At 43.5% G+C, this 72,089-nt stretch overlaps 1 protein-coding gene across 4 annotated transcripts; it reads right to left on the minus strand.

The window, feature by feature from the left end:
• Positions 1 to 26,553: 26,553 nt before the first annotated feature.
• NKX2-1 (NK2 homeobox 1) lies at positions 26,554 to 32,246 on the minus strand. Of its 4 annotated transcripts, none has more exons than XM_049897898.1 (4): positions 31,577 to 32,246; positions 31,061 to 31,197; positions 29,990 to 30,375; positions 26,554 to 29,042 (listed from the first exon to the last, which is right to left on the minus strand). In XM_049897898.1, the coding sequence occupies exons 1-4, from the start codon at positions 31,598 to 31,600 to the stop codon at positions 28,306 to 28,308; spliced, it is 1,284 nt and encodes a 427-aa protein (XP_049753855.1). In that variant the 5' UTR covers positions 31,601 to 32,246; the 3' UTR covers positions 26,554 to 28,305. The 4 variants fall into 4 exon arrangements, with proteins under 4 accessions (XP_049753855.1, XP_049753856.1, XP_049753858.1 ...); XM_049897899.1 differs by having other exon boundaries at positions 31,061 to 31,216; XM_049897901.1 differs by lacking the exon at positions 31,061 to 31,197 and having other exon boundaries at positions 26,555 to 29,042; positions 31,577 to 32,245.
• Between the last annotated feature and the right edge of the window lie 39,843 nt (positions 32,247 to 72,089).

Here is a 72,089-nt window from a genome sequence, read left to right on the forward strand (position 1 = left end):
ATCTTTGCACCCATGGCCCAAGCACCGTACCTAGCATGTAAATGCTGAGAACAAACTAAACTTCCTAGTATAACTATAACACTGAGAACATTAAAGTAACCCCCAACTTAAAAGGCTGAGATCTAGGGTATAGATCAAGAGGCTTTCCTGAGTTTCTATTTAAAGATGAAAATGGGGCTCATAAAATGCCACACGAGATAAAAGTATTGAATAAGGAATGGAAGTTTCAAGGATAAGGACATCTCTTCAAACCCGGAGACTGGATCAATGTCAGGTAAGTTTTCTGAATCAATCGCACATAGAGAAGCTGATTGGTAAAATGGACAGGAAGTCCAGAGAACTCCTGCCACCAGTGACTGAGAACAGCACTTCATTAGAAGCCTGACCCCAAGCTATGGAGTAAAGATAAATGCAAACCAGGATTTGAATCTGAGCAGAAAGGATGTGTGTGTGTGTAAGAGAGAGATGACTCCAATTCAGTTTCATTTCCGTTCTCATGATAGCCTGTGTGAGTGGTTACTCGTTTTGCTCTGTAGCCCCCAAACTTGTCAGGAAGACTGCTAGCAAGGAGCCTTGGTAAAAACTCAGACCCAGCCCCAAACTGACAGCAGCCATACTTCCCCAGCTATTTCTTTACCATCCCAGTGCTGCCCTCAGCCACTGCTGCTCTCCTAACACTTAGGTTTATTCCCTTTCTCCACTAGGTCATCATTAACAATTCCAACTGCCCAGTTTGAAGAGATGGAATGGCAGGCAGATATGTCACACACAAAACTCATGCCAGCCCTTGTCAAAATCCCTGCCTCTCACAAACTGTTGGTGAAAGGCAAATTGGAACAATCTATTTGGTTTTATCAATAATGTGGCAGTACCCAGTGCCCACCACTCTAAAATTTTGAATGTGTTTTTATCTAGCAACTCCACTTCAAGGAATTGATTCTGCAAATGTACTTATGAAAGTACACAAAAAGTATTATATGTTCTCCTAAGTATTATTTGGAAAATCAAAAAGAATTAAACAAAAGAACCTAGGTATCCATCTATATGGGAACGGTAATACCCATAATACCATATTATATAATATTCTGTGCAACTATGGGAAGAATTGGGTAGACCCATATCTGGGGCATGTAACAATAGTCAAAATACATTGTTAAGTGAACAAAAGCAAGTTACATGGAACAGTAAATGTATTGTATGGTCTTATTTGTGATTAAAAAAAAGATGCTTGCATATGAATAAAAAAATCTGTAAAAATACACAAGAAACTATTATTAATGGTTACCACTGTGGAATAGGATTGAGGGGGCTGGAGGAAAAGAGGAGAACTGGAGGAAAATAGCTATGCTTGACCTTAATTGATGTTCATAGAACTGACTTCAGCATTGTGGGCATATACTCAAAACTTGGGTCATACAAGAATCTTAATAAAATGTCCTATGATTGCAAAAGTCAATGTGTTGAACCTTCAGGCTGTTGATGAAGTTGTCAATAATTTTAGTACCACTCTTGACCACCCAAAAACTTCCACTTGTCACTTACCTGAGCACATCTTTTAAGGAATGCTTTTTAGGTCTTATATTATGTTTCCTGTAAGATGTCCCATGCAATGGACTTAAAAAGCATATTTCACAAGGTTAGGGAGAAGAGAAGAAGGAAAGATGATCCCACATTATGCAAGTGTCCTGCTGCTAAAGGAAAGACTGCTCAGGGGAGACTTACAGAGTGGTAGATTCTGACATTAGGTTTTCAAATCCTGATAACTGGAGCCATTCAGTGAGTCTCTTTGTCTAATCCTGAAGAAAGAGAACCTGAGACAAGAAGTGAGAAGATGAGAAAATGTCAGGGCAAGGTGGGGGGAAAAAAACTTGGTAGATACAATTGGCAATAGACTCAACATAGGTCCTCTTGAGGTAAGGCTTTAATCAAAAAGCTCAACGGTAGCAAAATTTCATTTGGAACATTAATTTCCAGGTTACCTACCTTTTCTAAGACTTCCAGTTGCTAAGATGATGAAGTCCTTGGTTACTAATCTAACAAAGTTACCCAGTGTAAAAGAACTTTTAGCAATTTGCCTTTCTCTCTGCAATGCAGGAAAGAAAAAAAAAAGTGGTAGACTGCACAATGTTAATTTAAATGCCATGTTGTAATAGTGCTCTTCTCTCTACATAGTATGTTATGTTTGAAAATGTAGAGAAACCTACATTTTCTTGGTAGTACGATTGTAAGTTTATTAGAAGTTAATAGACAGATATGTCAAGCAAATAAAAAATTCATCTGCTCTGATTATAACCAGGTCTAGTTTTTTGAAAGCAGTCCCAGCCTGAAATTCAAAAACAACCTTAAGAGATTTTCAGACCCAAAGTATACTTTTGAGACTAGCCCCCCAAAACTTTGAGTGCTTCTACTTTACAACTAAATTCTAAAGCACAATAATTGTTGGAATAAAGAAAAAAAGCAGCAAATGAAGGGAAAACAGCAGAAAATAAAGAAAACAGTGATATAGCAATAGTCATAGCCTTGCCTGCCTAATTCACTTTAACCAATTTATCTCTGACAATTACTAAAAAATGAACATAACTTTATAAGAAAATTTTGCTTCTATAGAATTAATAGGTTCTAAAGATGTTCGATAATTTAATTTCAAATATATGTGTTGGTGTAATTTGGGGTCTTAAAGCACCAGCCCCAGTCTTTAGATCTGGGTACTCAGAAATATATTCTCTTGACAACTAAGGTGAAGTCAAAATGTACATTGACCCCAATTATTGGAATGGTATGGGTGAAAGTACATTTTTGAACTCAATTCTCCAGATAACTTGCCATAAAGACCATGCCAAAGTCCACAGGGTTAAGATACCTCTTCGAATGCATTTTTGTATAAAATGTTTTCTCCCTTGAACCATTAATCAACTTTATTTTGTGCAGTTTCTCCAATACGAGCCTATTTGCCCCCAGTGTCTTTAGCATCATAGTATCCTTTCATCAGAATATTGGTGAGGTTCCCCAGTGTGAATCACTTATCCAGTTGCTCGCCTGATTATTCACATGTTTTTGAGATTTGTGAAATGTGGCAGATAAACAGGTTTATGCTGTGTGCAACTTGGAGGGCAGCCAATGTCTGCCTGCCTATACAGTATATTTATTCTCCTTCCTCAGACCTCTCTTCCATACAGAGAAGCTGTATTTTAAGACTAAAATCAGTGTAGAATGCAATCCAGTAACGTCGCTGCAGAAAACAGCAGGTGCTCAGCCACTCATTTGCAGTGATTCTTGCAGTGAAGAAGGTGAATCAATGATTCACCCAGTGGACAAAGAACCATCACCGTGAATATTTGGAAAACTCAAGTGTGGGAAAGAAATATTCCCATCTAAAGATGTGCTCTGATTTTAGAAAGCAAAACCTCCTGCAAGAAAATCAGAAATGTTGTTGAAGTGCCCGGGTTGTACCTGCAGTAAGCAACGGCATGTTCCCTCTCTTCCTGCTTCCTCTGTTTTATTGCTTTTGTGTTGTACTTCTAAAATAAATATCAATAAATCATTGCAGTTAGATACTCTAATATAGACAGAAATGTACTTGACTCCCTACAGTCATTACAATTGGAGGGGACTCTGATTAGGATGCTTTACTTAATTAAGTGATATCGTCTAAAGAGAGTTCTTCCCTCCATTTTCTGTTTAACAGTCTTATAAAACACCAACAGAGGAAATTCATTCTCTTGTTTGCTTTCCTTATTGTAAATGGTTTCTTCTCATTCATATTTTACAGAAGAAGATGTCGTGCTAATGAAATGGCTAATAAGCCAAAGACTGGTTCAGCTACACACAGAGCATTGTTCAAATCAGCCCAAGCTACACTAGACTGGGAACAGCTTCTCCCCTCATCCCAAAAATGTATTTTTAATTTTATAACATCAGGAACCTGAAAGTAAAGCTGATGCAAAAGAGAAGCTTTTTTTTTTTTTTTTTTTTTAAGAAACTGTACTTCATCTAAGTTATGGATGGTTCAGTAGAGATGTTAAAAATCTCTTTCTTTGGGAATATAGGAAAAATGGGCAAAGAATAAGCAATCCTTATGCATAAGATGTTATTTGCGAGGCACTTGGATTTTACTGAAAGAAGTCATTAAATTTGGATTGCCAATACAAATATGATTATATATGTTTTCTAAATAAAATGTTATTATGTTGCAACTGAACTCATCCATTTATTGTTTGTTTACCTAATGCTCAAATGCATGTTTTATTCATAGATGTCTGGGAGAAAAAAAAAAATTTTGCTTGATAATCACACCAAGCATATTTAACAAAAGCGATTCTCCTTTTATTAGTGAACAAGTTTAAGCAGAATGATTTCATTTTTTCTTTTTTTCCATTTAGTTAATTCAGACTTGCAGGATCCTCAGCTACAGCTTTTGTTTCTCCCGCTGCTGCCTTTTATGCCTTTAATGTATGCATGCCTATCCACTGATGGGAAAATATCATTTCCTACAACTCTTCCTTTTTCGGTCTTGACTATTCTTTCAGTTTGATTTCTGATTTTAGTTAGCTTTTCCTACTTAGTTCTGTCAAATTACTTAATGTACGAGGCAGATCAATTGAAGCCAACTAAATAATTCACTCTCTTGTTGCAGATTTTAAACTCTCTCATTTCAGTAAATCTGAATTTTAAACAAAATTCCTCATTCCTTTTAAAATAAAGAAAATAGGAGTATATTAATACATTTAAAGAAATGCAGAAAACTGCCTAGCATAGAAAGTGGTCAAAATAGTGAATATTTATTAATATCTATAAAGTTGTTTTCATTACCAAATAAAACATTTTAACAAAATGTTTGCAACTTTTGCAAAAAAAAAAAAAATGTTGAATTTAGCAACAGTATTTCTATTAAAAAGCAACATTAAGTGTAAAAACTCTTAGATGAATTCAGCTAGCTTAAAATAGATATCTTTTACTGGAACACAGTACTGAACATTTAACAATAAAAGCATTTAACAATCTATAAAGTTGAAATACATACATCTTGAGATCTAAAAATGAAAATTAATTACATGCAAGGGGCTTTAAATTAATTGCTAAACTATTACATGAACCCTTTATAACATTGCTGAGAACCTGAATTGTTTTAATTCCAAACCTATGTAGCTTGGCCATTTATCAAGCAAAATAATAATAGTAATAATAATAATCCATAATGGATAAATGAGTTAATAATGTATGACTCTAAGGTTTGCTTTTGTTATGTTTTAACTGCGTACCACTAGTCCTGCATAAAGTCACTACCCGGAAATATTCTGACACTACAGAATTTTTTCTTAACTCCCAAGCACTTCCATCAGCTTTGCATAGAATAAAACGGTAAAACAATGTGCCCTGGCCATGTTACCCAAAGTGAATTCCAGAAGTTTTCTTATTTTTTTTCTAAGATGCTCTCTATTAAAAAAAAAAAAAAAAAAAAAAGAACTAGTCTTAAATTAACTCTACAGTTCATTAAATTTTAGAGTTTTTTTCTAATTTTGTAATCTAGATAATTTTTACAATCAAAGCCTGTTTAGCCTATTTTCCATTTAACTCCTTTACAGATTTTCTTTAAGTGCTTCATTTGAAAATGTGTTTTTATCCTGCAACTAAACACGACATTCCTATCCCTTAAGAAAATTTTTGAGAAATCGAATAACAAGCAAATTCTAATAGAAGTTTTATTCCACTCTCCCCTTTTGTTTATTTCTTTAAAACTAAAGTGATTTTTAAAAATAAAGGATGTGCCTTTTTTTCTTAAGACTTTAAGACGAATGAGAGCTCCGGTCTATGGAGTGCAACTGAAGTTAGAATAGCCACTCAACCATTATCTGGCAGAAAAACAGAAGTCTTATTTCACCTAAACCAATTATTTTTGTCAAATGACTTTTTTATCTAAATTCTTTGATTTAAGAAATAATGATTTAGAGTTAAGCAGTTGTTATCATATGCATTTTTAGATCATTACTGTTCCAGTTCCTATAAATCAAACTAGAGGCAACGGAGCCAATTTTAGGCTCTTATCTGTTGAAACTGCTTTTCACGGGACCAGCGAGCATTTGTAGCTAACGCTCCAATCCTGAGTGGCAAATATATTCGATTTTTTAATTTTAAACACAAACGTGACTCTGCCTTTAACATAGTAAGAAAAAATTCTCTAGTAAGGAAAAAAGTTTATATTCCAATATAGCCATTTTCTGTATTTATAAGACAAGTGTTCTAACATATTTGTCATCAAAGCTGTCTCTTTAAAGCAATAGAAAAGAGTAAATTTCCTAAAGAGAACCTAGCTAAAAGACACCCTCCTGCAATGAAGTAGATCAATTTGTGCAAAGGAGAGGATAACGAGAAAAGTTTAGTGTGAGAGAAGATAGTTCCTTGAAACTATTTTTTCTTCTTTCTACAGAAACATATAACGAACATTCAAGAAAGAAAACAATTAGCAATAAGTCTTTTGGGGGGGGGTAGAAAAAAAATCGTGATATGGGAGGAGGAACCACAGAGGCCAAAAAACAACAAACAAGATCATACAAACCAGACTGTATTTGTTTTCTTCTAAAGCATATCTCCTTCCGGCAAGAGATGACTGCAGAGTCCGCTGAGTAAATTACTGCCGTCAACCAGTTATACTTTACAAATACAGGCGAATAGATCATCAACTCATTAGACAGACAGTCCTCTTATTAAGAGCACAAGTTCCATAGCTATTTTTGCTTCTAAAAAGTGCACTTATTAGACATTCACAAATTAGCTTTCATGAGAGGGGAAGAACTTATAAACTATGGTTAAGATTTATATATTTCTGATTCAAGTTAAATAATGTTTTTATCAAAGCATCTTACAAATCTGTTTGAAGCATCTCAGTGGACCAGAGCGAGCTGCACCTCTAATTGAGAATACAATATTAACGAAGAATCTATCCCCAAAAAAAGATAGGATGCAGGAAAAAAAGGGAAACGAATGCTGTTTATAATGAAGAGATAATGAACTTCACAAAAATATGGCAAGAGCAAAGTTTTTGCCCTCGTAGAACAATTCCTGATATAGTATAAATGAAACTAAAGCAGAACTTCCTGAGCGGGATCAGGCATTAAATGAATTAAAGAAATAAAATCCTGCTAAGTATTGCATGTTCTTTTACAACGTGTATGATACAGATACAGATGTTAATGTAGTTAACTTAGTTCAGTATTCTGTTAATATGAAAATAGCTATAGTGTAGCACTTCATTATTTGTAATGTATCAATTAATCATTCATAATATAATGGCTCAACAGTCCAGGAAAAGCCCAGTTGTCTTCCACAAGTACAACCAGATATAAATTGTATAATAATTCAAATTCATGCTGTAAATTTTATTTTTTAAAAATTACTATTTTTTTCTCATTCAAAATTAAAATTAAAAAATATATTAAGCTTAAATTCCCCTAAAACACAAGTAGAACAGCATTTAGGGACTTTCAAGATCTTATTTTTATAACAATGACTTAAAAATAATTATTGGAAAGAAAAAATACAACATATATTTTAATGACTCAAATGTTTATTTCCAGTTCTTTCACATCAAGACTGTGGGAAATCTGTATTATGAAGATCAGATGGTGCACTGATGTGAGAAATGTTGCAAAGCATCCTGTTGATTGGTTCTAATTAACTGCAATGCTCTTGTGTTCTCAGTTTTAGCCGGCACACACTACACAATGCCTTTTATTTTGCTTTGAATGGATTTTTACTTAAAAACAGCTGATCTCAATATCCACAGCATTCTGTTTTTTTCCCCCCTCTCTTAAAATTTTCCTGCGATATTTTCTTTTCAATTTTAAAAGATACATTTGAAAATATTTCTAAAGTATAATCAGTTAAATCAACATCACTCATGTAGTCTTTCACATGTACGTTGCATGTTCTATAGTACATGATTACATTCTCGAACCACATTTCAATTCCTCTTTAAAAGTTATACATCCAAGAATGGTTTACACGGGAAATTCTGAAAAGCAATTTAGAGCATGCTGCTAACTTTACACACACGTATATATATATTTTTAATTTTTGTAATCAGACTGCTAAATAGAACAGCACACCACAGAGCTAACACATGGGACCATGAGCAAGAGATGAGAAGGATTCCAGAATTAAAAGTATTAAATAAAATTCTTTGCACTCACCTTTTTCTGATGATTTAAGCTAACCCAGCCCTAGCAGAGAGAAGTCATGAATTTTCATCAACTTCACACATGTCATACATTTAAAAACATTTCAATTTGCCCTGGAACCGCTGCATATCTCTGAAGCACGTTAACAGTGTTGTGATGTTTGGAAGGTACAAACCCTGTGAACCAGCAGAGCTCTACAAGTTACATTACTAATGTAAACAGACCCTTAAGTAGGAAAAAAAAAAAAAACATTAAAAAACAGAAATTTTCCAAGGAAACGCTGAATTTAAAATAAGGAAGGAAGGTATTTCTTTTTAGAAGGAGTGCACTTTCAATAATTGTAAAGGCTACACTTTTATCCCCGCACTAGCTTTCTGGGAACACACAATAATTTGACCTCAGAAACAAAATCATTTTGAACAGGAAAATCCATAACTTAAAAATTACTGCTAAGTCCTTAATTTAGCCTAGTAGACCTTGAAAGTAGTTAAATAGTTCTCTTTTTGTTCATACGAGGATAAAGCATGAGCAGAAAGGCTACTGTTTCAAAATGGCTACTGACATTCTACTAGCTATTTCCAACAGGGAGGCTAAGTGTATTCAGTGTCATGTAGTAAAAATAGAATTTTACCCTAAATAACACATCCAGGAGTTATCTTGCAAATACTGTGTTTCTTTTAAAATTGTGAAATGTCATTAAAATGAGGTAAGAAATAAACATTAAGACAACATTAATAAGTGTAAACAAAGCCAAAAGTGGCACTACACATCGTTTACATTGTGCCCCTCACTTTACAACTGAGGAAACTGAAGCTCGAAGAGGTAAAGTGACGTCTCCAAGGTCTTACAAAGACTAAATTGTAAACCTAAAGGAGAGGCAAGGCTCTTCACTCTTGGTAACACTCTTTCTACAACACTACACAGTCTTTCAACACAGTAACAAAAATGACAGCTCAGGTGGATGTCAATCAGACAATTAAGTAAAACACTGAGCAATGTTCCCTTGACCCTAAAAGCTATGTGCAGGGCATATAAAATTAATCAGCCACCTTTAACCTAGTGTGAACAGTCATTTTCCTCAAAAAAGACGCCTCTTTGGAAAATATCTTTACACCTTCATTCTTGCTAGAGTTTGAGGATTTGTTTCCACTTAATGAAAACTGGTTCTCTAACACTCTTAGACCAAGCAGGCAGGTAAAAACAATCACTATATGATCTCACGGTCTCTAGTTTGTCCCACTTTCAAACCATTCTCCACCCTGCTGACCTCATGGCCTTTCTAAAATGCACATCTGGTTATGTTCAAAAATTTTCAATGGCTTTTCAACTCCTACAAGATAAAATTTACAGTCCGTGGTCAGGCATTCAAGGGTCTTCAAAATATTTAGCCCATACTACCCCTCCAATTTTATGACCAGCTCTCTCCTCACACTTTATGGTCCAGCAATACAAACTAAGTATGATTCCCTAAAGCTAACATGCCTTCTCACCACCTCTGGGCCTTTGCACATGCTATTTCTGGCACCTGAAATGCCTGATAAAACCCTGCTCCTCCTTCAAAAGGGAGCTCAAGCATCACCTTTTCCTCCCACCAGACATAGATGCTTCTTCCCCTGGGATCTCCCTCCATCTTGCACAGACCTTGCTTTCTGGCACTTACCACATTGAATAATTTTCTGTTTACATGCCTGTCTACCCATGGGCATTGCTTCTGAGGTCAGAGACATCTTTTTCTCCATGCCTAGTATGTTGCCTGGTGTAAGCACTCAGTGAATGTTAACTGATTGAATAAATGAATGAATAAATGATCCATCTTTTTTTTTCTGTCACAAAATCTTTAAGTCTTAGGGTGATATCCCATAGTTCTTCTGTATAGTGTTTAAACTGGGCATACGTTAACAACAGTATATTTGCACCAACCTCTGTTTTTGGTTTCTTTCAACCATTTTCTCAGAGTACAATTTTTCAAGCACTGTCTCACTATAGTGAGTTGATTTTGGAATGAGTTTGGTGACAAAGTAACACCTCCTATATACATGTCAATGAAGAGAAGAATTCTTGGGTAAGCAGTGGGTTGTTGTTGTTTTAGACATTGGTAAAGAGCATTTCCTTTTAGGGTCCCATTTCTTATTAGGAACACAAGTTGAAGAATTACCCACAACCCACTAATGCCATAAATGGCTCAAGATCATGTACACATTAAGAGAAGAATATACTGACAAATTATTTTAAACATTTTTTTCTATAAAGGAAAGTGGTTATCAGTATCTTCATGCCAAGTCAGCACTTTAAGAGAGAGGGTTTAGTTTTAAACAAATGAAATTTAAATTTAAGACTGTTTGTTATATGGGGTTCTATTGCTATGTCTTCTCCCAGTCTTTCCCATGTCTCTGAACAAACACTGCCTAGGCGCAAATTTATTCTAGGGAGCCTGCTCTGTTGAAGCCAGGGATGCCCTTGGTATATAAGCACATATTTTCCACTTGAAATAAGACTCTTGTACTTATAGATAAAAAGCTTCACATTCAAAATGTGAAGGAGTTTGTTAGTATATTCTTTCCTTAATATGTACATAACCTTGAGCGAGGCCCCCAAGTCAGTGACATGACCAGTGAAGAGATGTTCCAGTAGCTATTTGGGCCAATATAAGGCACAGTGTATCCCAGCTCTGAAGCCACTTCCACTCTCTTGATTTCCCCATGACTCCGCTCCATTGACTCCATTGTGCCCCAGGTTACCGCTCCTACTCAAATGTGAGGAATGCCCATTTAGGGATGGAAGCTAGGAACATGGTCATAGTAGACATCGTTCCTGTGGAACGGGTCCCCTTGGTCATCAGGCCACCTTCCACCAAACAGCTGTATGTGCCATTATTATTATCAACACTAGTTTTAAAAGTCTTTCCTGGTAGATGAGACCACACTGGCCAATTTCCACTCCCACCTCCCACCTCCCACCTGCTAAGGACAGGTAGGATTTGTGACCTTAAGTTTCCCTCACCACTTCGCTTCAGAACATGGCTTCCTTTTAGAACTGTAAAGACCTTGAATGGTGGATGTGCTTTAAAAAGTTTAAGTCTGGAATGTACATATAAATTAACTTTAAGATTTCCGAGTTATTAATTCTCAGGGTCCATCTGGTGTTGCATTTGCGTTTTAGAGTTTTTTGCTTTAAACCCTAGATCATCACCTCAGTTTTTAATCCAAATAGTAAGGAAAACATGAGTAGGAGTCTCCTTAGTTGCTAACTAGCATAGCATGGAGCTACTTTTCTGTCATTTTGAGTCAAAGCCACCTAAAATTTTAATAATTTTTTGTTCACATAAAAAGAAAAAAGTTAATAATATAATAATACTCTCATCTTTATATTTTGATTAACAGAGAAAGGATCATAACACAGTGTACAGTCATTCATTTGGCAAATATATATTAAGCAACTATTGTGTGCTATACTAGGCACTATAAAACCAAACCTGTTGCCATGGAGTCAATTCCGACTCATAGCGACCTTATAGGACAGAATAGAACTGTCCCATAGGGTTTCCAAGGAGCACCTGGTGGACTCGAACTGCCAACCTTTTGGTTTGCAGCTATAGCTCTTAACCACTACACCACCAGGGTTTCCACAAGGCACTTAAACGTGGTACCATATAAAGTAGTGATTAATATCAGATACAGAGGCAGAGAGAATATATGGTTGTTTACAGGTCTAAATCTAATAGTGTGAAATGTGACCACTACATAAGTTTGGAAACTCTGGTGGCATAATAGTTAAGAACTATGGCTGCTAACCAAAAGGTTGGCAGTTCAAATCTACCAGGTGCTCCTTGGAAACCCTATGGGGCAGTTCTGCTCTGTCTATAGGGTGACAGTGAGTACACATCGACTCCACGGCAATGGGTTTTTTACATAAGTTTGGAATTTCCTTCTGTCCACTTGCTATCTGTTCCTTTGAAAGAAAAACTTCCCTGGTAGGAAGTGATTATCAAGATAGAAAATGTTCATCAGCATAAATTCCAACTTTATAACTTAATAAGCAAGAAAGAAATAGAAATGTCTCTATCTAGGGTGGGACCATTTGAAAGTTCTTCATAAACTCGTGAAAAGACACAACCTTTAGTTTTCTTAAGGGTCTGGTAATGAATCCATTATATTAAAATGACTCTTCATAGCAAGAGCAAGTAATCATTTGCATTATAAGCTAATAAAACGGGGGGTTAGGCTTATTTGTACAATAGGTCCTTTTTTACTCACTTTTATAGAGACTCTCTCCCATTCCTGCTTAAACGAACTTAGAAGATTGTTCACCATTCAGTATTGTTTAAATTATAAGGCACAAATCTGTCACCCGGTTTTAAATATTTTTCCCTTTTGGTAATGTAGATGACTAATGTCTATCTCCATTCTTTAAGAATACACTAATGATAGCATAATTTTGAAAAAAAATTAAGTTGGTTTTAATACCTCACATCTAGAGACCTCCTAGCATATTAGAAAATATCATATTCTTCTAAAAAATACACTTTGCTAGCCTTCCTGAACACTCATACTTCAATGAATTGTACTTTTCTTTTCTGTTCAAAAAGTCCTACGAGGCCTCTCATGTAAGTGAATCCCCTGGAGAAGATTTCGTGGCAGTCTGTCCACTTTTCATGGTACCTCCTGGCAAAAGTTACAGCGTCACCTCCAGTGATGCTAGTCCATTCTCTATCCAAAAGCCGCTTCCAACTTTAGAATATGATAAAAGAGTTTATCTTATCAACAAAAGGAAGTGTCATTTTACCCTGATGTTATACTGCTAGATTTTACATCTTAAAAAAAAAAAGCTAATATTTGAGAAATGTATTTTACAATGCCCCTAGATGCCAAATGGAAACCCTGGTGGAATAGTGGTTAAGAACACGGCTGCTAACCAAAAGGTCGGCAGTTTGAATCCACCAGGCGCTCCCTGAAAACCATATGGGGCAGTTCTACTCTGTCCTATAGGGTCGCTAGGAGTCCAATTCGACTCAATGGCAGTGTGTTATATGCCAAATATCTGCTTGTTTCAATTCAAGGTAGAAGAAAACTTTTTACATGATTTCAATTTCTTCTCTGAAAAATGAGTCCCTAAATCTTAGCAATTTAGTAATAATTCTTTCTATTAAGGCAAACGTTAAAAATAAGTTCGTCTATAAGAAGTGAAAATCCTCCAAAATTTCATTAAAAGCTCTTGATTTCTCTTTCCTGCTACTATCTGATAAGAAACAGCCTTCTTGATTTTTGCTTCCTTTTAGTGCCCAGAATACTACTTCTACTTGTGGCAGTTCTCAAAACTGGGACTATTAGGTATTGAACCTACAATTCACTTTCCAAGGAAATGCTTGAGAGCTCCTGCACCTAAGTCATTTCAGATCATTCCCCTCCCTGCCCTTCAAATTGTATATGTTAAACCACCAGGAGAGAACCCCCCAGAGTAATTTAAACCACATATGAAGTAGAGGATTTAGAAATGGGGCCAACTGGGGGACCCCCTGCTGCCACTAAAGTTTTCCTGGTACTTTCTAGATGCTATTGCAGGATTACAGGAGTGATCACCCCTCTCCTTGTCTCCTGGCAGCTAAATGGGAATATTGGAGAGCTGCCAGAAGGGTAGGTAGCCAACCTGCTTGCCCTTGATTGTGCCTGGCAGCTTTTTAATAACAGAAGTAGGGTCAAGTAAGTGAAATCAGAACTGAGGAGAGTATTCTGAGAACGCAAAGGCAGTTAATGTCCTTCCACACCTCAGATGGCTGGCAACCCTTGGCAGAGTAATCTATGATTTGTAGCACCTGACCCTTCCACTGCGACTGTTATCTGTGTATTCACTAGAAACATATTTACAGAATCTATTAGCAAAGATGCCTTGTGCGTGATTACCCAATTGTCATGGTCACACTAGGGTTTTGATACAGTTCCTATTCACAAAAGAAAAACTGCACTGAACTGCACACAGGATGGCTTTAAAGCAGGAATCCTCAATCAATACATCGAGATTTCAGATTACCGCAGCCATGCTTCCCCCTCCCTTCCCACCGCGAAGACTGTATTCATACCTCCCCCACCCGATCACAAGAGGGAAGCTCTCTCATTTACCCCCTTGGACCCTTAAGAATTCTTAATAAAGTATAACCAGCTGTAAGAATTATCCAACGAGATGGGTCTGTTTCAACTAGACTCCACCTCAGAAGCTATTGGAAGAGAGCACCACTTGCTTAAACCAGGTAGTATTGCTCGACGTTGATATAGTACTTAGTATCCGCAAAGTACTTCCTCCTCATTTGAAATTTATTAGTTACAAAGGTAGACAGGTTGTATGCTGGCTTTCCTTAATCCTTATGGAATCAAATATATAAGTTGTTGTTGTTTTAATCCTTTCTGAGACAAGCGAAAATGGCAGCGCTTCCTATTAAAAAGTTTGCTGGATAGTTGAGCAAGTAGCATCGTCCTCTTAACCCCTCCAAAAAAAGGGGAGGCATTGAAGTTCTCCGCGTCGGAAAACTCCGCTTGTTTATGTCCTATGTGGGCTCTCACATTATGATTAACTGTAAAAGGTGAAGTAGTAATTTAGGGAACCAAATCAAACTCAGTAGCAAATAGTGGTCATGGATCAAAATAAAAGAGACCATAACCCAAAGCCATTATTCCGTCTACCAAATGAGGAAGTATTCTAAGGAACTAAAAGTGACAAAGTCACACCAGATAAATAATACTGAGGTGTCCTGGCCTGATAGCAACCACCTGCGACCCTCGGGAACCGCTTCAAGGTTAAGTGCCCTAAGAATTGATGGCTGAGATCCTGATGACCTAGGCGAGGCAGCGCCCAAAGGCCTGCGCTGTGGGCCGCTGGGGCCTGGAAAGCAGACAGAGGCAAGAGGCCCGGCGCGGCGCTGCGGGGCCTGGAGGGTCGCCGAGGCCAGGCCCCGAGGCCCGAGGCCCGCTGGACAGTACCGGAGCCCAGGAAGCCCCGGCGGAGTTAGACGCCCGGCCCGGCCCTCGGGGCTCCAACGACGCGCGCTGCAAGGCCGTACTTCAGCGCCCCGAGGCCGCGCTGGGGCCCGGGGCAGCTGGGCTAGCGCGGGCAGGGCCTTCCCCGGACGCACGCGGCCGCCTCGCGGGCCACGCGGGCCACGCCACCTCCGCAGACGTCGGGACAGACGCTCCCCAGACCGCGGGCTGCGGCGGGAGGGGCCACGGGCGGGGAGCGGTGGCTGCTGCTGTTCGGCTGCTGCTGTTCAGCCAGAAGGACGCGAGACGGACGCCCACTTCACTGCGCCAGCGCGGGACCAGCCCGCCGGTGGCCGGTGGCGACACTCCGCAGCGGAGGGGGACGTCCGGGGCTCGGGGCCCCTCGCGGCTGGGAGCCACTTCCAAGCGGTTCATCCCCAGAGGCCCGAATTCAACCCCTGTGAAGATGCTCCGGGCATTAGCGAGCAAAAGGGTTAGAAAGGAGAGTTCTTTAAATGAGGGCGGGGGGAAGACGACCAGGAGGAAACCACCCGGAAAAGAAATTCCATCCCCACAAAAAACGGTTCTAAGAAGTCCCGAGGTTTTATGCCTGGAGATTTCACTTTAAAAGCTGGGGAAAAAAAATTATTCCCCAGCGTTTAAATGAAGTAAACAAAGTGCAACAAATCCTAACTCAAATATGATTGCATTGAGATTAGGGTCTAATTGCTTAGGGTTCAGATGGAATCTGCGGGCTAAATCCTACAGGGCCAATCTGAATTTCACAATCATTCTGTCAAAAGGAGAGCGATGAGAGCCCACACGCTTCCTAACAAGTCATTTTTAACAGTTACAAGCTTCGCACAAAGACCACACAGGGCGTCTAAGAGATGCAAATCTAATCCCTGGTCATTCTACGGGCCTTCAACAAAGATGTACTAAACCCTAATAGAAAAGAAATCAGTTCTCTGTCACCAGCCCCTGGTAAAATCTATTAGAGAACGGACAGAGCCGCATCTACAGCAGTTGCTGCAAAGGTTAAGGACAAGTACAAATTAGAGGGACCCAGTTTTGTTTTCCGTGTGAAATATCGGGAGAAGCTAACCCCAAATGAGTGACGGGATTCGATCCGTGGCTTCGCATTCATTTGAATGCTAGAAGGAAAAAAATAAACACACATTAAGAATTTCGAAGACTCCGTTTCTGATTTTAGGAGAAACGAAAAGAATCCCGCCCCCCCCCCGCAAATGATGGAAATCTCTGCCTCGGAAATTACCGAAGAATATTAACCGGGGAGGGAGGACGAAGGCGAGGCCCCCGGCTCCGAGGGGCGGACTTGGGCCTCACGCCCACAGCGCCCTAGGAGGCCGGGGAGCAGCCGGACTGGTCCTGCCCGGGAGGAGCCCCGACAGCGGAGCGGCGGGGCGGGGGCCGTGGTGCCGGAGGTCTGGGGCGCCCACGGTGGGAAGGTCTCGGCGGCCCGGGCCGGGTCTCGCTCCCGACCTCTCCCACCCGCCCGGAGCGGGAAGGAAGGAGGCCTGAGCCTCACAGGCCGGGAAGTGTCTCTAACATGCACTTCTGCGGTCACCAACCCAATGGGGGCCACTAAGAGTGTCACGCTATGGGGCATTAAGAGTTAACGTGTTGCAGCTGAAACGGATCACAGTGTGTGTGATCCTTTAAAAAATAAGGGACCCGGGCTCCCAAGACATCCGGAGAGGACCGAAAACGGGCTCGCTGGGGATTTGGCCGTGACGTGGAAAGTTTGGGGGCTCCCCCTCTCCTCTTCGCGGAGCAGAGCCGGGACCGCCGGGCGAGCCGAGCCTCCTTTGCGCAACCTCCCTTGGACTACAGCCTGGCCACCGCGGACGCGGCGCGGCCCGGGCGCGGGGCCGGGTTTGCTCTCTCTCGGGACCTCCTTCCACCTTGGAAACGGCTCAAGGCCCGAGGGTGCGGGCCGCCGGGCAGGCTGCGCTCGGAATCCCAGCGGACTCGCCCCATCATTTTCCTAAGTGACTGGGGCGCCCTCTACGTGGTGCCTCTCACCAGGCCGCGCTCGCAAGTAGGAAAGGGGGCGCTGTCCAACTGCAAGGGTCTGCAAAGGCCAACGGGATCCTTTTCCCTAAGTGCCTTTTCCCTACTGCAAGGAGGAGGGGTGGCGCACGTGTGTGAAAGAAAGGAGTCTTGTCTGTTTCCATGGAAGTTTCCAGAACCGAGGCTTTCTTCTCCCGTTGCTGCGCCCCCTGCTCCCATGTGCCCCCGATTTTTTCTTCCCAGGGCTCATAGCCTGGAGGTGGTCAGGCTGGAGGCTCCTTGGCCCTTTAATTTGCTTTGGCAAGACCGTCCCCGTTCTTAAAGCCTGGCAGGAGGGAAAGTAGGGACTGCTAGATTTGCCTCTCTTCTCAGGGACAGGCCACCATACACACATCTGCTTCCTCTTCGTTCCGCTCTATGCCTGTCCAGCCCAGGCTTGTTCCTTAAGTTGGGGCTGTATTCCCTTCCTTCCCATCTACTGACATTAATTGAATTTTTCTGAGCTGCTGCTTCTCTTTGCTTCTATCATTTTCTGATATGCTGACCTTGGCTGTTCTCTGGCCTTCTTACCCATCCACCCCCAACTGGCCTCCCATATGGGCCTTATTGACTTTCTTTCTTTATGTCTTAGCCCATACACTTTATCTGCTTTTCCTTTTAGTGCTGACATTTGGAAAATGATAGCGAATTGCCTATGAAGACTGCAGCTACAAGGCTGGAACTGGACAAGAAAGCACGTAAAGCATAGGTGTGAAGAATAGAAACGAAGAAATGGAAAACCAGGAGGGTAAGGAAACAAATGAAGTATATAATGAAGCCATACAGGCCATAAATAAAAGAATAAGATGCTCCTGTAGGTACATCCCATGTCTTCATTGGGGCGGCAGGGGAAGGACTCCCTGAGAAAGATGGGCTGAGGCTTCTTCTCCCTGACCTGGATTGCACCTGAAGACCTGAACCAGCAGTCTGGGTATGTGTATCTTTTTTCCTCAGGGAAGCCTAGGACCGTGGGAAGGGATCAGTGCAAATCAACCACCACTCCTAGAACTGCCCACCACTCAGTGCTGACCAAAGGGTGCCATATCTCTCTGGGGCTGTAGGGTGACTGAAACTCCCTGCCTTGGGAGCCTGCTCCGTTTCTCAGCTGCTCTGAGTCACGGTCCTGTGCCTCCCCCTCAGTCCACCCAGTTAAGCCTACACTGGGCCCTATCTTCAGGCAGGGGAGCTCACCCCCTTTCACAGATTATGTCTTGCTGTTCCCCACCTCAACCTCACTTCCTGCTAGTTGGTGGTTCTGCCCTAACAGTGCAGGAATAGAGAGCCTGGGGGCTTCCTGCTCTGTGCAGTCTCAGCCCCTCTTACATTCTTCCTATAATTTATAATTTGGCACTGGTTAAAGAGAGTACCATGGCTTTTAGAATGAGTTTTGCAGAAAAGTAAGCAAGTAGGGCTGGTAACTGTGCAGAAAGAATCCCTCCCGGTGCCCCCCCCCCCCCCCCCCCCCCGCAACACACATACACTTTCCATCTATTGGTTCTCCCCAGGTCATCTACAAACATGGCACCTGCCTAAGAGGCACCAACTTGAGGAGGTTAATAAATTATCCCCTTTGAAATAAAAATGGGATCGGCATCAACTGCATTAAAACACACACACATTAAAAAAAAAAAAAAAAAAGCTGCCTTGGAGTGGCCTTCAACTCAGTGACTGCCCCATAGGGTTTTCTAAGGCTGTAGTCTTTAGGCAGTCAGCAGATTGCCACATCTTTCTCTCTAGGAGACTGGTGGGTTCCGGACTCCGACATTTTTAGCAGTGGAGCGCTTAACCACTGTGCTACCAGTGCTCCTTTTTATTAAGCAGGCATAGCAGTTAAGTGCTAGGCTGCTAACCAAAAGGTCGGCAGTTTGAATCCACCAGGTGCTCCTTGGAAACTCTATGGGGCACTTCTGCTCTGTCCTATAGAGTCGCTAAGAGTCGGAGTGGACTCGACGGCAACGGGTTTTAGATTGAGTTTCAACGTACTACAAAGTTCACTAGATGTGGTATCTGGGCAGAGGCATAACGTCATCTATTTCTTAGGAAAACTCATCGCTGGCTTTGTTTGGTTTTGTTTGTTAAAAGAAAGATAGTGCTTTAAGATCTTAAAACAGAACTTCAGGTTACGGTTTGGATCATCTCTGTAACTCAGCGATGTACCCTGGAGTCAAAACCCACGGGAAGCCTCTACTATTCCTCGCACCAGGCTTCCTGGTGTGGTCTCCACAAGGGGCTGGGGGACCTGTCGGCCAGCGGCGCGGAGCCAAGGTCGTTCCGGACGCGGTCCGGGAAAGGCCTGGAGGGCCTCCAGCGGGGCTGCGGGAGGTGTGGGTGCGGAGGCCATACCCGGGGCGATTGGTGGGGAGAGACGTGGCGAGGAAGCCGCAGGCGGGGTGGCGGGGGAGTGAAGGAGAGAAAGGGCGAGACTTGGTCTGCGGGTTGGAGAGGAGGCCGCGCGCGGGTGGGAGGGAGCAGGAGGCATTAGGCAGGGCTTAGAGGGGAGGCCCTGGGCTGAAAGGGGAAGGGGGTGGGGGGACAAAGCCGCAGGCAGGAAGGGGGAGACCGCGGCCAGCTGCTTTTCTTGGCCCTGGAAACCAAAACTTTCCAACACGAGTGACCACAAAATAGCTCGCGGTTTCAATTGCCCAAACTTCTAGCCAAGACTCCTGACAACCAATTCAGAACCGCGTGGCCACTGGGGGCCCCAGGTCTGTGCGGACGCAGCTGGGCGGCCGCTGAGCTGCCGCCGGGGATTTCTACGCCCCCCGCCCTGCAGACGTTCCGCTCGCCCCCGCAGGCCCAAATCCCGGCTCCCAGGCCCCAGCCTACTAATTTTAGCCCTGGGCATCCTATCCTGGCGGCCTTTCCTTTAAAAGCAAGTTCCTATTTTCCATCAAATCTTTTACCCAGTGTACTCTTAATTAAAGGACTGTTCACCCGCGCCGAGGAGAAGCACAATCAACAGAGTTTGTCACCTCTTTTGCCATTTATTTTTTGTTTTGTTCTGTTGTTTTTGTTTTCTTAACCGTGGAATCTCGCTATGGATCAAAGCCTTGCTTCTCAAAGTACGTTATACACTCGCAGAAATATTCGATTAAAAATATATCGAGATTAAAGACCGCTGCACGAGGTTTGAGGCTGGAAGAAAATATTTAGTGCTTGCCTACAGATCTGTCACCCATCATCTGCTCGGAATACGCCCGGTATCTTTCAGCTTGTCCGGCTCTTATGATTGCAAATGGCCCTGTTTTCAAATGGAAATAAGACTTGCAAACTGATTATGTGTATTGAATCGGAATCACTCACTAGATCCTCTTGTTTAAAATGTATTGAAAAAAGGATGATGGCTGCAGACCTCTGTAACCAGTTCCCTCTCTTCTCGGGGAGGTCGATCTATTTTGCAACTTTTTGCCGTTTGAGAATGTTACCGCTAGATAATTACGTTGCCATTGTGTTAAGGGCTCAGGCACGGTACACACACCTCCCAGCCGGCTCCCCAGCCCTCCCTCCTAGCATCACCCCCCAAAGAGTACACACAACACACACTGCATCCACCCCTGCCCGAACATTTTGGCCCAAAGACCAGCTATAAACAGCAAAGCTCACACAAGCAGAATGCAGCCCACTTTTACCAGGTCCAATTCTTCCTCTCCTTTCCCCTCTCCTCCTTTCCAGTTCCCTCTCTTCTAGCTTTCTGACCAGCAAGACCATATGCAGGCAAACTTCCCAGCTTTTCCAGACACACAACCACAGAGAATCTGGGCACGTTGAGAATTTTCCACGACTAATGCTGTGGCATTGTACTTGTTAGAAAATGGTTCATGCAAGAAGGTTAATGTCAACTGTTGGAGTGCATGAAGTTGCCTGTATTCTACCATAGCAGATCTCAAAGGTTTCCTCTTTCTCCTGATCCAGTGCTAGATTACAGTTGTGGGTGGGTTGGCTTTTCGTTCAACGGTAAAAAAAAAAAAAAAGGTTCCTCCGTTTGATTTCAGTAGGTAGACAATGGATGTGTGGAGAAATATCTGAACTTTAACTGCTGTGTGAGTTGTAAGTATGATACATTTCGGCACTTTCAAAAGCTTACTACATCCAAGCTTGTGCCTTAGCAGTCCTGCCAGTGAGCGGTAATCAACCTTTCAGATTGGTGGATAGTAATGAACTAGTTACAACTTCTGTCTGCAGGCAGGGATGCTCTGCACCAGCCTATGGTGCAAGGACTGCGGTTCTTTCTTAAGCAGACTCAGAAGGAAAGGAAGAAGCCTATACTGCCCAGCCCCCTTCCCCTTAGTCCCCACCCAGGTTTTGCAGACCTCAAGGCACCTTTGAGTGGCCTGGCGGGGAAAGAGGTTTAATCCTCTGCAGCTTCAGAGTCTCCTCTGAAAAAGCCTTTCACTGCAAGTCTGTTGAGAAACCTGGTGCTGGGAGAGGGGGCTGCAGGGAACCTAACTGTGCAGGTTCACTCTATATACAGACATAGTTGGATTTGTTAAACCGTGGACCTTGTCTCCTGGGCTAAGGTTGACCTGAGCAATCAACTCAGAGGAACCAGCTCTTGGTCCTCTTCGGGTTATTACGGTAATTCCCAGGTTTACATCTGCATGAGTGCACTCAGCCGGGAGTGTGTGTGTGTGTGTGTGTGTGTGTGTGTGCGCGCGCACGCGCGCGCGCTGGGGAGATCAGGTAAATCAGTAGCACTCGGGTCAAATAAGTCCTTGTTTTCCTAGATCTTTGGACACCTTAGAGCCCTTCTGGGTGATTTTCCACAGAATGACTCCAGGGCATAGTGACTGGGGAAGGATATCCAAGGATACTTTTAATGGTCTGACATCTGATTTTGTAAAAAAAAAAAAAAAAAAAAGTATTATCAACAATCACTAAAACCTTTGAAATGTAATTTTTAAAGCTCTGCCAGCCAACATCCTGGTATTACTGGTAATGTTTTCTAGCAATCAAAGACAGGATTCCCCAAAATGTAGAAATGGTCAGTGGTGGTCAGAAAAGTTTATTATTTCCTTGTTGCGGGACTACACTCAGATATGTCCTCTTACTTCCACTACTCTCTGAAGGCTGAGATTTGCTACAAATGAAGAACAGAAACATTTCCATCTGTATTTATTATTTGGGCAGTAGTGTTCATACCAATGATCTGTAATAGTGGATATGTTGGTGTGGCCAATGAGAACAAGTTTTGTTAGTTTGCCTCAAGAAGTCTCATCCACAGCTGTGTGTTTCAAAACACACCAAACTGAATTTATTTAATAATAAAATTTAAATATTTTCCAAAATATAATTAGTTCTTCAGAGTTCCACATAACAAAATAATTTCCAATTTAAAGTGAGCAAAACCAAAGGAACTTCTTGTTTATTTGATTTTTTAAAGAACTCTGTTTAATGTGACATCTTAATTGAGGTAATGAATGAATTCAAATTTCTCACAACTAACAGGTTCTATAAGTTCCCCTAGTATTAAAACTTCTCTCTTTGACTGTTATAAAATAGATATGTAAGATAGATACATGTATATAAGATGGATACAGATGTGTATATACTTAAATACACATCTGCATACATACATACAATCATCTGTATACAACTGCTTACACCTACATTCAAAGTAAGCAGAATCATATGTGAAAGCTATGTCACAGAAAACAACCCTCTAACAAAGCCTTTTTTTAACAAAGCCTATTGTCTGCAATATTTATGTTTATGTTTTATTTTCATTTTAGCCAGAGCACTATAATGATCAATGTAAATTGAAGTGTCCTGCAAATAACTAGGAAAAGAAAATGGATTTAATCTCCTCCTTTCCAAAACTTTGTTAAACTGAAAAACCAAATCCATTGCTATCAAGTCAGTTCCGACTCATAGCGACCCTATAGGACAGAGTAGAATTGCCCCATAGGGTTTCCAAGGTAAATTCAAGCTGCCAACCTTTTGATTAGCAGCTGAGCTCTTAACCACTGTGCCACCAGGGCTTCAAAACTCTGCTACAACTCTTAGTAACACAAGTAATGTTTAGGAAGCAGAGAACAAATGGAAAACATTTTCAAACGAGGAGAGGGACAGAAGCAGGGAACTGTGCCTAGATGCCCTCCAAAGCCAAGCATTAGGTCACTATCAGACAGAAATATATCTGACCACTTCAGCTATGGCTTCGAATGAGGCAGAAGCTGTGCTTCCAAGTGGCTGAGCCTGAACCTCCTCCGTGGCTTTGAGAATCTTCGAGGATAATTCAGAAATGCAACTATGTGCATGTGTGTGTGGCAGGGTCTCATTTCCCTTCAGCAAAGCACATATGTCCCTCAACTCCCATGAGTACTCAATTCCTCCAGCCCTTTGGGTGAACAAGTTCTCTAAAGAGAGTGACTGCAAATGGGACACCCCTACCAGAAGGCACTAGTGAAGAGGTGCCAGAAAACTTTCTGTGCTCCATTTTGGCACAGAAGCCCAAACTGGGCCAAAACTGCACAATCACAGACACCAACCAGGAAGCCAGGAAGGGCCAGGGGAAGACGGTCTCCTAACAGGGTTGAGCACGAAAAATATTCAGCCCTTTCCTCCACATGCCATGTCTGGCACTTTCATTTCATTCTAAAAGAAAGCAGTGTTCAAAACAAGCAAGCAAACCATGCCTAAGAGCCATATCACCCCAGATTCACATTCCCCAACGGGCTTTCTAGTTCACACATAAAACTGCCTGTTCTTTCTGCTCCCTCTCGGTAGTAATTGCTAGCCGGGGGGCGATGTCTACAGAGACGGGAGGTATCCGATCAGAATTCAAGACAGCTTCTCACAACTCTCTTGTTTATAGAAAATGAATGCCTAGCTTGCTTTTATTTCAGGAATGGGGTCAGTCTTTATCAGCAAGGTTCACACAGATCCTGGATTTGTTTTTCTCCCTTATCTTAAATTGACCTGCTTTTAAGATAAAGACATAATAGAGAAAGCATTGACCTTACCTGGTCCCTAATAAGGTGGAAGTCAGAAAACCCCGCTCTCATTTCCTCTCTTCGCCTGAGAAGAGACTCGCTCGTGCTACCTGGTGTGCACTCGCGCCTCCAGATAGCCCCTCGCGGGCGCCCATACGCGGGTGAGCGCGCTCGAAAGCTGTGGGGTCTCTAAAGCCTTAGAATTCTTCACTGGGGCCTCAGAGTAGGAGACCCCTTGCCAAACCTAGGCGCAATCACTGGAGCTCCCTAGTCTTGCCCCAGGAGGCTTTAAAAGTCCTTGGGAGGCTCCGGAACAAGTCTTTTCCTTTGAAAGGTCAAGCCCTAAGCAGTGGTAAGAAGAGCTGCCTCGCGCGAGGCCCCTGGGCTGGTGCGCGCCTCCAGGAGTAAGCACCAGGAGCGTTTCTTGCAAAGTCGTCCCGGGCTTGGCTCGGATTTCACTCGCGGACCGGATGCTGCTTCCCACCCCGCCAGCCCTTATCGCGGAGATGCTGTCTCCGCTGCGGAGGCATTTTCTGCCTTCGCCCGCCTCCCGGCCTCGAGGACTCCGGCTGTACCCTCCTGCGCTCCCTTCCCTCCTGCTCAGAGCATCTCTGCTCTGCTCTTCTCGCCTCCCCTGAGCCTGAGCCCGACCCAAGCCTGGGCCCAACCAGCTGAGAGGGCTGCTTCCCAGCCTCTCCGGCCTAGAGCTCCGGTTCCCAGGCTGGGGCGGGGGTGGGGAGCCGCTTTGGGATGCTAAACATCAAATAAGCCAAGCCTGGGGTTTCAGGCCCCGAAGCCACTAGAGCGGCTCTCCAGGACTCTCGAGAAAGTCCTCGTGTTTACATGGCGGGTGGGGGTGGGGGTGGGGGAAAGGAGGAAGGGGGACGGCGTCTGCAAAATCTCCCCCCACTCCCCACTGCGGCCGGGACCTAGAGATGGTGTGGGGGTGCTTAGTCAGGGGCCTTCAGCTTCGCAGGAGTCCGGGGGCGAGTGGCACTACCCGCACACGTGGGGAATCTTCCGGCTCTTACACGCACAACCACAGCAAGGGCATTCCCGGAAGGCTGATTATTCCCGGGGTGAGCCAGAACCGATCTGGGTCCGAATTGTGGAGACCTAGAGGAGGATTTTTTTTTTTTTTTTTTTTTTTTAGAGGAGGAGGATTCCAGGAAGGGACGACAGTCAGCTTCCTAGAGGCTGGCTGAAATGGTGGTGGTGGGGGAGTGTCCCCAGGCTGCGGAACCCTCTTGCGCTGCGCCCAGCGCGCACCTATTTCCTGATCAACACCCTGCAGGTTGCGTTACAGGGCTGCTTCCTGAAGCAGAGCCCTTGGCCAGGAGCGGGAGCTGGTGGACTCCGCGTGATTGATGGCGAGAAGCGGCCGAGGTCCCGTTTGTCTCAGGGCCCATTCGCAGCCCCGGCTGAATTCACCTTTCCCCCGGACAAGTAAACAGACTTCAAACTAAGCCGACGCCAGACGGCGGGGAGAAGAATGTATTCGTTAGCAACTCCACCAAGAGCAAGGGTGATAAGGCTGAGAGTAGCACAGCCCACTAAAATTGTGACTCCCAAGGGCCGGGTCGGGGCTGGGATAGGGTGGGGGAGTTCCAACAGTCGCGACCGCATCCCCAGCCCCGGCCTCCGCCCAGGCTTAAGCTAAACAGGGGGCATGGTGAACCAAGCGCCCACACCCACGGAATCGGGACCTTAGAGCCAAACCGCGGCTGCAGTACCTCCCTCCCCTGTCCAGTCCCGGCCTGAGCTCGGTGCTTTAGCTACCTACACTCCCTGTCCCAGGACCACGGTGGCCCATTCCAATGCAGAGGCTCAAACTTTCCAGTGTTTTGTTTACCTTCTAAAATGTGAGGCCTGCTGAAATTCCCCCCAACCAGCACACACTCTTAACCTAACCAAGCATCCTCTCGGAAACTCGAAGCTCAGAGCTTTCTCTCCATCTTAGAAGCCCTATCTCAGCAACCAGATCCGGGTTTCTAGGGAAGAAAGTAAACCCTATCCTCCAGTCCTAAGGCATCAAATAAAAGGAGCCCCCAAGAAGCTATCGAAAGGGTCGCTGAGTGGGGGGCAAGGACCGGAGCCAGTCGACTAGTCTTACAAGCTGAGGGAGGGAGGGAGGGAGGGAGGGAGGGGGGAAAAGTGATACAGAAGCAGAGACTGTAATGAAAAGCAGAGGAACTAAAGATAGAGGGAGGCAAGGGAAGAAAAAGAAAAGTTGAAACTGTAGGCCAGAAGTGAGCGCATGCCAAATATGAATGAATCTTCCACAATCAAACACTTCCAGGCTTAGAGAAAATGTGCCGGGAAGTGTATCTGTCCCCAGTTCACCAGTGAGGCCTTGCCTCTGGAGATTTGTCAGGGGTGGGAGGGAAGGGGCAAAAGCTTATCCAGAATCACTATTTCCAGATCTCTCCACTACCAATCCTGCTCCTACCTCCTGCCCTGCAGCTCAAAGAGTTCCCCCAACTCTCCCCTCCACACACATCTGGGCAATGAAAAGACCAAAGAGTTAGAGGTTGAAAGAGCCAATATTACTTTTTTATTTTATTTTTTTTTTACTGAGGACAGGAGAAAGATTCCTTACTAGAGAGATTTTGGAGCCCAAGGTGGAAACTAGTGGACAAAGGGCAAAAACCCAGCCCCTAAAGTCCTCCTCAGGGGATCCCCAAGCCTGCAGCCCAATCCCACCCTGCCAGAGACCAGAGAGGCCCAGAGAAGCTGGGTGTCTGTGGCTGATCCCTGAGCGGGAGAACTGTTTTTTAGAGCAGAAACAAAACCCGGTTTCAAAAACAGCCTCCCACCTAACTGCCACAGATTAGAAATAAAGGTTTGATGTTCAAATATACAGAGTGATCCCTTCAGTAAAAATGATAGCTCATTCAGGGTTATTTAAAATAGGATGTCCAAACTACGGTTTTAAAATGTTGGCTAGCTGTATAAGACCACTGTAGGTACTTCTGGGGCCTCTAGAAACAGCAACTTGGCTCTGAAAAAACGAGTTCTTGGCTCATTTCCTTTTTTCCCCCCCTTTCTCCCTCTCCCTCATGGTGGAGGTAATTTATCTATTCTCCTCTCTATTGCCATGTGGTAGAACTGGTTAAGGTTTGGTTCCACTCAAATCTGAGACTAAACAAAACTCCCTCTTCCCACGGGGTTGGCCCTCCTAGCTGGTTCCCAGTCTTTTGAGCCTCTAAACAATTCAAGCCAATGATGAGGACCCTAGCCAAAACAGAGTCACTTAAAACCAAATCAAAAGCAAACCAAAAGGAAGGTTTTTAATCAGAAAAAGAATTTTCTTAATTTGTATAATTTATTAGAAGCTTCTTAAGAACTATATTTAAGCCAAATATCTACATAAGTTACAACAGAAAAAGACTGACATCGCAAATACCAAACTGCCAAGTAATATACACAGATTTGTCAATGTCCATAAAAAATGTGAGGGGCTGGGGCCTGGAACTGGGTTTCTTTTTACAACAAAATATACAGATTACTAAAAACTAGGCGTTTAGTCCAACTTTTGACAGCGTTTTACAGCTACGAGTTCACGTCAAACATAAAACAATTCTCCACGGGGCCGACGAGTCCCCGCCGAGCCTGGGCGGGCCAGTGGGCACCGGGAAGGGGACGCTTCTTTTGTGTCAGTGATAAGTGGGTCCCGTCGAAGTCTTTCCCCTCCCCAGCCCCGGTCCCTTCTGCGAAAGAAATCCTGGTATTTACAAGCCAGTCCACTTTGCTGGCAGAGTGTACCCAGAAAGAAGTTTGCGATCTTTAAGTCTAGAGCCATGTCAGCGTAGAGTCCTCTCCAAACTGTGCCCCGCCCGGGCGTGGGAAACCCATCTGAATCACTTAAGAGACACCCCCAAAGCTGTTCTCTGTGTCCTTCTGTTTAAAGGCTCCTTAAAGAATTGGATTCGCTTCGTTGTTGCTTTTATTTTCTTAAAAAAAAAAAAAACAAACATAAATTTTAGGAAAAAAAAAAAAAGATGTCCAGCAGTTTGGCTTTTGTGTTTTTTTCTTGGTCTGAATGGGGACAGGTTCTTAAGAAAAGTCGAAGCGCGTGGAGCAGCGGGAGGATGTGGTGGTCTGTGAGGCGGGCGGGAGCGGTGAGGCAGCACGCTAGGCTAGGGCAGGCCCGGCGTCCTCTCACCAGGTCCGACCATATAGCAAGGTGGAGCAGGACATGGTGCCGTAGTCCGAGCCCGAAGAGTTCAGGTGGGACAGGCTGGAGACCTGGCCCTGCAGCGTTGCGGGGCTGGCGGCGTGGTGCGCCAGGTCCGGAGACTGGCCGGCGCTGCCTGGCTGGTGGCCCGGGTGTGCGCCTAGGCCCGGGCCGCCGCTGCCCACCGAGATAGCCGCAGCTGCCGCGGCCTGAGCCTGTTGCTGCGCCTGCTGCTGCGCGTGGCCCTGCAGGCCGGCCGCGCCTGGCGTGGGAGCGCCCGCCTGGCACGGTTTGCCGTCTTTCACCAGGACCGGAACGGCCACGCGGCGCGGCGACTGCTGCTGCGCCTGCTGCTGCTGCGGACACCCGGCGCCCCCGCCGCCCCCGCCGCCCCCGCTGTCCTGCTGCAGTTGCTGCTGCGCTGCCTTGTCCTTGGCCTGGCGCTTCATTTTGTAGCGGTGATTCTGGAACCAGATCTTGACCTGCGTGGGTGTCAGGTGGATCATGCTGGCCAGGTGCTCGCGCTCGGGCGCCGACAAGTACTTCTGTTGCTTGAAGCGTCGCTCCAGCTCATACACCTGCGCCTGGGAGAAGAGCACCCGGCGCTTTCGGCGTGGCGCGCTCGGCAGCGGGGCCATGTTCTTGCTCACGTCCCCCAGCGAGCCCAGGCCGCCCATGCCGCTCATGTTCATGCCGCTCGCCGGGCCCATGAAGCGGGAGACTGTAAGCGACAAACGCACAGCGTCGGCCGGGGCCGGGCTGGGCCAGGCCACCCCTGCTTTCCGCACCCTTGGCCCGCCCGGCCCTCCCCGATGGCGCCCTTCTCACCCAGGCCGCCTCGCGCTCTGCTCCAGAAGCCCAGCCGCGGGGCATGGCCAGCGCCTGCCCGAGGCCAGGTTGTCTAGGGGTTTGCAGGAGAGCCCCTCGCCTCATCCCCCGCCCGGGTTACCCTCCCTCAGTCTCAGTGCTTGGCCCAAAAAGCCCACTGGGGAAGGCTGCTCTGCTCCCTTCGTGCCCAGCTCCCGTTGAAGTCACCGGGTTAGCTGGCCAGAGGCGGCGCGTTGTGCCTAAGCAGAGAGCTGGGGACCGACGGTAGATCCCAATTCTGGCAGCTCTCAAAGACAGGGGTGTTCACTTCGGAAAGCTCAAGGCCCCAGACGCATTGCCACTTGTCCACTCTCTCCTGTCCGCCCCAGTGTGGGGCACCTGCTCGGCCTGTTTAGAGCCCCCTTCGGAGTCACGCGCCCTCCCACCTGCCCAGACTCCACAGGAGAGCGGTCTCGCCAGACGCCCGAGCGCGTCTCAGCAGGGCAGCCTCCCACCCGGCCAGGCCGTGCCTCTCCCAGTCCTGTTCGCCCCTGCTCCCTTCGCTCGGGCGAGTGCTTCCTTTGGCTACCCGAGGTCTCCTGAGCAGAGCGGAGGTGCCATCGGTCGCGCCTGGGAGATGCCGAGAGTGAGCACCTGCCCTCCCTACCAAATGCCTCTTCCAGCCCCTCAGCCCAGCCAGGAGAAGAACCCTCTGCTCCTGCGCTCGACTCCCTGGCGCCGCTGCCTGGCAGCCTACCCTGATGCCCAGAGCGCAGCCGGCCGGCGCCGCGCCGTCTGAGCGGCTGTCCCCACACCCCCCGTGCTCAGCCCGCGGCCCCGCAGCGGAGCGGCCTCACTTACTGGCGGGGAAACGCGGGTCTGGGTTGGCGCCGTACCATCCGGGGCCCGAGGCGCTGTTTCGCATGGTGTCCTGGTACGGCGGCAGCTCACTCATGTTGCCCAGGTTGCCGTTGCAGTAGCCCCCCACGGCAGAGTGCGAGAGCTGGGGCACCCCCGCCGCCGTCATGTGGTAGGCGGCGGTGACGGCGCCGTGGTGCCCCACGGCGTGCTGCTGCATGGCCGCCGCCGGAGGTGCCGCCTGGCCCTGCCTGTACGCCGCCAGCGGAGCCCCGAGGCCGCCGCCCTCCATGCCCACTTTCTTGTAGCTTTCCTCCAGGGGACTCAAGATGTCAGACACTGAGAACGGAGTCGTGTGCTTTGGACTCATCGACATGATTCGGCGGCGGCTGGAGGAGGAAGGAAGAGGAGGAAAAAAAAGGGAGAGGGGGAAGGCGAAGGCTCGCTGCTTTTTTTTCTCTCTCCCTTTGCCAAATATTCTGGTGTTACCTTAACGCCGATCTTGTTGGATGTACACGTAACGGAGTGGACCGAGTCCGCCTTAATTGGCTTGAGTGGAGGCTCGGGGGCTGCCTCGCGTTTGTTTTAGCCCGGCGCCAGGTTTTAGGCAGCCACCAGAGGCGGGGCGTAAGCGCTAAAGCAACAAGACAATAGAAGCCTACATCTTGCCCAAGATAATTAGCTTACATGCTGATGACAAGGTAAACACCTTTAAGTTTCACTTGCCAGGATTTTTAGGTCTCAAAGAGATAGAAAGAGAGGCAGAGACACGACTCAAAGCATTTCTTTCCCCCTCCCCCGGGCACCCCCGCCCCCAATTTTTGTGGGGTGCCGGCTGAGCGCGGGGGGAGGCGGGGGATGGGGAGGAGGAGGGAACCGAGAGCGGGGAGGGCAGGAGGTGGGGTGGGGAGTAGCCGAAGAGGAGGGATGATGGGGAGGAAGGAAGGTGAACGCTGCTTTGCAACCAACTTGCAGAGTTACAAAGTGGAACCACTTTCCAATTCGGTCGGGGTTCCCCGGGCGGGAACAGGTCCTGAAGGGGGAGGGGGCCAAGGAATGGGGTGGGGGTTTCACCTGAGCCTGCCGGGGCTGCTCCTCCCTCCCGCCGCGGCCTCCCAGCCCCGCGCCTTCCCACTGCCTCTGGACCACATCTGGCTTCGCGGCGCCGAGCCCCAGCCGCCACCAAACGAGCGAGAGTCTGGGGACGAACCCTGGGGCCGCACCGTTGGTCTGCGTGTCTGTCAGTCTGTCTGCCTCTTCTGCCGCCGTCAGAGGGACACCCTTAGCTCCCCGCCCCCTTCCCCCCTACCCGAGAGAATCTGCGCGGGCGGAGGGGGCGCTGAGCAGGGGAACGGCTGTCGCCTAGAGGTTGTCCTGGGTCTCCGAGCACCCCCCCCACCCCAGCTGAGGGACTTTTCAGAGGGCCAGATCCCCTGCATCGTGCCCCCTCCCCCGACATACGTGCGGATCCTTCTCCCCACCCCCACACTCGACAGAGGCAAGCGCACCACTGGCCGCCTGGGCTGAGATGATGGGTGGGGGGGCCGGGCGGGAGGGGCCGTCAGTGAAGTTGCCCCACCTCAAACAAACCTGGTGTCCCCGACCCTCGCCCATCGCCTGGACACACGGGATGATAGGTCTGGAGCTGACTTTCCGAGGATATCGCAGCTCTAGCACCCAAGCCCCAGGGCCACGCTCTCGTCCCCTCTGGTGCTTCAAGGAGGGCGTGGGCAGGGAGCGGTGAGTGCCCGCACGCCAGCTGAGGCAAGGGACTCAGCTTGAACCCTGGCAGGGCCCGCGGGCCGGGAGGGGGCGAATTCCGAGGCGCAGGCAGCGCAGCAGCCGAAGGCTGGGTTGAGGCTCTCTTCTGCCCAGAGCTCAACCATGCAAAAGTGCACTTGCTTTCCCGGGAATAACCAAATATCTTTGTTTAAAGTGGCGGCGTAAATGGCCAGTTGCTTTGTGACCACGCTGGATATTAGTAGATGAGGATCATTCTGCTTCAATTGGGCGCCTCTCAACCGGCGAGCAAGAAACTGCTTAGGAGGAAGTGGGTTTCCTGTCTGCGCGTTCCCAGGCTTCAAGAGTGAGCCCCGCGCCTCGAGGGTCCTTGGGAGCCTGGCGAGGGGGAGCTGTGGGCTGCAGTCCCTGAGCAGGGCCCGGGGTGTTCGCCGCTCTGCTCCTGCGAGGCCCACGCGCAGGTGGAGTGCACCACCGAGCCGGGCCGTGCGCCTCAGATCCTGAGACCAACTCCGGCTTTTTGCCTCTCGGATTTTAAACGCTTTCCCCCCCCCCCCCTTTCTCTCTCTTTCTGTCTCTCTCTCTGGCTGTTTTAGTCTCCTCTCCGCGACAGGGGCTGGGAGGGCGGAGCCCTCCCTAGCCGAGCGGGGGTCTCCAAGACACTGCGGGGGCCTTTCAAGGAGGTTTCTCGAATTTTGTTTTCACGTTTTCTTTTCCCTCCTTGTAAGAGGGAGCGTCCAATGATAAACAAGCAGTTTTGAACGATTTGATTCAGCAGGTTAGGCGCCTTTTTCATTAATAGCAATTATAGGAGGGAAAGTTGTTTTGTTTATATACTTTTTAAGGTTTCAATCCTCTCCTTGAGGCCTGCTACGCACTCCGCAATACACAGCCAACTTCTATACTCGCATTCGGAGCCTCATCACCTATATTCCTTCCGAGGCGAGGGAAAGCTGAGAGCAACTCCCGGTTTCCCCTAGCTTCCGCTTTGGCCCGGTCTCGGCTAGGCCCCCAACGCGGCACCGGGTAGGCAACCCTGCATTTGCGCGTAGAGACGCGCTCGCCAGCTGCGTTACAGCAGTGAGGCACCAAGTCGGGCGCCTCGCCCTTTCTTCTCTGGAGGGCGCTCTTGTGAAGGACTCAGACCTCAACCAACTGCGCTTTGGTCAATGTGATGGCTGAGTCCAGAGAGCAAAGAAGGAAGATGACGCCGAGCTCAACTGAACAGCGGAGGAGACCTTGTCCGGGCCTGTGTCTTGAAATGGGTCTTACTGCTAAGGCGGGGTGGGTTTCTTGGTTACTGGTTTTCTCTTTCTCTGTTGCTCTCCATTATTTCATACTTGGTAAGTGTAAGGAACGCCAAGTGTAGAACCTCTTACATCTCTCCCAAGCGCAATGTCATTTCGAAATGGAGGCAATTCTTCACAAAGTTTTTGTGAGATTCAAGTAAGATCGAGCAGATAAAAGCGCTTTGAAATGTTTCACGTTTAGTGCCAGCACTCGAGATTTCTATAGTTACTATTATCATTTATATCCTCCCCTCTCTGCTTTAGGCCCCCGGACCTGATACAAGCAAAGAGTTGGGTGAATCCCCCACCGTCCTTGGGCCTTGCCACTTCGACCTTCGTCCCCTCCCCCCTGCTGCTTTCCAGCCCCACAGCAGGCCTGGGCGCAGGTGGCAGGGAGCTCCCCGGCCCCATTGCCCCGAAAGCCCGCGAAGAGCTGGAGCCTTAGCTCCCTCCAGAGTCCCCGACCTCCAGAGTAGGCGGCAGGTCTCCGAGCTGAGCAGGAGCTGGAGAGCGCTTGTCGGGGGCGGGGAGCAGCTCCTGCTCCACCCTCTTTCCCCGCAACCGGCACTGACTCCAACCCCCCACTCGGCAGGCTCGCCTCTCAAGCATGCAGCAGCTACTGCCTGGGCTTTTGCAGCGCCTTACGCCAGGGCACCCGGTGCCTCTTCCAACGCTGTCCCTTCTCACACACACGCACACGCACGCACGCACGCACACACACACACCTCCGCACTCTTTCCAGGAGAGCTGGAATAAGTCCAAACACTAATGCGCTCCTTGTAGGAAAAAAACATTTTATATATATATAGTCTAGGAGATCGTACAAACAAGGGCCTTGAGAATCTTTCCCCTGGCCCCAGTGCTTGTCCTGGACGGACGAAGGGTGTCCTTTACTCGCCGCTGCCTCCAGGATTCATCTACAATAGTGCGACCCCACTATTAAACCAGTGGTTTTTCCAAAGGGAGCGTGGCTACAGAGAATACTTAGGAACTCCAGGTCCACCCCGCGGGGCCCGGGCTCGCCGGCCACGTATTCCTTAATCCCGCAAATAACTGGCTCCTGGGAGGGTGGGCGGGGTGGGCGAAGCCGGGCAGCAGGCAGGGCAGCTTTCCCTGGCCCGTCAGCACACGCCTGCCTCAGACCGCGGCCACAGGCTGCTTCGCCGGCTACAGCTCCGCCCGGAGTTGAGGAGTTGCGGAGGCTCAGGTCTTTCGGCGCAGAGCTGCCACCAGCCTTTGCTCCTCGCCTGGCTAGCGTACACCATGGAGGCAACTCAGCCCAGAGTGGGAGGCAGGAACGCCCAAACAGCCGAAGGGAAACGCTCCTCTCTCCTTCCAGTGTCACTTCTTTGAAAGCCTCGAACAGAAGCGCTACAGAAGATTAACTCGGTGTCCACAGCCCCGACTTGGTTGAGACGAGGAGGGACCGTCTGTTTTCCCACCTCTTACTACCTTTTCTAATTCCACTTACGGTCCTTCACACCTCTTCGAGGCCGCCAACGACTGTGTCTCTTGAATGTGTTACTTTGTTCCGAGTTTAATGGCAGGTCATGATCCCTTCAACAAACTTTTACTGAGCGCGGACTCTGTGCCAGGCACTGTGCTAGGCCTGAACATTCAGCCTTAAACAAGCTAGACTCGATTCCTACCTACGCAGAGCTTACACTTTAACAATAAATCACTCAATATGCTACTTTGTGACAAATATTACTGCCGGATCCAACCAAGATAGAGAGGGTCGTAATGAAGGTCTATGCGTGGGTTTCCACACCGTTTCTTCATCTTCAAGCGCTTCAGGTCTTAGAAAGAGCTCTTGAGTAGAAGTCAGAAGTCCTGGGGTTTGAGATAGGCTTTGCCACTTTCCAGCTATGTGGTACAGCTCTTGTGGGCTCCCCGTGCATCCTGTGGCCACCCCAACACAGCCAGAGGAAAGTTGTGAGTTGTTTTCTGGCCCCCTTCCTCTAGATGAGACCCTGTTATTTATCCTTGACTCTCCCAGTGTCCCAAGAAATGTTGAATGGGGAAATAAAGCTTCTTAGAGCCTATTTCCTGAGTTGCAAAAAACGGTCATAACCTGTCCTGTGTAGCTCCCAGGATTGTTGTGCTAGAGGTCCAAATATTTAAGAATGAGGTAACGTGCTGAGTTTATACATCATAAAAGTCTCTGGCAAATGGAAGAGACTATTACTTTTGATTCTGTATCTTGGTTTATAAAAAATGGAAGGGGTTATTACTTTCGATTCTCATCTTGGGCTTGAATCCAGGACTCTGATCCTCTTCGAAAAGCTGTCGGCCCCTAGGCTACTCCGGCTGCCAGGCGGGTGGCAGGAGGCTTCCCAGCAGTCAGGTACGGGCTCCAGACTGGGAGGAGCCTGGCTCACGTACACCATCTAGGCGACTCCGCCCAGGGAGTGGGAGGCAGAAATACAGCCAGGCGACCGAGGTCGGTGATCTCCAGGCCCCAGATCGATGTCTTCCTGGTTCCTCTCTATGAAATGTCACACAGGGGCCCCTCCACGTCCTTTTCCAAAACACAGACCAGAGAGTCTCGAAAGGTCCGCGCGAGGCCCGGGGGTGCGTAACTGGGCAACTTTTCTGAGGAGGCTTTCGCAGACGCTGTGCAAGAGATAAGGAGCGAAGACGCGCTCTCTCTACAGCTCCCTCTCCTTTCAGCCTGACCATCTAGGGCCTTTGAGGGTAGCACTTCTCTTGGGGACACTCTCTCAAGTCTTGGCCTCTGGGCAGGCCAGAAGGGACGCAGGGACATCCGAGAACGACTCCTGCGCCACTCTATCCCTTCACCCACGCGCTCTGCGATTGGAAGGCGGAGGTGTGGGCTGTGAAGGCCAGAGTTCTGGAGAAGAACCCGCTCCTTTGTCGGGTCAGGCTCTCCTGGAGGTCTTGGTATCCACATCCTTTCAGATCGCTCAGTCTGAAGCCTGAATTCTACTCGTCCCACACTGTTGAGTACATTCCCTGGTGGCCCAGTGGCTTAGAACTCGGCTACTAACCAAAGGTCGGCATTTCGAATCCACCAGGCGCTCCTTGGAAACCCTACGGGGCAGTTCTACTCTGTCTTACAGGGTCGCTATGAGTTGGAATGACTCGACAGGCTGCAAAGGGTTTGGTCTTTTTTTTGTTGTTTTTGGTTTATCCTCTCCACCAATTCCAAGGGTGCCCTCTAGCGGGGGAGTGTCTGGGGTGGGAATTAGTTTGGGACTGAGTTGGAAGCAGAGAGGAGAACTGGGCGTTAGCAGCACCCTTTGAAATGCAGAGAAACTAGAAGGGGGGGTGGTGGTGGTGGTAGTGGGACGCGGTCCTGAAGCCGCTGGGAGACCCAGCAAGGCCCCGAGCCTCAGGAGACAGACGCACCAGCCGAGCTCGGGCTCCACAGCTAACCCGCTTCTTCCTTTTTCTACTCAGTTTCTTCATTGCTGTTTAGATTCAGAGCCTGTAAGCGGCCGAAAGAGTGGACGGTGGATATTTCAGATACTTTGGACAGAGACTGGTAGTCCCTACCCTGAGGTGCCGGAACACCCACGGAGGTGCTCTCCTGAGCGTGTAGCTCCTAGCAAAGTTTGGCGGCCACTGCTGAGACCGAACTGACTCAAGCATCCTCTTGGCGGCGCGGCTGCTAAGTTCCAGAACCTATACAACTTCATACCGCTTTAGATGGCAGCAGCCTGCAGCTCTCTGCCTTCCATATCCCCAGAAAACCGCAGCCCCAACAATGTGCGCCCTGGGGCTTGGGTTTCTCCGGAACCCCAGCTACACCCTCGGGGCCGCCAGGAGCCAGGAAGCTCAGGACTCGTGAGCCCTGAGTGTTCGGTTTTCCCGCAGAGTCGCCAGCCACTCTGGGGTTCTCTCTCCTCCGTTCCTTTTTTTCCTCTCCAGCCTCCCACCCTTGCCCCTCTTCTTTCCCCTTCTCCCCAACACTTGGCCCAGGCAAGGTTTCTGGTGGCCGCAGTACAGACCCCAGGCCCCCTCGGGTGTATCTCCAAGGCTGTGGCTTTCCAGGGACTTGACGGTGGCTGGATTCCCCCCGGGCTGTACAGGACTTCATGTCTGTCTCCAACAGTTGCAGCCCGAGGCGATCCGCAGCGCCCTCTTCCGGCCATCCTGAGAACTGCCGCCTCAGGGCGGTCCTGGGGAGGCTTTGCTACTAGGTCCGCCAGGCAAGACTAGTCGTGGTCCGAGCTTTCCGCTGCGCGTTCGCCAACCTTAGCTATTCATCATATTATCCACCGTCTGCATGTCCAGTAATCCAAAGATCCACCCAAAGCCACTGATTAGCTGTTGTGATTACCCAATCTCCCGCACCTGCTATTTGAAAGCGCCCATGTGTAGATCAGGGCCGTGGAAGCAACTGGGGTACCCAAAGCCCTGCTCTAATTATGACTTGCCTTGGAAGGTCTTTATGGGATTTTCCTCTCCAGGTCTAAGGTCAATGGGACACGTTTTTGGTGGCCAAGTAGAGCAGTTTGCACTCTCTGCGTGTTCAAAGTCTAGAGGAAGCAGCAGCTCTACTTGCTTAGCAACGTGACACAAAGGGGTTCTGCATTACTGTTGAAACAGTCAAAAAACAAACACACCCATTGCCATCGAGTCGATTCCCATCGAGTCCATTCCGGCTCAGAGTGACCCTGTAGGATAGAATAGAACTGCCCCATGGGGTTTCCAGAGCGGTTGGTGGGTTCAAACTGTCAACCTTTTGGTTAGCAGCCAAGCTCTTAGCCACTGAGCCACCAGGGCTCCGCTGAAGCAGTAAAATCAAACCGAACTGTCTGCCCTGGAGTCCATTCCAACTCACAGGGACCCTACAGGACAAAGTAGAACTGCCCCATACGGATTCTAAGGAGCACCTGGTGGATTTAGACTGCAGACCTTTTGGTTAGCAGTGGTAGCTCTTAACCACTATGCCACCAGGGTTTCCATTGAAGCGGTAGGGCATAGAAAGCAGTGGAGCAAGGAAATTGCTGGGACTAGGTGGGTAGCTACGCTAGAGCGGGTCCTTTCCAGCCCTCCAGTCTCTGGCACCTGGCCAGATTTCCTGCAGCCCTACTCCCTACTCTTTGGACTCCTGTCAAAGCAGGCTCCTCTTCTCCATCTTCCCCCATCTCGCATGCTTAAATTACTGTGTCTTTGCTCTTTTCCACTTAGCCAGAATATAATTTTTCCCTCCCCATCACTGTCCCACCCTTCTTTTTTTTAAAATTGTAACTGACACACAATAAACTACACATTTATAGTATACAATTTTTGATGTATGTATATACCCAGGAAACCATAAACGCTATCAAGATAATGAACACATCTAGTACACCAAAAGGTTCTCTTACCCCTTAGTAAATAAGCCCTTTCTCCTGCTTCTCCGTGCCCCATCCCCATGACAAGGTAACCACTGATCTTCTTTTGGTCACTGCAGATTTTCTTCTTCTAGAATTTCATGTAAGTGGAATCAAGCATTCCATAAACTGGAGCAAGGAAAATGTAGTGATAAGGAGCAGACTGTGGGGAACAGTATGGTTACCATATTTGTAGGGCTTTTAGCTTTAAAGAATGTCACTTAAGGTGCCTGATGAGTTTAAATTCTGCTTTGCGGTGAGGAAGATGAGTTCTCAAAAGGTAAAGATAAGCACAAAAGTTTAAGACAGCGGCTGTCAAATTTTACTGTGCACAAAAAATCACCTAAAAAGCATGTTTTAAGTGGGTATTCTTAGATGGGAGTTCTGATTTGAGTAATGGAAAGTACCTTGTATTAGACTAAGTCTTTCTCAGATGCAATTATGAACTCCAGAGCACATATAAGGATCCCTGGTGGTGCAATGGTTAATGTGCTCCACTGCTAACTGAAAGGTTGGTGGTTCAAAACCACCAGTGGCTCTTCAGGAGAAAGATGCGGCATTCTGCCTCTGTAAAGGTTTACAGCCTTGGAAACCCTGTGGGGCCACTATGAGTCTATGGGTCGGAATCCACTTGATGGCAGTGGGCTTGGTTTTGGGTTTTGGAATATATATATATATATACATAAAAAATACATACATACATACAATTATCTGAAGGCCCTGAAGAGTGATCAAAAGCAGGCAGAAATTAAAGGGGGTCCTAGTCCCTGGGTGGTGCAGTGAAGGCACTCAGCTGCTAACTGAAAAGTTGGAGGTTCAGGTCTATCCAGAGGCAACTTAGAAGGTCTGCTGATCTACTTCTGAAAAAGCAACCACTGAAAACTCTGTGGAGCACATTTCTATTCTGACATGACAATTCTGCATTGCCATGAATTAGAATCAACTTAATGGTAACTGGTTTGCTTTTTGTTTTAGTCTTGAAAGGAAATACTGGGTAAGAACCAAATGTGCAAGGGCACTACTCAGACCGCACAGCATAGCACAGAGAGAAGACAAATGAAAACCTCCAGTGTTTTGGGCTTGAAGTGTCAGAGGACGGAGTTAGGGGTTGTAAGGAGAGCTTAAAAATTGAGATACGGGTAAATCCTAGTACAGAGGAAGCCATAGAGGGGAAGAGGGGAGAGACCTAAAATTTGAGTTTAAATGTCCCTCAAATACTAGGCAGACTCTTGAAATGCATATGCACAGGGGATATTCCAAAGAACTCAGCAGAAAACAATAGTTGGAAGAATATAAAAGCTGAGCAGAAGACACAAAGCTTGGAATTTGATTCTCATCAAGTTGAAGGAGCTCAGTAAATAAGTCTGTCTTTCCATAGAAGAAAGCTTGCTTTAAAGAAAAGGCTATGTCATAGGACTAGAAAGATTGGCCCCCCAAATTGAGGGAAAATAGATATGCATAATAAAGTGTAAAGCTAAGCCTTCACAAGTTCAAGGTAATCAACAAGTACTTCAACTGCCTGGTTGAACAAAAATCAACATTCTTCAAAGAGATATAACAGAATTCAGAGACTCTAAAGTGTTATCCACAATGTTCAGCATATAATAAAAAAATTACGAGGCATGTGAAACCTTAGGAGTGGTTCCCAAAATCAAAAGAGAAAGCAGTCAATAAAAACAGACCTGTAGGTGGCCAAAATGCTGGAATTAGCAGAAAAGAACTTTTAAAGAAGCAATTATATATATGCAAGGGCTTAAATTGAAATATAATAATGACAGAAAATAGGAGAAATTTGTCAGAGAGATTGAAGCTATTTAAAAAGATCAGATAGAAATTATGCAGCTAAAGAAATAATATCTGAAATAAAAATAAACCCCGGATGAGCTAAAGACAAGGTTGGAGACAGATTTATTTGCTTTTATGTCATTTATGGCTGCTTTTGCACTATAATGACCTTTCTAGGAATACTCCCACAAAAAGAATCCATTCTTACCTGTTGCAGGATGACAGGCCACCTGGAGAAAAACTGAGGTTTCTTAGCTGACAGACGGGACCCACTGCCAGACATATGAGTGAGGTCATTGTTATCTTTCAGCCCAGCTGACCATCCAGCTGAATGCAGTAGCATGAGTGAGCGTATGTTAAATTAGCAGCGAAACTGCCCAGATCTCTCACAGACTCATGAGACATAAAAAATCATTAGTTTTTTTTAATATCATTGCATGTTGAGATGCTTTGCTACCCAGCAATAATTAACTGAAAAATAAATAAAGAAAAAAAAAAAACCCATTGCTTCAAGTCATTCTGACTCATAGTGGCCCTATAGGACAGAGTAGAACCTGCCCCACAAGGATTCCAAGGAACATCTGGTGGATTCGATCTGTCAACTTTTAAGTTAGCAGTGTAGCTCTAACCACTGAACAACCAGGGCTCCATTCCCAGATTAAAAAAAAAATAGTGCTATACAATATTAAATATTTGATGATAACAGAGTGATGTCTACCCAATTTAAAGGAAAATTTAAAAAACAAAAAAACATTGCCGTCGAGTTAATTCCGACTCATAGTGACTGTACAAGACAGAGTAGAATCGCCCATAGGGTCTCCAAGGAGCAGCTGGTGGATTCCAACTACCAACCTTTTGGCTAGCAGCTGTACCTCTTAACCACTATGCCACCAGGTTTTCCAGACAGAAACAGTGATCGTTAAAATGCAAAACACAAAAATTTAAAAAGTGTGTCTTAGAATCAATGAATTACTGAAAGTCTGGAAAAAGCAGGATCCAGGCAGCTCTGGGAATCTCAGTAGTCAGCATTTATAGACCTTTTCTTTAGGGTTTCAGGATATTCTGTTTGTCTAAGAGGTGTAGTGGTTAAGAGCTACGGCTGCTAAACAAAAAGTCGGCAGTTCGAATCCACCAGGTGCTCCTTGGAAACCCTACGGACCAGTTCTACTCTGTCCTACAGGGTCGCTACCAGTAGGAATTGACTTGATGGCAATGGGCTTGGGTTTTTTGTTTTTGTTTTTTTTTTTTTAAGAGGAGCATATATGCCCTATTATGAGTTGAACTGCGTCCCCTAAACAGATATACTGGAGTCCTAACCCCAGTACCTGCGCAAGTGACTTTATTTGGAAATGGGGTTGTTGCAGATATAATCAATTAAAAATAAGGCCATGCTGGATTAGGGTGGACCCTAAACCCAATGACTGCTGTCCTTGTATGAACAGAAGAGACATTGGCACAGGCACAGACACAGAAGGAAGATAACCATGTGAAATTGGAGGCAGAGATTAGGATTATGCTGCCGCAAACCAGGGAACACCAAGGATTGCTGGCAACAATGGAAGCTAGAAGAGACAAGCAGGGATTTTCCCCTAGAGCCTTCGTAGGGAGCATGGCTCTGCTGACACCTTGATTTCAGACTTCTGGCCTCCAGAACTGTGAGAGAATACATTTCGGTTGTTTTAAGCCACCAAATTTGTGGTACTTTGTTATGCAAGCCCTAGGAAAACTAATACATGTCCCTCTTAATTTAGGGATGTGGAAGATAAACAATAAAAATTTGTTCTTTAAGGATGATGACAGCTGCAAAGCAGTATTGTGCTTGCTGGCAAGGTTAAATGTTAAAGAAAAATAGTTTCTTAGTGAATATATTTTCCCTATATGCTGTATGCACAACGTAGTGTTCTAAAAGCTAACAATATTTTGTAAAGAAAGAAAAAATCTTATAGTTCTAATGGTCTTAATGTTTTCTTTTACGGGGATTTAAGACGCTTTGTCTTTTAATTATATTAAATGCTTCTGATACATCGAGCAGACCATTACATAAGGGATAAAGTAATGATTAATGTGAAAATTTAAAAACTTATTTCACTTGACGTAACAGGTTTATTTGTAAACTCAGTTTTTCTTTTTTATTGTGCTTTAGGTGAAAGTTCACAGAGCAAATTAGTTTCTCACTCAACAATTGATACACAAATTGTTTTGTGGCATTGGTTGCAATCCATGAGTTAACTGTCTCCCCTTCTCCATCCAGGCTCCCTGTTTCCATTCATCTGTTTTCCTGTCCCTTCCTGTCTTCTCATCTTTGGTCTCATTTACATGATAAAACTAAGATGCACATCCCTCATGTGTATCATCATTTGTTTTATAGACCTGTGTAATCTTTGGCTAAAGGGTGAACTTCAGGAGTGGCTTCTGTTCTGAGTTAGAAGGGTATCTGGGGGCCATAATCTCAGATTCCTCCAGTCTCTTTCAGACCAGTAGGTCTGGTCTTTTTTTGTGAATTTGAATTCTGTTCTACATTTTTCTCTTGCTCTGTCCAGGACCCTCTATTGCGATCCTTGTCAGAGTGGTTGGTGGTGGTAGTCAGGCACCGTCTAGTTGTTCTGGGCTCAGGCTGATGGAGGCTGTGGTACTTGTGGTTCACTAGTCCTTTGGGCTAATATTTTCCATGTCTCTTTGGTTTTCTTCATTTTCCTTTGCTTTGGATAGGATGGGACCAGTAAATGTATCTTAGATGGCCACTTGCAAACTTTTAAAACCCCAGAGGCTACTCACCAAAGTAGGATGTAGAACATTTTCTTTATGAACTAGGTTATGTCAATTGACCTAAATGTCCCCCAAGACCGTGGTCCCTAGCCCTCAGTCCCGCAGAGTGTTTGGATGTGTCTATGAAGTTTCAAGGCCTTGCACGTGTTATGCTGACTTCCCCTATAATGCGTATTGTCTTTCTCTTCACCAAAATTACCACTTACCTACTATCTAGTTAGTGATTTCCCTTCCCCAGCCCTCCCCTCCCTTGTAGCCATTAAGGATTTTTTCTTTCTGTGTGTAAACATTTTCATGAGTTTTTATAATAGTGGTCTCATACAATATTTGTCCTTTTGTGACTGACTTATTTCACCCAGCATAATGCCCTCCAGGTTCATCCATGTTGTGAGACATTTTGCATGTTTTGCAGAATCATCACTGTTTATTGTTGGCTAGCATTCCATTGGAAACCCTGGTGGTGTAGTGGTTAAGTGCGATGGCTGCTAACCAAAAAGTCAGCAGTTCAAATCCACCAGGCGCTCCTTGGAAACTCTATGGGGCAGTTCTAATCTGTCCTATAGGGTCGCTGTGAGTCGGAATATACTCGACTGCAGTGGGTTTGTTTTTTGTTTTTTTTTTTAGTATTCCATTGTATGTATGTACCGTAGTTAGTTTATCCATTCATCTGCTGATTGGCACTTAGTTTGTTTCCAACTTTTTGCTATTGTGAATAATATTACAATTGAACATGAGCGTGCATATGCCTATTCATGTGATGGCTCTTATTTCTCTAGGATAAATTCCTAAGAGTAGACTTGGTGGAGCTTATGGTATTTCCATTTCTAGGTTTTTAAGGAAGCATCATATCGTTTTCCCATAGGGAACATTTTACATTCTCACTAGCAGTGTATAAGAGTTCCAATCTCCCCACAACCTCTCTGATATTTGTTATTTTGTGTTTTCTTTGATTTGTGCCAGTGATGGCAGGGTGAGATGGTATATCATTGTAGTTTTCATTTGCATTTCTCTAATGGCTATTGATCATGAACATTTCCTTAAGTGTCTGTTAGCTGTCTAAATGTTGTCTTTGGAAAAATGTCTGTTTATATCCTTTGCCCACTTTTTAATTGGATGATTTGACTTTTTATTGTTACAGTGTTGTAGTATCTTACACATTTTAGAGATTAGGCCCTTGTCGGATACGTCATAGCCAAATTTTTCCCCCCAGTCTGTAGGTTATCTTTTTACTCCTTTTATGGGGTCTTCTGATGAGTTTAAGTATTTATTTTTTAGGATACCCCAGTTATCTACTTTATCTTCTGGTGTTTGTACTTTGTTAATTATTGTTTGTATCCTATTTATGCCATATATTAGTGCCTCTAGCATTGGCCCTATTTTTTCTTCCATGATCTTTATAATTCTAGGTTTTGGTTTTATACTTAGGTCTTTGATCAACTTTGAATTAGTTTTTGTACGTGGTTTAAGGTATGGGTCCTGTTTCTTTTTTTTATAGATAGGCATCCAGTTTTCCCAGCACCATTTGTTAAAGAGATTGCTTTTCCCCCATTCAATGGACCCTGAGGCTTTGTCAAAGTTCAGCTGACCATAGGTGGATAGATTCACATCTGGGTTCTCAATTCTGTTGCATTGGTCTACATGTCTGTTGTTGTACCAGTACCAGGGTGTTTCGACTACTGTGGCTGTATAGTAGGTTCTGAGATCAGGTAGTGTGAGGCCTCCTACTTCGTTCTCCTTCTTCAATAATGCTTTACCTATCTGGGGCTCCTTTCTTTTCCATATAAAGTTAATGACTATTTTTGCATCTTGTGAAACAATACTATTGGTATTTGCATTGGGATTGCATTATATATGTAGGTAGTTTTTGGTAGGATTGACATTTTTACAGTGTTGAGTCTTCCTATCCATGATCATGGTATGTTTTTCCATACATGTAGGTCTCTTTGGTTTCTTGCAGTAGTGTTTTGTAGTTTCCTTTGTATAGGCCTTTTATGTCTCTAGTCAGATTTATTCCTAAATATTTTATTTTTTTAGGGGTGATTGTAAATGGTATTGTCTTATTTCCTCTTTGAAGTTCTCTTTGTTGGTTTGTAGGAATACAACTGATTTTTGTATGTTCATCTTGTTTCCTGCTGCTGTTGTTGTTAGGTGCCGTCGAGTCAGTTCCGACTCATAGCGGCCCTATGCACAACAGAAAGAAATACTACCTGGTCCTGTGCCATCCTTAAAATTGTTATTATGCTTGAGCCCATTGTTGCGGCCACTGTGTCAATCCACCTCACTGAGGGTCTTCCTCTTTTCTGCTGACCCTGTACTTTGCCAAGCATGATATCCTTCTCCAGGGACTGATCCCTCCTGACAACATGTCCAAAGTATGGAAGATGCAGTCTTGCCATCCTTGCTTCTAAGGAGCATTCTGGTTGTACTATTTCCAAGACAGATTTGTTCATTCTTCTGGCAGTCCATGGTATATTCAATATTCTTCTCCAACACCACAATTCAAAGGCATCAATTCTTCAGTCTTCCTTATTCATTGTCCAGCTTTCACATGCATACGATGCGATTGAAAATACCATAGCTTGGGTCAGGAGCACCTTAATCTTCAAGGTGATGTCTTTGCTCCTCGACACTTTAAAGAGGTCCTTTGCAGCAGATTTACCCAATACAATGAGTCTTTTGATTTCCTGACTGCTGCTTTCATGGCTGTTGATTGTGGATCCACATAAAATGAAATCCTTGACAACTTCAATCTTTTCTCCATTTATCATGATGTTGTTCATTGGTCCAGTTGTGAGGATTTTGTTTTCTTTATGTTGAGGTGCAATCCATACTGAAGGCTGTGGTCTTTGATCTTCGTTAGTAAGTGCTTCAAGTCCTCTTCACTTTCAGCAAGCAAGGTTGTGTCATCTGCATAACGCAGATTGTTAACGAGTCTTCCTCTAATCCTGATGCCCCATTCTTCTTCATATAGTCCAGCTTCTCGGATTATTTGCTCAGCATACAGAATTGAATAGGTATGGTGAAAGAATACAACCCTGGCGCACACCTTTCCGGACTTTAAACCACGCAGTATCTGTCCGGACAACTGCCTCTTGATCTAAGTAAAGTTTCCTCGTGAGCACATTTAAGTGTTCTGGAATTCCCATTCTTCGCAATGTTATCCATAATTTGTTATGATCCACACAGTCGAATGCCTTTGCATGGTCAATAAAACACAGGTAAACATCCTTCTGGTATTCTCTGCTTTCATCCAGGATCATCTGACATCAGCAATGATATCCCTAGTTCCATGTCCTCTTCTGAAACCGGCCTGAATTTCTGGCAGTTTTCTGTGGATATAGTGCTACAGCCGTTTTTTGAATGATCTTCAGCAAAATTTTGCTTGCATGTGCTATTAATGATATTGTTCTATAATTTCCACCTTCAGTTGGATCACCTTTCTTGGGAATAGGCATAAATATGAATCTCTTCCAGTCAGTTGGCCAGGAAGCTGTCTTCCATATTTCTTGGCATAGATGAGCGGCACCTCCAGCGCTGCATCTGTTTGTTGAAACATCTCAGTTGATACTCTGTCAATTCCTGGAGCCTTGTTTTCTGCCAATGCCTTCAGAGCAACTTGGACTTCTTCCTTCAGTACCATCGGTTCCTGATCATATGCTTCCTCTTGAAATGGTTGAACATTGACTAATTCTTTTTGGGATAGCGACTCTGTGTATTCCTTCCATCTTCTTTTGATGCTTCCTGTGTCATTTGATATTTTCCCCATAGAATCCTCCACTATTGCAACTTGAGGCTTGAATTTTTTCTTCAGTTCCTTCAGCTTGAGAAGTGCCGAGTGTGTTCTTCCCTTTTGGTTTTCCATTTCCAGCTCTTTGCACATGTCATTATAATACTTTACTTTGTCTTCTCGAGCTGCCCTTTGAAATCTTCTGTTCAGTTCTTTTACTTTATCAATTCTTCCTTTTGCTTTAGCTGATTGATGTTTCAGAGCAAGTTTCAGAGTCTCCTCTGACATCCGTCTTGGTCTTTTCTTTCTTTCCTGTCTTTTCAAGGACCTCTTGCTTTCTTCATGGATGATGTCCTTGATGTCATTCTACAACTCGTCTGGTCTTCGGTCCCTAGTGCTCAATGCATCAAATCTGTTCTTCAGATGGTCTCTAAATTCAGGTGGGATAAACTCAAGGTCATATTTTGGTTCTTGTGGTCTTGCTTTGATTTTCTTCAGTTTCCGCTTGAACTTGCATATGAGCAAGTGATGGTCTGTTCCACAGTCGGCCCCTGGCCTTGTTCTGACTGATGATATTGAGTTTTTCCATCGTCTCTTTCCACAGATGTAGTCAATTTGATTTCTGTGTGCTCCATCTGGCGAGGTCCATGTGTAGTCGCTGTTTATGTTGGTGAAAGAAGGTATTTGCAATGAAGAAGGCATTGGTCTTGCAAAATTCTATCATTTGATCTCCGACATTGTTTCTATCGCCAAGGCCATATTTTCCAGCTACTGATCCTTCTTCTTCTTTGTTTCCAACTTTCACATTAAAATCACCAGTAATTATCAATGCATCTTGATTGCATGTTCGATCAATTTCAGACTGCAGCAGCTGATAAAAATCTTCTATTTCTTCATCTTTGGCCCTAATGTTTGGTGCATATATTTGAATAATAGTCGTATTACCTGGTCTTCCTTGTAGGCATATGGATATTATCCCATCATGGACAGCATTGTACTTCAGGATAGATCTTGAAATGTTCTTTTTGATGATGAATGCAACGCCATTCCTCTTCAAGTTGTCATTCCCAGCATAGTGCACTATATGGTTGTCTGATTCAAAGTGGCCAATACTAGTCCATTTCAGCTCACTAATGCCTAGGATATCGATGTTTATGCATTCCATTTCATTTTTGACAATTTCCAATTTTCCTAGATTCATACTTTGTGCATTCCAGCTTCTGATTATTAATGGATGTTTGTAGCTGTTTCTTCTCATTTTGAGTTGTGCCACATCAGCAAATGAAAGTCCCAAAAGCTTTACTCCATCCACGTCATTAAGATCGACTGTACTTTGAGGAGGCAGCTCTTCCCCAGTCATCTTTTGAGTGCCTTCCAACCTGGGGGGCTCATCTTCCAGCACTATATCAGACAATGTCCCGCTGCTATTCATAAGATTTTCAGTGGCTAATGCTTTTCAGAAGTAGACTGCCGAGTCCTTCTTCCTAGTCTGTCTTAGTCTGGAAGCTCAGCTGAAACCTGTCCTCCATGGGTGATCTGCTGGTATCTGAATACCAGTGGCATAGCTTCCAGCATCGTAGGAACACACAAGCCCCCAGAGTATGACAAACTGACAGACACGTATCCTGCTACTCTACTGAATCTATTAGTTCCAGTAGTTTTCTTGTGAAATCTTTGGGGTTGTCTATATAGTATCATATCGTCTGCAAATATGGATAACCTTACTTCTTCCTTACCAATTTGGATGAGCTTTATTTCTCTTTCTTGCCTTATTGCTCTAGCTACGGCTTCCAGTACAATGTTAAATAAAAGTGGTGATAAGGGGCATCCTTGTCTTGTTCCCATTCTCAGGAGAAATGTTTTCAGCCTCTCTCCACTGAGAATGGTATTAGCTGTTGGTTTTATATAGATGCCTTTTGTTGTGTTGAGGAATTTCCCTTCTACGCCTATTTTATTGAGAATTTTTTTTTTTTTATCAGGAATGGGTATTGGACTTTATCAAATGCCATTTCTGCATCAATTGAGATGATCATGTGATTCTTTTGTTATATTTATGTGGTGGATTATATTAATTGGTTTTCTAATGTTAACCATCCTTGCACACCTGGTATGAATTCCACTTGGTTGTAGAATATTATTGTTTTGATAGGATGCTGAAATCTATTGGCTAGAATTTTGTTGGGAATTTTTGCATCTATATTTATGAGAGATGCTGGTTTGTAATTTTCTTTCTTTGTAGTCTTTGCCTGGCTTTTGTACTAGGGTTATGCTGGCTTCATAGAGTAAATTCAGGGGTATCCCTTCCTTTTCTACGCTCTGAAATATTTCAAGTAGTACTGTTGTGGGCTCTTCTCTGAATATTTGGGTAGAATTCTCCAGTGAAGCCATCCAGGCCAGGACTTTTTTTGTTGGGAGTGTTTTTTTTTTAATTACATTTTCAATCTCTTCACTTGTTATAGATACATTCAGATTTTCTACCGCAGTTTGTGTTAGTTTATGTATGTACTGTGTTTCTAGAAATTTGTCCATTAATTCTGTTTGTTGTTGTTAGGTGCTGTCAGGTTGGTTCCAACTCGTAGTGACCCTATGTACAACAGAACGAAACACTGCCTGGTCCTGCACCATCCTCACAATCCCATTACCTCTAAGTTTTCCAATTTGTTGAAGTATAGTTTTTCATAGTACTCTGTTATGATCCTCTTTATTTTAGTTGGGTCTGTTGTGATTTCCCATCTCATTTTTCATGTGGGTTATTTGCTTCCTCCCCTGTTTTTCTTGTCAGCTTGCCAATGGTGTGTCGATTTTGCTGATCTTTTCCAAGAACCAACTTTTGGTTTTGTTGATTTTTTTCTGTCATTTTTCTGTTCTCTAGTTCATTTATTTCTGCTCTGATCTTTATTATTTTCTTTCTTATGGTGGCTGTGGGCTTCTTTTGCTATTCTCTTTCTATTTGTTCAAGTTGTGTAGCTAATGTTCTGATTTTGTCCCTTCTTTTTTGATGTGCGCATTTGTTGCTATAAATCGACTTCTGAGCACTGCCTTTGCTGTGTCCCAAAGGTTTTGGTATGATGTCTTTTCATTCCCATTTGATTCTAGGAATTTTTTAAATTCTGTCTTTGATTCCTTCTATTACTCAGTCCTTTTTAAGCGATGTGTTATTCAGTTTCCAAGTTTTTTATTTTTTCTTTTATTAATTTCTACTTTTATGGCATTGTGATCAGAGAAGATGCTTTGTATTATTTTGATGTTTTTGGATTTTATTGAAGGTTACTTTGTAGCCTAAAACAGTCTATTCTGGAGAATGTTCCATGTGCACTGAAAAAAAAATGTAGAGATTGTTGCTGTTGGATGGAGTATTCTATATATGTTTATGATGTCAAGTTAGTTGAACATGATCTTAAGGACTTCTGTATCTTTCCTGAGTTTTTTTCTAGATGCTCTGCCCTTTACCAGGAGTGGTGTTTTGAAGTCTCCTATTATTATTGTGGAACTATTTCTCTTTTCGGTGCTGTTAGAGTTTTTTTTTTCTTTTTTGGAAACCTGTCATTGGGTGCATAGTATTTATTAAGGTTATGTCTTCTTGATGGATTGTCCTTTTAGTCATTTTATAACATACTTCTTGTCTTTTATGGTATATTTTGCCTTAAAGTCTATTTTATATGAGATTAGTATGCCACTTCTGCTCTTTTTTGGTTGATAGTTGCTTGTTATATTTTTTCCATTTTTTGATTTTTAATACATTTATACCTTTGTGTCTAAGGTATGTCTCTTGTAGACAGCATATTAATGGCAAGTGCTTTTTTATTCATTCTGTCTGTCTCTTCACAGGTACATTTAAGCCATTTACATCCAATGTGATTCTTGATAGGTGTGAGTTTATTCCTGTTATTTTGTTGTGCTTCCCCCCCCCACCCCCCGTGGTTGGTGCTGATGTTTTCTTTGTTCCTCTTACTTTCCTGGGCTTAGTTCCTTTTGTCTGTGCAATTTCTTTTCATTTCTTTCATTATTATAGGTTTTGTGTTTATTGAGTCTTTATGTTTTCCTTCTTTTTTTTATTTTAATGAGTAGGTTTGTTAACTATCTTTGTGGTTTCATTGAAATTTACACTTATCTTCCTAAGTTTATACTAGTCATTTATTATTTGATATCACCTTGATTTCCTCTCCATTTGAAAGTTCTATACCTACACCATTTATTCCTCCTTTTATTGTTTTGACATCATCATTTACAGATTGACGTCTCTGTTTCCCTGTATTAAATATTTTAGCTTCGTTTTACTGTTGAGAGTTCTTTACCTAAGTTGGTATCAGGCTGATGCTGTCCTGTGCCGTAGACTGTAGTTTTGTCTTATGTGATTGTTTCTCTAACCAAAGGACTCCCTTTAATATTTCTTGCAAGTTTGTTTTGGTTTTTACAAATTCCCTTAATTTGTTTATCTGGAAATGTCCTAATTCCACCATCCTATTTGAAAGAGTTTTGCAGGATATATTATTGTTGGTTGGTAGTTTTTTTCTTTCAAGGTTTTATATATGTCATCCCATTGCCTTCTTGCCTGCATAGTTTCTATCAAATAATTAGAGTTTATTCTTGTTTCCCCTTTCTAAGTAAGTGATTTTTTTTTTTCTCGAGCAGCTTTTAGGATTCTTTCTTTGTCTTTGGTATTGGCAAGTGTGATTATGATATGTCTTGGTGACTTTCTTTTGGGGTTTATCCTACAAGGGGTTCATTGAGCTTCTTGGAAGGTCAGTTCTTCTTCTTTCATGATGCTTGGGAAGTTTTCTGACAGCCAATCTTCAACAATCTTCTCTGTGTTTTCCATTTTCTCCCCCTGTTCTGAACTTCAATCATTCACAAATTTTTGGTTTTGATTGTCCCACATAATTATAAGATTTTCTTCATTCTTTTCTCTGATTTTTTCCTCTAACAAAGTGATGTCTATGGATTTGTTTTCAATCTTGCCATTTCTATCTTCCATTGTTTCAAATATGCTCCTAAAACCGTCTATTGAATTGTCCATTTTTTAAATTTTATTGCTTATCTTTTGAGTTTCTAGTTGCTTATTTTGTATGATTTCTAACTGTTTATTTATTTTGATGTTTTCTTCTTGTACTATTGTCCTGAACTCTTCTATTGCTTTTTCTGTGTTATTCTTGATTTTGGTTATGTTTTCATTGGTTTTGTCTGTGTTTTCCTTGATCTCTTTCCTAATCTCCTGGACAGCCCTAAGTATTAGTCTTTTGAATTCCACATTAGGTAGTTCTACTGCCTTTTTTCTACCCGGAGGTCATCTGATTCTTTATTTTGGTCACTCGTTGGAGCCATCTTGTCCTCCTTTTTTATATGTTTTGGTATTGTCCACTGTCTCTGAGACATTCAGAAGTTATCTTCTTTATTTATTGATTGTATGTTTGTTTTGTCCTGCTTATTTGTTTTGTTTAGGTATGTCTGGGTGAGCGGGCCTGGCATGCTTTGTTGCTTGCTTGTCTGTAGGCACAATAGCTCTCACCACCCTGTCTAGATGGGCAGGGAGGGTTGCTCAGCTGTGAAGCAGCAGGGTGAAGTCAGTAGGTAGGGAGGGCACAGGGCCAGGATGCTCAGCTATGGGGCATCTGTACAGGGCTGGTGGGAAGGGAGGGATGTGGGGCTCGGTTGCTTGGCTGTGGTGCAATGGGACCAGCCTGAGGGGGGAAGGGGTGCAGGGCTGGGTTGCTCGACTGTGCTGCAGTGGGGCAGAGCAGGGGGGATGGAAGGGGTACAGGGCTGGATTGTCCAGCTTAGACACAGTGGGATGGAGTTGGTGGGGAGGGAGGGGGCATGGGCCATATTGCTTGGGTGTGGCACAGTGGGGTGGAGCTAGAGAGGAAGGAGTGGGTGAAAGGCCAAGGCACCCTGCATGGTGGGGCAGGCCTGGTGGGGAGGGAGGGACCCAGGCCAGGGTGCTCAGCTGCAGGTCAGTGGGGCAGAGACAGTGGGGAGGAAGGGGCACAGGCCAGGGCGCTCAGCTGCAGTGCAGTGGAGTGTGGCTGGCTGGAAGAGAGAGACGGGAAGAGGGCAAAATATGGGTGGTGGATGGATCTAGATAAAGGGGAAAATAGGGGGGGATTTGTTCTGTGGCAGTTGGGGATGCTGGGACTGGGCGATTCTTGCCACTACTTGCCAGAAGGCTGGGGATCATAGGAGCGTGCTTCTCTGTTTGCTATGTGAAAGTGTCTGGGAGCTTCCTTGAGCTGCAGCCAGCAAACGGGACCTTACTTAGCTCTGGACGTGCCTGGGATGTTCCTCTATCTTCTCTTGGGAGTCTTATGAAGGTGCCTTTCTGTGCTTTTTGCACAGGGTTTTTGGCTTTATCTCAAGATGTCTATGCTGTGCCATGCTGGTCAGCAGGGAACCTCCACTCCATAGCTCTACTTTTTGATCAATCTCTTCTTCTTACTGGCATCCAATCTAATACTTTATCTTTTTATTTAAAATTCGGGGTTCCAGGATAGATATGTGTATCTGTTCTACTTGGTTTTTTGGGTCTTTGTTACAGAGGGATGGCTTGGTGCATCTGACTAGTCTGTCATCTTGGCTCTGCTTACTAAGTTTTCTTAAAGGAACATTGTATTAAAGACATAAAAATGGAATTTGTCTGATAGTTTAGAGATAAACAGTTTACTTGATTGTTTTCCTACTACAACAGAATTTTATTAAGGTAATTCCAAGCTGTTTATTTTTGGACAGTTTCAAATACAGTGTTCTATTTTTGTTTTGAGAAATTTTATTATCATATTGACATATAGTTTAGTGAGAACATTCCTTGTTTAAACAAATACAGGCCATCAAATACTATTCTTAGCCTGCAAAAGCGTCAAAAACAGCAAACATTATATAAAACCAAAGAGGCATTTTATTAGTCAAAATAGGTTATGTGGTGGTAACAACTGAGCCCCAAATCTCAATACTTTATAACAACATGCCAATCATGACACAAAAAAGGGCCCTGCTCATTGTAGTCACTAGTATCCAGGCTGTCAGAACAGTGTTGTACTTTTTTTTTTTTTTTTTTGGTACTTTGGATGAAGGCTTACAGAACAAACTAGTTTCTCATTGAACACTTAGTACACATATTGTTTTATGACATAAGTTAACACCCTCATGACATGTCAACACTTTCCCTTGTCCACCTGGGGTTCCCTATTACCAGCTTTCCTGTCCCCTCCTGCCTTCTAGTCCTTGCCCCTGGGCTGGTGTGCTCCTTTGGTCTCATTTTCTTTCATGGGCCTGCCCAATCTTTGGCTGAAGGGTGAAACTCAGGAGTGACTTCATTACTGAGCTCTAAGGGTGTCTGGGGCCATACTCTTGGAGTTTCTCCAGTCTCTGTCAGGCCAGTAAGTCTGGTCTTTTTTTGAGAGTTAGAATTTTGTTCTACATTTTTCTTCAGCTCTGTCTGGGACCTTCTATTGTGATCTCTGTCAGAGCAGTCAGTGGTGGTAGCCAGGCACCATCTAGTTGTACTCAGTCTGGTGGAGGCCATGGTAGATGTGGTCCATTAGTCTTTTGGTTCTTGGGACTTGAGCTAGCAGCTTATCTGTAGTCTTGCCTGCTGATCGTGGGATTCGTTGATCTTTGTAGCCTGTGAGCAATAGCTCTGTTCTTTGACCTTCCAATCTTGGGTTTGCCAGCCCCTGCAGCTTTGTGAATCAGGAGAAATCTCTAGTCTGATCCATGGACTTGGGACTTTCAAGCCTCTACAACTGCGTGAGTCATTTCCTTGATATAAATCTCTCTCTCTATATATATTTATATGCTTTACTAGTTTTGCTTCTGTATAGAACCCAGCCTAAGAACTCCTTCCTCTAGATAGATGCAGCTCCATGCCAGGGTGGAAATTCCATATTCTAGGCATAGAAAATTCTGGTGACTCTGAAATGTGAGACCAAAAGTTAATAACAAGTCTGTGAGTCAATTGTCTGTGCTCATGTAAGGTGGGATCCAGTTAAACATAGCCAGAGACTCCTGAGTTTACTTTTCATTACTTAATCACTTCAAGCCTCAGTTTCCTTATGTGTAAAATTAGAATAATAATGTCTCGTTTTAATGCTATTGCGATGATAAAATGAGAAAGTTGTGTGTAAACTTCTTATTCTCAGCTCCTTCTGGCACCATAGTGGAAATTCAATAAAATGTTACTTTTCCTTTCCCAGAGGAAGAGCCCTGATGCTGTCCCCACTGTGCCCCACTGTCTCCAGGAGTCCTGGAGACACTTAGAGGTAGGAGACAGCACTGAAATGACTCCCAATCCAATTCCCCCAGGCACTCTAAACACACTAAAGTGGCTATTTTTCAAGGCCATTCTTGAAGTAAACACTACTCATCAAAATTTCCCCAATCTGTTTGCTTCTGCCTGAAATACCTTTAACAAGAGATATTTCTGTTTTATGAATGGCAGCATTGAAGGTAAAAAGAAGTAGAGCCAAAAATACTCCATTTTGTAAAGAATGCCAGACTAGTCTAATAAGATTAGGCAAATCACTTAACCTTTTTTTTTTTTTTTTTGCATACAGTAAAACTCACTCTTCTTGGTATACAATTCTGTAAGTTTTGATAAAGCAAAGTCTTATAACCACTACCAGTACCAAGATACAGTACAGTTTCATCACCCCCCCAAAATTCCCTTGTGCTGCTCTTTTGCAGTGAACTCTTCTGTGCACCCCAAGCCCCTAGTAAGTGTGGATCTCTTTTCTGTTCCTATAATTTTGCCTTTTTCAGAATGTCATATAAATTAAATCATATAGCCTTTTTTATTTTACTTAGCATAATGTGTTTGAGATTTATCATTATTGTTGCATGGATCAATAGCTCATTTCTTTTTATTGTCTAGTAATATTCCACTGTATGGAAGTACCACAGTTTGTTATCCATTCACCTACTGAAGGACATTTGGTTGTTTCTAGTTTTCTGTGGTTATGAATAAAGCCACTAGAAACATGCTTATAGAGATTTTTGTGTGAACATGAGTTTTCATTTCTCTAGGTAAATCCCTAGGTGTGGGGTTTCACAATGGGTTATATGATAAGTTTTTGCTTAACTTTATAAGAAACTGTCAAACAATTTTCCAAAGTGGTTGGTGCACCATTTTGCATTCCTGCCAGCTCTGTATGAGGGTTCCAGTTTTTCAGAACCTCACCAGCAACTCAGTCTTTTTAAGCCTAAATATTCTAATCTTGGCAGTGGGAAGTATAAATAAAAGAAGGTAGTAACAATAAAACTAAAGAGCGTGTGTAAGTTATTGTATGAGAGACAGACTTGATTTGTAAACTTTCACTTGAAGCACAATGAAAAAAGAAAAATACACTTAAATGTGACCCAGCCATCACACATAAATATTCATGCAAGCGGAACAAAAAACTACATTTGCTCAAAAACCTGAGTGTGAATGCTTAAAGTGGCTTTATTCATCATCTCCCAAAATGTAAACAACCCAAATATATATCTGCAATACTGAAGACTGATGCATGCAACAGCACGGATTTATCTCAAATGCATCATGCTGAGTAAAAGAAGCCCAAAGTTGCATACTATGTGATTCAATTTTTATGAAATTATTTAAAAGGCAGAACTATGGTGACAGAAAATAGAAGAGTCGTTTCCAGGGATCGGGGGTGGGTGGACAGATTTGCTGTAAAGGAGCACAGGGGATTTGGAGGAGGTGATAAAATAGTCTATGTCTTGTTGTGGAGGTGTTTTTACACTGCTTGCATTTGTCAAAACTCAGATCTGTATATCAAAAAATGAATTTTATTTTATGTAAATAAGTTGCATAATTAAGTTTTTAAAAAATGTTTTGAATTTCCTGTACACAAAGGTTTAGTCGTTGTTTCCTATATAACCCAGTCCAATGGCACAGATTCTAATGGCCACATCACATTGAGATTCAGCAGAGTCAAGTGTTATTGGGTTTATTTACATAGCTATAAATCCTACTACTTTGAGTGAATGCCAGCATTTCCTCAAATCATACCCCTAAGTTCAGAAGCTCATTTCATTCACTGATTAAAAAAATTTTTTTTGTAACATTATTTAAATTTAACAAATTGCTGCATGTGATTTTTAAAAATTTAGTTACAGAGTCAAAATGTTGCACATAATTATGGATGTAAGTAGTGTTGAATTCTTTACTTTGATGGCTTGAGAAAAGCTGTAAAATGTAGCACAGTCCTTCTACATAATCTCCTGTGAGGCTTTTCTCCCTGACATTGAACCAGCGTTGACAAATATAGTATCAAAATAACAACTAATAAGAGGTCACGCTTCTGTGCCAAGCCCATCTCTCCCTCCTTCAGGGGCAGATTATCCAATAAGCAAGGTAAGCACAGCAGGGGTCTATCTATGAAAAACAGCGTCTACGGCAATTAGTTCTAAATTGCTGAATGATCTCCCAGAGCTGGCGATGGAAAATGCTATGGCCAATAGAAATTGCTCATCTGTGCCCCTCCTCAAGTGGTGCCCAGGGCATGTACCCTACCTGCCATACCTTAGTTACGCCTCTGAAGCATGGAGTACAAGGGCCAGCAAAGCAGAGTCCCCTTGGGGTTCACAGACAAAGGGTGTTATCAGCACTAAAATACTGGAAACATTGGCAGTTAGACAGTTACTAAACATATATTATCTGCAGGAACAGAGGTAAAAAAAAAAAAAAAAACTAAACGTAAATTAATAACAACTGCCATTACTGCCATTACTGGCCATTGCTATGTACCATGCACTGTGCTAATCCACATAATGACTCTATAAGATATTACTATTTTTATAACAGTGAAGAAACTGAGACTCAGAAAAGTTAAATAACCTGACCAAGGCCTCACAGTTAGTAAATTCATCCCTATATATGTGATGTTAAGAAGATCTAAGACCTTTTATTTTATTCAGTAAAGAATCCTGAAAAATTACTTGTCCAGCTAAGATCCCAGGGAATAGTTGGGAGCTGGGTGGGCAGAAACCTGAAGTTCTAATTTTGGAATCTTTAGTTTGCATGGTATAGAATTAAAACTGGTGTTGTCATTGATGGGGTAGTTGCTTCCTTCTTTTCTTCATTTGCTTGTTCCAGAGATCTGAGTGTCTTCCCCCAGTAAGAATACACTTTAGAACTTTAGCTCATAACAAAGGGAAGTAAGTCCTATGACCACTTAGTTTGAGCCAACCCCTGGAGTTCCATGATTTGTCCATCTTTGATCAAATGTTCTTTCCAAACAGGCTGATTTTATGGATTTTCCTGAGCTGTGTTAAATAGCATTCCATTAGTATCAACAGGAGTGAGGAGTTGCAAGGGCAGATTATCCAATAAGCAAGGTAAGCACAGATTTACTTGTACTTACTTACTCATCCGTAGTGAGCAATGTCACATGATTTCACCATGCCACATCGAAGTGAAACCCAAGTGAAGTTGTTCACTACAGATTAGAAAGTAACCAAAAGTAAGCTCATGCTTACTTTGCTTACTGAGTCATCCGCCCCTGTCAGGGATTATAAATTTGAAAAGAGACTTTGATTCTGCAGGAAGGTGCTCTGGGTTTGGGAGAGAGACAGGTGCCAGCCATACCTAGAAGCAGAATCTTTGCTGTGGTGAAAAAATATGAAATCTTTCAGTACAGATGATCTAATTAGCAAGGTAAATACTGTACTTATCTTGCTTATTGGATAATCCTCCCGGAGCAGTCAAATGATCAACCATTGCACAAACTGGACTCCTAAAATACAACAACCAAAAAACCAAACCCTTTCCCATCGAGTCAATTCCAACTCATAGTGACCCTATAGGACAGAGTAGAACTGCCCAATATGGTTTCCAAGGAGTGCCTGGTGGATTCGAACTGCTGACCTTTTGGTTAGCAGCCATAGCTCTTAACCACTATGCCACTAGGTATTTATATTTTTAATACCTGGAAAGGACAATGTTTAATTCTATAAAGTGATTGTTAATATGTGGGGTTTTGGCACCATAAAGTGCAGTTAAGGGAGATATTTGGGGGAGGAGAAAGGTTTCTTTTGTGTCCGCTTTACTTACATGTAACAACAGCTTTTAGGTAACTTCAAAATATTTTATTCCCTAACATGGACAGTATTTTCTAACTTAATTAGTTCCCAAAGCAACACATTTATTTCTGAGACAAACTTTTGACTTGAGCAGAGATTTAAAAATTATGAAGTATTTAGATTATAGGACATCAGTGTTTAACAACTGTGTAAACAAACGGAAAAGATAGAGGAGTAGCCACTTTAAAAATAGTGCTAACGGAGGCGGAGCCAAGATGGCGGACTAGGCAGACGCTACCTCGGATCCCTCTTACAACAAAGACACGGAAAAACAAGTGAATCGATCACATACATAACAATCTACGAACCCTGAACAACAAACACAGATTTAGAGACGGAGAACGAACTAATACGGGGAAGCAGCGATTGTTTCCAGAGCCTGGAGCCAGCATACCAGTCAGGTACGGCACAAGCACAGAGACCTGCTCCACCCCCCTGAACTAACCCCGGGAGGGGGACTAGCCGGTTCCACGGGCGGCGTGGGACGCAGCCGTTAGGAGAAGTCCCCGGGAGGCAGTGACTGATCTTGGAGCAGAAAGAGTAGCATCCGAGCCGGGGAACCGTCCCACAGGGATTTGGACTGCACGCAGGTACGCCATAAACACGGAGAGTTGCTCCACCCCCTGAACTAACCCCGGGAAGGTGACCATCCGGGTCGCGCGGGCGGCGTGGGACGCAGCCGGTAGGAGAAGTCCCCGGGAGGCAGCGACTGGTATTGGAGCGGGGAGAACAGCGTTCCAGCCGGGACACTCGGTCGCGGCACAAGCACGGGGAGCTACTCCACCCATCTGAACTAACCCCGGGAGGGGGCCCACCTGGTTCACGGGGGCGGCACGGCCACGCGGCTGGAGGGACGAGAAGTCCCCGGGAGGCAGCGACTGATTTTGGAGTCGAGAGTGCACCGTCCCAGTAGGGGAGCCTTGACGCTGGGCGTGGGGCTGGAAGCGGAGGATCTGACCGTGACTCCAGCGGGCCAGACCCCCCGGGGGCAATCTCCACACAGACAGCACACATAGGCGACGCGCCCGCGGGAATCTCAGATATAAGAGTCATTCCAAGCAAGACAAGCAACTCTGGCTATATTCTGAGGTGCTACTCTCCTATCTCTCTGTTCCCTCCCCCACCCTCCCCAGGCGGCTTCATTAACATCTGAATAGCCTGAGCCAGAGGGAGAACTCTGATAGGGATCTGACTGCAGTTTTTTTTTAGCGGATTTTCTGGAAAAACTAGTTTCCCAGTGATGGCTCGGAGACAACAATCCATATCAAACCACTTAAAGAAGCAGACCGTGACAGCTTCTCCAACTCCCCAAACAAAAGAATCAAAATCTTTCCCAAATGAAGATACAATTTTGGAATTATCAGATACAGAATATAAAAAACTAATTTATAGAATGCTTAATGATATCACAAATGAAATTAGGATATCTGCAGAAAAAGCCAAGGAACACACTGATAAAACTGTTGAAGAACTCAAAAAGATTATTCAAGAACATACTGGAAAAATTAATAAGTTGCAAGAATCCATAGAGAGACAACATGTAGAAATCCAAAAGATTAACAATAAAATAACAGAATTAGACAACACACTAGGAAGTCAGAGGAGCAGACTCGAGCAATTAGAATGCAGACTGGGACATCTGGAGGACCAGGGAATCAACACCAACATAGCTGAAAAAAAATCAGATAAAAGAATTAAAAAAAAATGAAGAAACCCTAAGAATTATGTGGGACTCTATCAAGAAGGATAACCTGCGGGTGATTGGAGTCCCAGAACAGGGAGGGGGGACAGAAAACACAGAGAAAATAGTTGAAGAACTTCTGACAGAAAACTTCCCTGACATCATGAAAGACGAAAGGATATCTATCCAAGATGCTCATCGAACCCCATTTAAGATTGATCCAAAAAGAAAAACACCAAGACATATTATCATCAAACTCACCAAAACCAAAGATAAACAGAAAATTTTAAAAGCAGCCAGGGAGAAAAGAAAGGTTTCCTTCAAGGGAGAATCAATAAGAATATGTTCTGACTACTCAGCAGAAACCATGCAGGCAAGAAGGGAATGGGACGACATATACAGAACACTGAAGGAGAAGAACTGCCAACCAAGGATCATATATCCAGCAAAACTCTCTCTGAAATATGAAGGCGAAATTAAGATATTTACAGACAAACACAAGTTTAGAGAATTTGCAAAAACCAAACCAAAGCTACAAGAAATACTAAAGGATATTGTTTGGTCAGAGAACCAATAATATCAGATATCAGCACAACACAAGGTCACAAAACAGAACGTCCTGATATCAACTCAAATAGGGAAATCACAAAAAAAAACAAATTAAGATTAATTAAAAAAAAAATACACATAACAGGGAATCATGGAAGTCAATAGGTAAAAGATCACAATAATCAAAAAGAGGGACTAAATACAGGAGGCATTGAACTGCCATATGGAGAGTGATACAAGGCGATATAGAACAATACAAGTTAGGTTTTTACTTAGAAAAATAGGGGTATATAATGAGGTAACCACAAAAAGGTATAACAACTCTATAACTCAAGACAAAAACCAAGAAAAACGTAACGACTCAACTAACATAAAGTCAAACACTATGAAAGTGAGGATCTCACAATTTACTAAGAAAAACGCCTCAGCACAAAAAAGTATGTGGAAAAATGAAATTGTCAACAACACACATAAAAAGGCATCAAAATGACAGCACTAAAAACTTATTTATCTATAATTACCCTGAATGTAAATGGACTAAATGCACCAATAAAGAGACAGAGAGTCACAGACTGGATAAAGAAACACGATCCATCTATATGCTGCCTACAAGAGACACACCTTAGACTTAGAGACACAAACAAACTAAAACTCAAAGGATGGAAAAAAGTATATCAAGCAAACAATAAGCAAAAAAGAAGAGGAGTAGCAATATTAATTTCTGACAAAATAGACTTTAGACTTAAATCCACCACAAAGGATAAAGAAGGACACTATATAATGATAAAAGGGACAATTGATCAGGAAGACATAACCATATTAAATATTTACGCACCCAATGACAGGGCTGCAAGATATATAAATCAAATTTTAACAGAACTGAAAAGCGAGATAGATACCTCCACAATTATAGTAGGAGACTTCAACACACCCCTTTCGGAGAAGGACAGGACATCCAGTAAGAAGCTCAACAGAGACACGGAAGATCTAATCACAACAATCAACCAACTTGATCTCATTGACTTATACAGAACTCTCCACCCAACTGCTGCAAAATATACTTTTTTTTCTAGCGCACATGGAACATTCTCTAGAATAGACCACATATTAGGTCATAAAACAAACCTTTGCAGAGTCCAAAACATCGAAATATTACAAAGCATCTTCTCAGACCACAAGGCAATAAAACTAGAGATCAATAACAGAAGAACGAGGGAAAAGAAATCAAATACTTGGAAAATGAACAATACCCTCCTGAAAAAAGACTGGGTTATAGAAGACATCAAGGAGGGAATAAGGAAATTCATAGAAAGCAACGAGAATGAAAATACTTCCTATCAAAACCTCTGGGACACAGCAAAAGCAGTGCTCAGAGGTCAATTTATATCAATAAATGCACACATACAAAAAGAGGAAAGAGCCAAAATCAGAGAACTGTCCCTACAACTTGAACAAATAGAAAGTGAGCAACAAAAGAATCCATCAGGCACCAGAAGAAAACAAATAATAAAAATTAGAGCTGAACTAAATGAATTAGAGAACAGAAAAACAATTGAAAGAATTAACAAAACCAAAAGCTGGTTCTTTGAAAAAATTAACAAAATTGATAAACCATTGGCTAGACTGACTAAAGAAAAACAGGAAAGGAAACAAATAACCCGAATAAGAAATGAGAAGGACCACATCACAACAGAACCAAATGAAATTAAAAGAATCATTTCAGATTATTATGAAAAATTGTACTCTAACAAATTTGAAAACCTAGAAGAAATGGATGAATTCCTTGAAAAACACTACCTACCTAAACTAACACATTCAGAAGCAGAACAACTAAATAGACCCATAACAAAAAAAGAGATTGAAACGGTAATCAAAAAACTCCCAACAAAAAAAAGTCCTGGCCCGGACGGCTTCACTGCAGAGTTCTACCAAATTTTCAGAGAAGAGTTAACACCACTACTACTAAAGGTATTCCAAAGCATAGAAAATGACGGAATACTACCCAACTCATTCTATGAAGCCACCATCTCCCTGATACCAAAACCAGGTAAAGACATTACAAAAAAAGAAAATTATAGACCTATATCCCTCATGAACATTGATGCAAAAATCCTCAACAAAATTCTAGCCAATAGAATCCAACAACACATCAAAAAAATAATTCACCCTGATCAAGTGGGATTTATACCAGGTATGCAAGGCTGGTTTAATATCAGAAAAACCATTAATGTAATCCATCACATAAATAAAACAAAAGACAAAAACCACATGATCTTATCAATTGATGCAGAAAAGGCATTTGACAAAGTCCAACACCCATTTATGATAAAAACTCTTACCAAAATAGGAATTGAAGGAAAATTCCTCAACATAATAAAGGGCATCTATGCAAAGCCAACAGCCAATATCACTCTAAATGGAGAGAACCTGAAAGCATTTCCCTTGAGAACGGGAACCAGACAAGGATGCCCTTTATCACCGCTCTTATTCAACATCGTGTTGGAAGTCTTAGCCAGGGCAATCAGGCTAGACAAAGAAATAAAAGGTATCCGGATTGGCAAGGAAGAAGTAAAGTTATCACTATTTGCAGATGACATGATTATATACACAGAAAACCCTAAGGAATCCTCCAGAAAACTACTGAAACTAATAGAAGAGTTTGGCAGAGTCTCAGGTTATAAAATAAACATACAAAAATCACTTGGATTCCTCTACATCAACAAAAAGAACACCGAAGAGGAAATAACCAAATCAATACCATTCACGGTAGCCCCCAAGAAGATAAGATACTTAGGAATAAATCTTACCAAGGATGTAAAAGACCTATACAAAGAAAACTACAAAGCTCTACTACAAGAAATTCAAAAGGACATACTTAAGTGGAAAAACATACCTTGCTCATGGATAGGAAGACTTAACATAGTAAAAATGTCTATTCTACCAAAAGCCATCTATACATTTAACGCACTTCCGATCCAAATTCCAATGTCATATTTTAAGGGGATAGAGAAACAAATCACCAATTTCATATGGAAGGGAAAGAAGCCCCGGATAAGCAAAGCACTACTGAAAAAGAAGAAGAAAGTGGGAGGCCTCACCTTACCTGACTTCAGAACCTATTATACAGCCACAGTAGTCAAAACAGCCTGGTATTGGTACAACAACAGACACATAGACCAATGGAACAGAATTGAGAACCCAGACATAGATCCATCCACGTATGAGCAGCTGATATTTGACAAAGGACCAGTGTCAATTAACTGGGGAAAAGACAGCCTTTTTAACAAATGGTGCTGGCATAACTGGATATCCATTTGCAAAAAAATGAAACAGGACCCATACCTCACACCATGCACAAAAACTAACTCCAAGTGGATCAAAGACCTAAACATAAAGACTAAAACGATAAAGATCATGGAAGAAAAAATTGGGACAACCCTAGGAGCCCTAATACAAGGTATAAACAGAATACAAAACATTACCAAAAATGATGAAGAGAAACCAGATAACTGGGAGCTCCTAAAAATCAAACACCTATGCTCATCTAAAGACTTCACCAAAAGAGTAAAAAGACCACCTACAGATTGGGAAAGAATTTTCAGCTATGACATCTCCGACCAGCGCCTGATCTCTAAAATCTACATGATTCTGTCAAAACTCAACCACAAAAAGACAAACAACCCAATCAAGAAGTGGGCAAAGGATATGAACACACATTTCTCTAAAGAAGATATTCAGGCAGCCAACAGATACATGAGAAAATGCTCTCGATCATTAGACATTAGAGAAATGCAAATTAAAACTACGATGAGATTCCATCTCACACCAGCAAGGCTGGCATTAATCCAAAAAACACAAAATAATAAATGTTGGAGAGGCTGCGGAGAGATTGGAACTCTCATACACTGCTGGTGGGAATGTAAAATGGTACAACCACTTTGGAAATCTATCTGGCGTTATCTTAAACAGTTAGAAATAGAACTACCATACAACCCAGAAATCCCACTCCTCGGAATATACCCTAGAGATACAAGAGCCTTCATACAAACAGATATATGCACACCCATGTTTATTGCAGCTCTGTTTACAATAGCAAAAAGTTGGAAGCAACCAAGGTGTCCATCAACGGATGAATGGGTAAATAAATTGTGGTATATTCACACAATGGAATACTACGCATCGATAAAGAACAGTGACGAATCTCTGAAACATTTCATAACATGGAGGAACCTGGAAGGCATTATGCTGAGCGAAATGAGTCAGAGGCAAAAGGACAAATACTGTATAAGACCACTATTATAAGATCTTGAGAAATAGTAAACCTGAGAAGAACACATACTTTTGTGGTTACGAGGGGGGGAGGGAGGGAGGGTGGGAGAGGGTTTTTTTATTGATTAATCAGTAGATAAGAACTGCTTTAGGTGAAGGGAAAGACAACAATCAATACATGGAAGGTCAGCTCAATTGGACTGGACCAAAAGCAAAGAAGTTTCCGGGATAAAATGAATGCTTCAAAGCTCAGCGGAGCAAGCGCGGGGGTCTGGGGAACATGGTTTGCGGGGACTTCTAAGTCAATTGGCAAAATAATTCTATTATGAAATCATTCTGCATCCCACTTTGAAATGTGGCGTCTGGGGTCTTAAATGCTAACAAGCAGCCATCTAAGATGCAGCAATTGGTCTCAACCCACCTGGAGCAAAGGAAAATGAAGAACACCAAGCCCACATGACAACTAAGAGCCCAAGAGACAGAAAGGGCCACATGAACAAGAGACCTACATCATCCTGAGACCAGAAGAACTAGTTGGTGCCCGGCCACAATCGATGACTGCCCTGACAGGGAGCTCAGCAGAGGACCCCTGAGGGAGCAGGAGAGCAGTGGGATGCAGACCCCAAATTCTCATAAGAAGACCAAACTTAATGGTCTGACTGAGACTGGAGGAATCCCGGCGGCCATGCTCTCCAGACCTTCTGTTGACACAGGACAGGAACCATCCCTGAAGACAACTCATCAGACATGAAAGGGACAGGTCAGCGGGTGGGAGAGAGACGCTGATGAAGAGTGAGCTAATTATATCAGGTGTACACTTGAGATTGTGTTGGCAACTCTTGTCTGGAGGGGGGATGGGAGGATAGAGAGAGAGGGAAGCCGGCAAAATTGTCAAGAAAGGAGAGACTGAAAGGGCTGACTCAAGACGGGGAGAGTAAGTGGGAGTAGGGAGTGAGATGTATGTAAACTTATATGTGACAGACTGATTGGATTTGTAAACGTTCACTTGAAGCTTAATAAAAGTTATTATAAAAAAAAAAAAAAAAAAAGAATACAGAAGAAAAACTAGATAACTGGGAGCTCCTAAAAATCAAACATGCTCATCCAAAGACTTCACCAAAAGAATAAAAAGACTACCAGAAAAAAAAAAAATAGTGCTAACTTCTCATTGCAGGAGTTTCCAGTGCCTTCTCGCTGCTCAGCCCTGAGGCTGGGGTGGCAGTGGAGGGAGCAAAACTCCTTTATGTACTCGGATGTACGCATTCTGTTCCACCGGTGACAAGTCAGTGGAGGCGGCAATGGCCACCTGTAAGTTCTAACAGAGGCCCTGACAAGGTGGGCCAGGGTCCGTGGCCTGCCTGAAGTTATGGCTGCCATCCTAATTTGAGTGACCAGGTCACCTCTGCTGAAGCTACATGTCCAGATAAGTCCTTTGGGTCTGAGAGGAGTCCAGTTTGCCAAGTCTGAAGGATTGATAACCTATGCTCTCAAACATGTTGTTTTTGGTTGCTGTTGAGTCGACTCCAACCATGGCAACCTTATGTATAACAGAATGAAACATTGCCTGGTCCTGTACCTGCTTCATGATTTTATGATCCATAAGGTTTTCATTGGTTGATTTTCAGAAGCATATCCTTAGGCTTTACTTCCCAGTCAGTCTTAGTCTGAAACGTGTCCACTGTGGGTGACCCTGCTGGTTTTTGCAATACTGGTGACATAAGCTTCCAGCATCACAGCAGCACTACGCAAGTCACCACAGTACAATAAACTGACAGATAGGTGGATTTACCCTATTGCTAAGTCAAGTGTCACAAGGATTCATCATATGGATGATTTAATAATAGAGGAACAAGGTATTATAGGATAATAAAATACTTACAACTGGACAAATAACCAACATCATATTAAGTGGAGAAAAGACTGAAGTTGTCGTGGATTTCATTTTGCTTGGATTCACAATCAACATCCATGGAAGCAGCAGTCAAGAAATCAAATGATGTATTGGGCAAATCTGCAAAAGGCCTCTTTAACATGTTAAAAATCAAAGATGCCGCTTTGAGGATTAAGTTGCGCCTGACCCAAGCCATAATATTTTCAATTTTTTTTTTTTTCATACACATGTGAAAGCTGGACAGTGAATAAGGAAGACTAAGGAAGAATGATGCCTTTGAATTACTGTGTCGGTGAAGAATATTGACTATATCACGGACTGCCAGAAGAATGAACAAATATGTCTTAGAAGAAGTAAAGCCACAGTGTTCCTTAGAACCAAGGGTGGCGAGACTTTGTCTCAAGTACTTTGGACATGTTATCAGGAAGGAACATTCCCTAGAGAAGAACATCATGTTTGGTAAAGTAAAGGGTCAGTGAAAAAGAGGAAGACCCTCGGCGAGATGGATTGACACAATGGCTGCAACAATGGGCGCAAACATAGCAACAATTGTGAGGATGGTGCAGGACGGGGCGGAGTTTCATTCTGTTGTACACAGCATAACTATGAGCCAGAACTGACTTGACGGCACCTAACAACAACGCTCTAGTCTATGACAAGTACAAATTACTTGCTGACTTATTTTATGGTAGCAGTTGTAACAGCAGCATTACAAAAGCAATTGAGGACCTGGGTATTTCTGAATAAAAACACAACTTTGAAGTCTTTGAGTGTGCTGGTGTCAAGTATCCTGAAAACTAAGTGGAGCCAGAATTCCCATGCCTAAGGAAGACATTAAATATCTTAAAATAAACCAACCAACCAGACCCCCCTCCCCCACAAAAAATGGCAAGTGGAGAGAGAGACTGAAGAAGGGATGACTTTGTATTTTAGTAGCTTTAATACACTTTTTTTTCCCCCTGTTTTTTGAACAAAGTGTCTGCGTTTTTATTTTGCACTGGGCCCTGCAAATTATGCAGTAGGCCCTGGTAGGAATTCATTTAGGCAGCAAGGAACTGGGCTGGTGGCTGGGAGCCATTCATGGGTTAGGAGGAAACAAACTAGCTAGATGAGGGCCAAACTTGGAGGCCATGGGTGGTGTAATGATGGGTGTGGAAGGCAAAAGTTATGGGAGGTAAGGTGATGTGTGACATGGGTACGATGGGAGGGTAAATATCACCAAGAAACCCAGCATCTCGGTGAGGAGTCCTTTCTTTCCCTCGAGAATGCATTTTATTTTTTGTAATTAAAAGATATAAGCAAAAAAGTTAACAAGGTCCTTATGAGATGTTTTGCAAGAGGTCCAGAATGTGTACATGTTCTTCTACATCCACATGAATCTTTTCTACATGTGTTTGTCCTCTCATTCAGCAAATATCATGTGATAACAGCACAGAAAGGGGACTGTTCTGTATATTTTTATGATGCTCTCAAATTCCATAATGTATAATCTGCAATTATGCTTCCAAAATACTTCCATAATATGAACTTAGAAATACGTCTACCTTTGTGAGGCTCTCTAACATTAACTGTAAGTCATTAGAAAGTTATTTAGAAAATTTCTGAACTTAGACACAGAAGCATGTGAAGAATGTAAACAACCTTGCAGTTGACTTTTACTTGGCATGCTGTGATAAAAGAAAATGTAACATAGTTAATCTTTGTAAACTAGCCTTGAGACATAAATCTAAACAATCTCCCTAATCTCTAACCTTGAAAAAAGATGTGACATTTGGTTAATCTCTAAATTTGGAGAGAAGACATAGTATGCTAGTCTTGACATCACACTGGCCCTTATTGGGTGAAGCCAAGGTGAGAATTTCACATATAAAACCTGCTCACTCATAGACAAAAGGCAGAGATGGACCCTCTCTCTAGAGTCTGACTCTCTCTGAAGACTGAGACTCTGGACTGAGACTCCGTCCACTGTCTCCACTGACTTCAGAATCTAGCTATAAGGGACCTTGCTGAGTTCTAGCTGTGCGTGGTCAAGCCTTCCTCCCTAGACCACTTGTAAAAGGTAAAAGCCTGAACTGTAAAGATTGGGAATCTAAACACTGAACTAACATTGTAATTGTTAACCCTGATTCTTCAGTTCTAAATGAAAGTCATGAGGTCTTACTCACATGCCTTGCCATGACTATTTCGCAATAAACTGAACAAGTTTATGCATGACAAACCTGAGTATTTCTCAACTTATTTCAAAATTAAGTCCTACACCTAGGAACTCTCAAGAGTATTTGGTGATGGAAGCAACTTACTTTTATATGGCCCAATTAATAGAATCAAATCATAAACACAAGTTTGAATGATTCTTAATTCAGTACACAAATAACCACAAAGGTGAGAAGTCCCCATACAAAATATAACATAAATTACTGATATTTAAAGAAAACTATTTTCAAAGGTATGTTAGGTCAGAATAAAGTCTTAAAATCCATCCAGAGTCCAACTTGTCGCATTACAATATTGATTTTTAATATTTCAGGGTGCCAGCAAAATTGTTTTGTTTCCTTCTGTGGCAGCATACTGGCAAAACTCCAGTTCATCCCAGTAAGTTAAGGATGAAATTCTTCAGCTTGAACTCTGCATTTTCTTAACAGTGTAGGAGGCTCTTGATGTATTCTTCCCTTGATACAGAGGGATTTATACATATAACTCTTGGAACGCTGAGCTGAAAATATTATCCCAGATTCTCTTGGCCATGGAGAGATCATCCATTACTCTGTGTTGGGTGTTTGTGTTTTAATTCTTAGCACAGTTATCACGCATAAATAACACGGAAAGAGCCATATTAGGAAATGTATTTTTCCTCTCTATTACTGCATTTTTTTTATTACTGCCATTTTATACTTGTCGGCTAAATTATCATGCATATATGATATTAACTTAAGGTTGCTAAACTTTCAGGAGAATTGAGGAATACATAAATATTTTGTGTCCATTTTAACATTTCTGAATATTCAACACCAAATTTTATCTAAAAGGGAACAATGCCCCGACACTATGATTTTCCATTCCTTCCTGGTCTCTCTTGCTTTAACAACCTTGGGTAGTGACTTTTACTCCTTTATTCTCACTGAACACTCCTAGAGGCCCCAAAAGCCAATCAACGAGTCTTAAAATGAGGGGTTGAAAACTATGGCCCAAGGGCCAACCCCTACTGCCCATTTTTGTGTATACTTTTGCTGCAACACAGTCACATACATTTATTTATTGGCTATGGCTGCTTTTAAGCTACAACAACAGAGATGAAGAGTTGAGACAACAGATCACGTGGTTTACAAAGTTAAAAATATTTACTATGTGGCCCTTTACGGGAAAAACTTGCCAACCCCTGCTGAGCTGGTAATCTACTGTATGTTCTTTCTTACTTGTTCTGTTTAAAAAGAGAGGCCAAGATATGTCTAGTATCAAAAGAAAAATAATTCTAGGAAGTATTACAGTTTTATCCATTTGCTGTTGTCATTCATCTATTGAAATAAGTATACTTTTCTCATTATTCTATTTCCCAGGTAAGTGGAAAGAGTAAAAAATTGCACAAGATGATTCAACCCAAATTATTGCTTAAGTAATAATACTACTTAAGATAAATACTAGTATTACTTAATAATAATAATACTTAAGATCTTTTGTAGGCTGAAGGGTCCTCTTGTGGTATAAGGTCGTTCTCAGCACTTAACAGTTGAAGAAAATCAGGGCTACAGCCCCTGCTGTAAATCGAGTTTTCCTCATATTTCTTTAGTACATTTCATTAAATTCATAAAACAATGTTTTGGGACGATCAGTGTGATTTCATTGCATTTAGGAATGTTATCTTTTTTGAGCTTCAAACTAATCATTTGAGGTTCATGGGGTTAAATGTTATTCCCATTTTATAGATGAGGAAATTGAAAGTCAGAGTAGTTAAGTGTGTAGTTTAAGGTCATGTGGTTAGTAGGTGACAAGCTCAGCCTTAATCCAAGTACTGATATCTCCTTCAGGGCTCCATCTAACTGCCTCTTAGCATCATCTAATCATGGCTAATCATGGCTACCAGTTACTGAGAATCTTCTACTTGTGAGGCACTTTATATACTATCTTATTTGATTCTTACGCAGATCTTTGAGAAGGTTGGTATTACACATTTTACAGTGGAGGAAACTAGAATCAAAAAAAGCTAAGTAATTTGATCAAGATTACACAACCAGTAAATCTGTCTGATCCAAAGGGCAAACCACATCAGAACTGCCTCTCTGGTCATCAATATACAGCTAGCTTAAAAATTTAATGATTCAGAGAAACGTGTCTGTTTAAGGTCTATAAGAATGTATATGAATCTTTCAGATGTTTTAATTCAAACTTTCTCACTGTAATTTTTTGCTTACATGAACACTGTTGTTGTTTTTGTTGTTGTTAGGTGTCGTCGAGTTGGTTCCGACTCACAGCGACCCTATGCACAACAGAACAAAACACTGCCCAGTCCTGAGCCAACCTCACAATCATTGTTATGCTTGAGCTCACTGTTGCAGCCACTGTGTCAATCCACCTCGTTGAGGGTCTTCCTCTTTTCCGCTGACCCTGTACTCTGCCAAGCATGATGTCCTTCTCCAGGGACTGATCCCTCCTGACGACATGTCCAAACTATGTAAGACACAGTCTCACCATCCTTCTAAGGAGCATTCTGGTTGTACTTCTTCCAAGACAGATTTGTTCATTCCTTTGGCAGTCCATGGTATATTCAATATTCTTTGCCAACACCACAATTCAAAGGTGTCAACTCTTCTTCAGTCTTCCTTATTCATTGTCTAGCTTTCACATGCATATGATGTGATTGAAAATAACATGGCTTGGGTCAGGGCACCTTAGTCTTCAGGGTGACATCTTTGCTCTTCAACACTTTGAAGAGGTCCTTTGCAGCAGATTTACCCAATCCAATGCGTCTTTTGATTTCTTGACTGCTGCTTC

Source organism: Elephas maximus, chromosome 10, assembly GCF_024166365.1.
Source record: "Elephas maximus indicus isolate mEleMax1 chromosome 10, mEleMax1 primary haplotype, whole genome shotgun sequence".
In the NCBI taxonomy this organism is placed as follows: Eukaryota; Metazoa; Chordata; class Mammalia; order Proboscidea; family Elephantidae; genus Elephas; species Elephas maximus.

Bases quoted from the DNA above. Each gene is read 5' to 3' on its own strand.
- NKX2-1 (XM_049897898.1), bottom strand. From the start codon at position 31,600: ATGGGCGAGGGTCGGGGACACCAG. The intron at 31,198-31,576 runs GTTTGTTTGAGG...GTGCGGCCCCAG, and splicing joins GCGAGGGTCGGGGACACCAG to GGTTCGTCCCCAGACTCTCG. The intron at 30,376-31,060 runs GTGAAACCCCCA...TTCCTCCTCCAG, and splicing joins AGCAGCCCCGGCAGGCTCAG to CCGCCGCCGAATCATGTCGA.